Here is a 60,948-nt window from a genome sequence, read left to right on the forward strand (position 1 = left end):
GTGGGTTATTCCTCAATAAAATGTGTTTAAAAACTCTCAGAACACTTATTGAGTGTTTTTGACTCAATGGCTGGAGTCACTCTCCCTGGGTGGTGCCAGAAGCGTAAAACTGATCGTAACTACACAATTGCAAACAGCGTTGTTGGCAATCGTGTCCTTTTTCGCTGGATACGACGACATGTAAGCTACAGATGGATGTATGAGTTACGCTGCGTTCGGTGTATCAGTACAGTGCTCTATACACCATTAATTATCTAACATTAGAGGTTTGAACTTTCAGTAGGGTCACAGTGAGTCCCATCTTGCTGGAGAGTGTTTTTCGCTGAAATGTTGCGATCACCCAGTTGCATTCTACCGGCAACATTATTGACTGGTCCAACTCGTTAGCGTCCACGTCGCAAACCCTGGGCAATGGGATCACACTCATAACGGTTTGATCACAGCAGATAGCGAGAGGATAAAAGGCGAGTTTCTGGCGCCTCTAAACCAGAATCAACTCGCTAGGGGAAAGTAACCCCGACAGAAAAACCCACCAGAGAAGGCAACGGGAAACCACTTTGGTCATCTTTTGACAGGAATAACTGTAGCGAGTACATCCAATAAGCAGTTACTGGCTGAGGAAGTAGCGCAGAACCAAGATGCTTTCGCTATAGTGATCGCCAACGTCAGCGGGACCTGACAAGGCATCGCAAAAGAAGATACACCATTAAGTGCGACCGAAAAAAATGAAATTGTGGAATAATTTTTAAAGGTTCTGACGTCAATAATTGAAATACATTTTTAAAGATTTCTCATCAATTATCAATTATCTCATAAAATGTTTTGTGGTGGTTAAATTACAAGTCATGACAATTATAATTTACACGCAGGCACTTGATTACAACAACGATCTGTAGTAAGTAGACAGCAGAGGACAAATTAAAGATAAATTAGGTACTTTATCCGTCTTACGTTGGTTCTAGTATCAGATGCACGTTTTTTTTTATTCTGAACTGCTCTCGCGGCCGTAGACAACATTTTTATCTCGCGTATTTTGTAGTTAGTAAATACGCGAGATAAAAGCTTTATCTACGGCCGCGAGAGCGTTTCGAATATCACTCCAGGTGGCTTGGACACATGCTCCCGCCATGGCGCGCCACCCTAGAAGGCCATAGATGACAATAATATTTCGACTATATTCGGCTGAACATAGAAACGCGGGATCCACGTGGAAAGAGATTCTAGAGTTCTGGGGTGGTAATCACGGTGTGCTCACTAACAGAGCGATCTCTTCGCGCGCAATAGGGACTACCGATAAAAATATTGGAAATGGATTTAGAATAATTAATTGTATTTCAAAATCAATATTGATATTGTGGAGAAATGTTTTCATATATACTTAACTTCAAAAAGAAAATATAAAAACATATGTCTCTAGAAAAATGCGACATGTTTGGCATTGATAGTTGTGAGGTCAAGATTTGTGACGATGTTCAAACATTTGAATGGTTTAGAACAAAGTTAAAAATGAACATGAATCGTGACGTATTAGGAGCGCGGCTAATGCAATGACCGTTTTTACGGGAATTAAAAATTTCCAAATTGAAAAAAAAATGTATTACTGGACAGTGTTTTATAAACCCTTTTTACTTTTAAAATGTAGAAATAATAATGTGATATTTTCCTATTCCCTTCAGAATACCAGCCCTCGATGAGTCTGTTAGTTTTTGGCCATATGCTCCTCTAAAGCTATCGATACCACAATACATTACATTTTTATATGAATAATGCAAGTCACATCCGGCTGGAGATCAGTGAGGTGGGAAGTTCACAAAATATTTCATCTGGTCCATATTAGGTAAATTCATACAAACCGCAACCTGTGATGAATTCAAACAAATTTATTTTTAAATCCTTATCAGATTTTAGCACGAGGTATGTATGAGTATACCTGCGTTTCCATAGCAGAAAAGGTAGACTTAACAATCGGTTGGGCTCTTTCATCCGGTACTTAAAATACCTCAAATAAAGATACCCCACATAACTAAAAGTATTGTTTAAATAATTAAACCCACATTCCATTGCTTTTAATAGGCTAAGAATAATATTGCAATTAGTGCCAATGGTTTTATGATAGCACTTTAATAACAAAATGTTATTTGAAAATTATTTTTTCAGTTATGTTTTGAGTACTTGTGTGTATTTATAAAAAATAGGTATGTGGACTGGATTTAAACCCTCAAATAGTTTAATTGGTATAGATGTACTGGTACATCTTAATAGAAGCAAAAATACATAAAATACTGTAAAATGTTAGACCGGACTAAAAATAGGCGACCTCAGAAGTGTAGTGGTCAAGACGCTTGAATCACACAACGGATAGTTGAGAACACAAAAAAATAAATGTGATTTTTCTCGAGCCTAGGTGTTCTGTGATGTAATTCACAACTGTAATTGGGCCTCCGGCCTGTTGTTGTGCAAAAAAAAGGCATAAAATAACATTTCTTAGTAGGCAAAATTATTATTATTATTTTATTTTTTATTTTTTTAATATTTACAAAATAGTCTTAAATTAAAGTCCTGCTGAGTTGCATACATACAACTCGTCAGCAGGTTCTTATAAATTACATCGATTATTCACACTTAACCTACATTAACAATAATTTTACTTGAATAACATTACATATTACATTATCAAAAATTAAAAACTATCAGTAATACAAAAAACTTTTTTCCATTAACCATAATTTGAGGAAACGTCTCACTCCTGTATTTAACTCAGTATTTTTAATATTGTTTGGTAACAAGTTAAATATTTTAGGTTTACTGTATTGCAGTGTCCTTTTGCCATATTTATTGCAATATCTAGGAACAGCCAGCCCTTCCATACTAGTAAACCTGGTGTTGTATTCATGTACCAACTTGTGTTTATACTCAGAGTGCGACGCATGCTGACAAATTAATTTGTACCAAAGTAGAGCCCTAACAGATAATTTATTTACAGATTTATACATCAATGATATTGAAATTGAATTAAATTACTTATATCTTCTCTCAAAATAGATGAATGCATGAATACATTAGTAGAATGATTATGAGCTGATCTAGGGATTATTTGATTATTGATAATACCATTCGGATTATGTTTCAATGCTTTCATATGTTTTGTGTGAAAAAAAAGTAATTTAATAAGTCATGAGTTTATAAATATTAAATTTCATAGTTAAAAAAATAAAGTTTTAAATAAATAATAATCATACAGTTATATTGAATACCATAATGGTAATATATTTTCGTAACTAGATTATGCGAGCGAGTTAAATAATTTTTGCGACCGTTCGTGTTATTTTAATTTGGTCATGGGGAAAAATGACAACATTTGACATCCCTTCATATAATCTGCAAAACTGATAATGAAAGCAGTATAGTTATTTATTTTATTTTTGTTTTATTTATTTATTTTCTTTTATTTAGGAAACATACAGTACAGTTACGTAGTTTTATATTTTACACGGTTAGACTTAACTCCAATGGACCAGTGAAGTTTCCATATTATATAATAATTATATGTAAGATTAATAATTAATGTACAAAAAAGAGAAGGAAAATAAACATAAATAGAAGTTGTTTAAAAATTAAAATTAAAGTAAAAAATGTAAAAGTTCGTAGTATGTAGTTAGTGTTTACAAATGGAAATAATATTTAAAAAAAAGAAAATTTGTAAAAGTAATTAAAAGTTAAGAATTAAAATGAAGAATGAAAAACATGCTTAGATGTAAAAATAAAATAAAATGATAACATTTATTTAAAAAGGAAAAACATAAATATACACATACATATTTTAAGGGATTCAAAGAAACGATGAGAAGAATCTTTAAAGAATCTTTAAATAAGAAAATAAATTTATGTCAATTTAAAAAACATCTTCAAAATTAATGACACATAGTAAGAGCAGCAATATATTGATTTCATATAAAGCGATTTTTTTAAGAGTTATATTTAATTATGATTGCCGTTTAAAAAATTTAAATTATAAAACAAAATTACTCAGTCGATTATTGAAAAAAAAGGTTTTTAGCACGAGCGAAACCGATAGGAAGGGTCCCGGTTCGGGAATGTGGAGGTAGTGCTTTCACTGCCCAGAATTTACAGGGCATAGAACTCTGTATTTTATTCTTAAAAAATTTACTCTCAAGTATAGTACGTATGCATATCTCGATAGAGATGGATTAGTTTGCACAAAAACATATGGAAACATTGTTCGAGCATTTCCATGGAATGGTGATTAATATCATATTACCTACACAGTGTGATATGATTACTTTCACCAGTCATCATTATCATACACATTTATTTATTTATTTTGCACCACAACACAGATGTCACGAGGCCCAATTACATAGGTGAATTGCAGCACAGAACATCTAGGCTTGCTGAAAATTACATTCCATTTATGTGTTCTTACCGGAAATAGAACTCGAATCATCAGTGTGAACTAAATACGGCGAAGCCCGATCATCTAGTACTTAGATACTCAGTAGTAAGGTAATCAGTATTACATTTCAGATTCCAAGGACAGTGAAATATTGTAGTATTAAACCACCATGGTTAGCGCGTTTGCCTACCATGCGAGTGGTTTCGGGTTCGATTCCCGGCACGGTTGATATGAAATATTTATTTAAAGGATGTTTTCACACTAGAATAGTTCATAGTTTCTGGACTGGTACCAAAGCCGTAAGACTGATCATCTTAACTTTATGTAACAAAAAAAATACCACCATTAGGTGCGGAAAGGGAATTATGATGATAAACCACCATTAAAAAAATATTCCATGGCATAAGTCACAAGACCTGAAGATAGGACTTTTACCTAGGAGTACGTCGGCCTCCATGTTTAAAAAAAAGTGTGTGCTTCTACATACTATATATTTCAATAGAGACGGATTTTTATTTGACGGTAATCATATTTGGCGACAGGAAGTGCAAATTTAAATACAAAAATATCAGCATAAATTAACATGTGATATTGTTGGCGCAGTAGAACGATTCTGTTATGTATTGTGTTAACTCACACTAGACAGCCACACAACTCACAATCGATCAAGATGGATTGGATTAATGGAAATTATTCTTCGCAATGGACACTTATTCAGGTGATCTTGCATGCAACGTTCATCCATCAAGAAAAACGCTAAGATATATTATATCTATGGTCTCGAGTCTTGACAAACGAGTCTGGTTTATCAATTCTCATTAAAACCATTTTTTCAAACTAAAATTTGTGGGAAATCGATGTATGACAGTGAAACGAAAAATAAATTAGAAGAGAATTCAAATCTCGGAATGGAACAGATGTAGGTGTAATTAAAGGGGAATTATTGTGGTCGTATGGTGGACATCGGATTTGAAGGGTAATCGGAATGTCTTAGGTTCTAATCCCAATTTACTACAACGTGGTTTTCCATTTTCAAATACGGATCTTTAGGTACGATTGACAGAAAATGGCCCAAAAATTGAAACATTTGGGTAAATCATGAAAACGGAAATATTTTTAGTAAAAAACATATTTCACAATGGTCACCAAAATGATTTGGTAAAAGGAAACGACATGATGATGAAAAAATATACGAGTAGTTACATACGTACGTACTTCCGTTAATATGGAGAAAAGAGATTTGTTCAGATACATATATCAAAATCGATCGTATGAAAATAGTCAACGTTATAAAAAATATTCCTCTTTTGCACGTTCACGTTTTTGAATTTTTCCAAAATGTTTACTTATTTCATATCCGCAAAATGCCTCTCACAAAATACAATTGAAACAATGTATAAACAAAAAACACTATATCTAATTAATACGTTTATACAATTGGTTGTTTCGTTAAAACATCTCTACTGGTAATTAAATTTACTCGAAAAACCGACAAAAATCTTTGCGTAAATTTAGATTTTACAATAAATAGTCTGATTATTTTTTTTAAAAAGGCGTAGGTAGATAAATATACAAAAATGATAAATAAGTAATAAAAATACAGTTTGGAAAAAAAAAATAAACCTTTTCAATTCGAAGCAGTTGTGAAAACTTTTAGTACCTAGTCATTAGATTGGAGTACTGTCGCCAAAAAACTGTTTTCCGTTTGTTTATTAATGTTTATTAGTATAATGAATGAAACGCTCACCTCGCATTATTCGGACAAAAACAATTCTATGATTATCAACCACGAAGTTAGCGACAGTTTACACCAATACAAAGGGTCGTGGGCACTCAGGTCGAGAATTGCAAGCCGAACCAAAACCGTCCGTTACGCAATAGTTGTAATTGTAACTGTATTAGCAGCGCCATGAGTTTTCAATGTTTTGTAATTTTTAAATTACTCCACCTGTGACGTCATAAGTTCTAGCCGATGAGTTTGGTGAGTTAGCTTTCCGGAAATCGGAAATCACAAGACTATTGATTGGTTGGTTCAGATGAACTAGTGACGTCGTTCAAAGTAGAGCGTTTTTATTTGAATCAATTTTATTCTTTTTCATGCGGTTTCTAGAAACTTCGCCGTACAATTAAATGCCCTAATTTTTACCGCGTCTGAGAAAACATTGTTTTGTAAACAATTTCCCCTAGCACTGAACTTTGTCATTGGATCCAAATCTCATTTAATTTAGTACTCCAGACTACGGAACAGACTTTGTTGTAAAAAAATAAAAGTATTTATGTGATTCTTGCCTGCATTAATAAACCGAGCTTCGGGTAATTTCTCGAACAGTCGGAATCACGTTGCAGTCGGTCGTTCGGGACACATTAGTATTCAGCGGATTACATTAAGATATTACAGAAAAGGCAGTAACAGGATCTTGCGAAACAATGGGACGACAGGTAAATTATAAAATAAGAGCAATTCTCCAAACAGGAACAATCAAATGGCACAATCGGCACACGCGCTTCATGAGCTGCGGTTCTGTGGTCGCACAATTCTCCTACTGGTTCTCATTGCGCCTACACATGCCAGTGAGTTCTACCAAAATGCAGAAACTTCCAGGAAAACACATTGTCTTAATAGCCATTTTGAATACAAACAAATGACGCTGGGTTATAAATATTTTTAAATTTGCATGCATATTTGTTCAGCAATGTCAAAGTGGTCAAATTAATCAGCCTGTAAAAATTGTGATTGACCTTCTTCTTCTCTTCATGGCTACGTCACACTAATGCCTTTCCATCAGCAACTTCTTCCACTACCTTAAATATTTTGTTAAGCAGCCGCCTAGTCAGAAAATATTATTCTAGCCACGTTTTGCAGTAATTATCGTCTTCTTGATGTACCCCGGTGACTTGTGTTTTGTTTATTCTTACGTCTTTTAAAGTTACCACTGTCAAACATTTTCTTGATTTAAAAATTTTAATTTTGCCGTTTTGAAAACTTTTTCTTATCTTTTTTATATTTTAAACTACATATTGCTCTCCTGAGATGATGAAGTCTAACTCTCCAACTATCTTTTAGATGGTTTTCCAGGCGAACTTTGGATTTTCCAGTTGGGGTTTTTGTTAAGTCTGTCAATGTTCATCCTGCCCACATATTACCTGCAGTATTTTCATCTGCATCTGCTCCATCGCATAATATTCTCTATTTCACGCACGTTTCTAATTAAAGTATTACGGATTTCATCTTGTCAAGATATTTAAGATCAATACTTGCCCATGCATGATATTACTCCCGAAAATGTCTCCCATCTGTTGATGTATTGCCTCTTTTTTAGTTTACAGAGAATGCAACTGGAGGAGCGATGCAAAAGTCTAAATAAGGATTTACACGATGTTCATGTAGTAATTATTCAAAAGGATTTGTTAAGAGAGGTAACATTATACATGATAAATATAATAAAGGCAGTAAAAAGGCAGGAAAAGAAAAATTCTTAATTTTGATTACAAACTAAACAATAATGTACTAATGAGAAAGCACGAAATTAAAGATCTTGGGATTGTTTTAGACTCAAAACTACTTTTTGAATCGCATATCAATAAAATTACCTCCAAAGCATTGAGCATGTTAGGTTTCATAATTCGAATGAGTAAACACTTTGATAATCCAAAGGCCCTTATTTCATTATATTATACATTTGTCAGAAGCCATTTGGAATACGCCTCTCAGATATGGAATCCCCAGTATGCCATATATATAAGTAGAATAGAAAATATTCAAAACAAATTTATAAAGTACCTTAAATACAAAACCGGTATTTCTTATTTATCTACTCTCACTGCCTTCACCTTCCATGGAATCATTTCTCTACAATACCGCAGAGTGTGTGCGGACCAACTACTGCTTTACAAAATTGTGACAGGAATGGTTGACTGTACAGAGCTGCTTGGTTTAATAACAATACATGTGCCAGCCAGGATTTGTAGACGGTACCACCTGTTTCATGTACCAATAAGTAAAACATCGTATGTTAAAAATGCTTTTTTTCGTAGGACTTTTTCAATGTACAATACAAAATTTAAAAATATAGATTATACAAACATCACTCTGTCAGATTTAAAATTTACACTAAAAATGTATTATGTAACTTAGTAGACATTATAATAATAAATATGTACATCTCCCCCCCCCCCTCCTTATCCTCTCTTCAAGCATTTTTGTCGTTATCCCGCCCAATTTACAGTAACTTAATGTTCTTAAAATTAATATTTAAAAAATCTTTGATTGTTGAGTACTTGAAAATAACATTTTTATATGTATAAATTGTATGTATTTATTTAATATGTAATATATATTTTCTTTACTAACTTTGTATACTATGTGGAAATCTGTTATTAGTTCTGAGTTTATACACTATATCTGTTTGTTTACTAAAAATATGTATGTAGAACTGTTGATTTCCCTAATAAAATAAAAATAAAAATAAAAATAAATAAAATAAAAGGTATAAATGATTGCAGGACACCAAATGCTGAACACGCTTCAGGGGGATTGGAAGGTTTATTGACGAATAACAACGGCTCGCCTTCTCCTGACGAGTTTTCTGTGGTTTCTTTGTCACTAGAGCAAATGCGGAGAAGCTCACAGCCGAAACATCCCACCAGGTTAATACATATTATAAACATATCAACTAAATAATGTTTTTCATTGGAGTAAATTTAATAGAACAAAAATAAATAAGGATCTCTTTTAAGAAAATACATACATAAATAACCTTGTGCATTGTGTAAAAAATAATGCAACTCCCATATTAAAAAAAAACATTCAAAAGTATTACGGATTCGGTCTCGGCGCGATTAGTAATTTCTAAAATTTCATCTAATTTATCAATTTACATTGTGTCCTTATAAGATATTTTCTATGTTTTGAACCTCAGAATTCCAGTCGATTCTTTCAATGTTTATGTAAAGGATTTGGAATTTCCTTTTCTACAGGTTTTTGGATTGCTTCTTACCTTGACTAAGGTGACATTTAATTTATTTTATTATTTTCAAGTACTTCTAAGCATCCCGCGTTTAGAATAAGTAATCATGCTGCGTCCGATTGTAGTTTTAATCTATTGATCGTTAAAATTCGATGTTTAAAACAAGGATCAAGGCAACTCAAAACTATCTGTATCATAAAGTTCTACAGGTGTTAATGAGTTGCCGAAAGATATGCTGGATCCATTGATCTGATAGTTTTCATTCAAAACAAAATCTATTTGGGTAGTTAGTGTCATTAGAAACAATCTGAATTAATAACATTTAAAAAATATATATTATTGTTTATTATATGTATCACATGTATTATTGTTAATAATATGTATCATAATATTATTGTTCACAATATATCAAGAAATTACTGCTTATAAAAAAAATGTGCAACTATCTGAATAAATACATTACATTACCAACTCACTAATTTTTATATATTTTCAATTTCTTTCAGAGAACCAGATTTTCTTATGTCCACCTATTAGTATCTGAATATGAACTCACGTGAATTTATCATTGTGTGGGTGGGTACTTAGTCTTGAAACTACCGTGAACTTACAATAATAAAACAATTGGAGTGATGAACTTGATGTACCAACTTGTACATCCTACATAACAATGGTTTACCGTACCAGGATCACGGCCGTTTCTCTCTAGACTTCATATTGATATTCACAATACGTACTTGTTGGGTGCTGCCATTAGAATCCCTAATATGTATTTGGTATGTACCTTTTAACATTTTTTAATTTACACAGGGTTTTGTAAGAATTAAAAGAAAAAAATATGTAGGTACGTAATTTAATTAAAATTGACGGGTGTCTACCGCAGTAGCGCGAAAAACAGGTTTCTCGCTAATTGGAGATTTGGGACTGGGACACTGGAGATTGGGCCTCTCAACGACTCTACCTGAGTATTTATTTATTTACTTACCCTTTTGAATGTTTAAGGGCCGAATTACCGTATTTCAAATCTTCGACTCGGAGTCGCATTTTCAAGAGAAATATCACTTTTCCAGCTTTCCAAATAGTTATCCATGTTTTTTTTGTATTACATTAAAACTTAGAATAATGGGCGGCATTTTAATGGTAATATTATAAAGAAACGCAAATATGTAACAAACAAATCGCTAGCTACCGCTGCGCGTAAAACAGAATTCCTTACAAATACCGGATAAGTTCCGAAACCTCAATTGAATGGAACAGGAGACGGGTGCTTAGTGCCGCATTAAGTGTACCTATACATAATATATCAATGTGCTGGGTGCGTATTATTTATTAAACTTATCAACTCAACAGCTCAGACAGGCGCGTTAAATTCCCGCCAGTTGCGTAAAGAAGAGTCCAAGAAAGATTTTTCTACAATTGGTCTGGGTATTTTGGTGTATTTTTCATGACTTCCTTCTATATCCTCTCTTTCTCACGTTCTGACAAGCCTTAAAGTTTCTTTGAAACCAAAGTTTAAAAAAAACAATCTAATATTTTTGAAAAATCCACATATAACACTAAAAACTTAACAGACCGTGCAGACCGGTTACTGAAAAGGATTAGGAGACTATAGTCAAATTATGAAATTATCTCCATCACTGGCGGCTCCTGACCGAAAACATTGGCAGTGCATTTCTTTACGCTTTGTCAACTTGTATATTAAGTTCAATAATATTATAACAATATGGCAGGTCTGACGTGATAAACGAGCAATAGTATGACAGCCCACGCATCGGCACCAGAAACGCTAAATGCGCCCAACATAATACGAACGTTATACGTAACTTAATTAGTACTAATATCATGTCATTACGTATGTTCAAAGTGACATTACAAACGAATTTCAAACTTCAAACCTGCGCATGCGTTGGCAATGCCCGGAGCATGTATATTATCTTCTCCCTCTAACGCACGATTCAACGGTATGAAAAGTTATCCATCTCGCTCAAATGACGATTTTAAGAGATGTGGTATATTTCATACAAATTCAGGGTAAAGAATTGTGCAAAACAGAATATGCACGGCGACGATTGCGCATGCGTAGACAATATAATAAAATCGTCCGCTAGACTCGATCTCGCTAGATCTTTTGGCGCTTGTATAGAATATTATGTTTAATATTTACGAGTATAATATTGCAACGAATCCCTGTTTCTTGGTACCTATAACAGATTTTGACTTTCAATAAAATTACTAATTTAATTACACATATTTTTACTTGGCATTGCATTGCACTTATGCACACACTAAGGAACCGCCTCTGATCTCCATGTGCATTAAGAATACAGTTCAGAAAGAAGTTCGAATTTTATAGAAAAAGGCGACAAGAGGCTTATCCAGAACAATGTCAGAACCTCTAATGACATAACGTTTATTAACACCCGAAGGGTTTTTACATGAATATACTCATATTAAACGTACACAAAATTTCATGTATAAATTTACAAATACAAATCATAAAAATACAACACATTTCACAAAAATTAAAAACAAAAGATTATAAATATCAAATTATTCATCAAACCCCCCAATCGATTCTTTTTTCAAATGCAAGACTTAATTATCAACCGCGAAGGTATAAAACGATCTAAATCAGGACTGTATTATAATGGCGAATTTAATGAATAATCAGTGTTATGGTTAGCTAGTTGGTCTTTATGGAGCACAAACATTTATCAAACTTGCAAATATAATATACCTACTCACCAAAGATATGTGTCATACGAATTTTTCAAAGTTTTTTACTGTTTTTAAATAATTATATTAAATTATGAAAATTCTCTCGAAATGACGTAAACGTGCGTTCACATCACGCGACATTGGAAATCTATTTGATTGAATAATAGCATCGTAAAATAGTAAATACACTGATAAACGACTTGCATCTGCTAAGTGAATAATGGAACGATTACCTATTGGTTGTTAGTTATCAACCGCCATTGTGCACATTAATCATACTGGCCATGTTCTTCATCTAACCGATGACCGATTTCAACGCAACCAGTACAATTTGTTTACTAGTCATATAACATTGTATTTAAGAAGTTTGATTGCTGAATTATCAGAATCTCGGTGATAAATGCCTAATAAACAAATGCAGTATTTTGACAGAGGCGGAGATTTATTAAAAAGAGAACAAATTTACAAGTTTAGGCATAACATTCACAAGATTTATGAAATTTAATTAGTACATACTTTCCCACAAGTAGACTGGCTTTCAAATAAAAATGCAGACGTTTGGGTAACTATGGTGTAAAAATATTATGTTTTATTTTTACATTGGGTGCTTTAATTGAAATTATGATTTGCTCATACCAGAATAATAGAGTGACAAAAAAAACATTTGAGATAGATTTAAAGTTTAAGAAATGCGTTTATTATAAAAACGTAGACGACTTTAGTAAAAGAATGTTAAAATTTAATGGATTACTGTACTAAAAACTAATTTAAATTTAGGAAGTTAACGCCGTTTCATTTGCTTTTAATTTAAATAACTTAATGTGAAAAGCTCACCTGTATTTAAAAATAATTTGCACTTCGCTGTATCTTCGAAACCCTTTATATTTTTATTGTTCAGAATCAAAATCAATCGATTTATAACTTTTATTACAGAAAATAACATAAAAATTAAAATGGTAAGTGTAAGTACTCAATGGAAAAATATGTATGGATTATTTTAATAATAACATTCGTTTTATTTTTAATAACGCCATTATTTGCAAAAAAATATCTCAATAGCGCCGTAAAACTCGTTATAAATTATATTTGGATTTAGCTAAAATATTTAGGAATAAAACATTGTTTAATGAATATAAATGCATTTATTATTAAGTATATCGTTGATAAAAAAGTACACATGATTTGGTTAAAATGTATTCCTTACTGGAATCCCGTGCTGACGATTTTTTTAATTAGCAATTAATTGACATATTTCAGAAGTTACGAGCTTAACGAAATGAATTGAGTTTTATTTATTTATTCAATGTCTCGCAGCATTCTCATGCAATGGTCCCTTTTCTTAGTTAAAATCGAGACTTGTTCGTTGCTCTTAAAAAATGGCTTTCGTTTCGCAGAAGCTAATATGTTCATCCAGGACACTGAACGCTTTCGGGGCCACAAAAGCAAAATTTCTCTGAGAAAAAGTCTCACTTGTTTTAGGTATTAAATACTTCATATAAAGTTTAAAGTTCGTATTAAATAATGTCTTAAGTATTATTTGATTCCTCTAATATTATATTTTTTGGACATTTTATGCATATTGTATGCACAATAGTGGGTATATTTTATTGATTAATTTGTTTATACCTACCCAAGCCATTCAATATATATATAGTAAGCATATAGTATGTAGATATTGTACGAACAAAATTGGGAAAATTAGATGATGGGTATAGTCAAATTTACTTTAATTACTGCGATCTTCACTAGATCTTTTAAAAAGAGAAAAAAATTTTTCAAAGAAATCAACCCTTCATTATAGCTTAAAATTTGTTTTTTCAATGAGCAGATCTAAAAAAAAGGTTACAAGACCTCAAGAACAGATCCAGGTAAACGTAGGGGGCTTTTAATGTTTTTCTCATGGGATTTTTTAAATTTCAATCACTGTATACCTAAGATAAATATTTACAAAACAATCCATGTATAATTAACAGTTCAATCATCAGTAATATTGCTTTTTTTATTTATTTTTATTATTATTAATAAAACATATAATACAAAAGTACATATTATACTCCCAGGAGTTATTACAGAAACTAATTTGGGACCGTACATAAAAAAAACATTTTTTGACAATACATAATATCATACATATAAATACGAGTACATCCGAAATAGAAAGAAAACATTATTGCATAAGAAACATAAAACACAATACTTTACACCATCTATATAAATTACATTATTAATTATCACCATCAAAAAGATTTCTGATTTTTTTTTAAATTGCGACACTTCTATATTTTTTATTTAATTTTTCGTGTTTTAGCTCATCGGGCAGTTTATTATATTCGGAATGGCCAATATTTTCCAAAGACCTACTGCCGAACTTTGTTGAGCGAAACTTAGACACATGAAGATTCCCTGAGTAACGCGTATTGTAATTGTGTATATTATGGCCAAATGTGTATTTTAAATTTGAGTGAGCAGAAAAGTTTATGATATTAAAAATAGTATTGGTTATGTCATGCAGTGGCATTACCTTAAAAGGAAGTATCTTTGTTTGTTGGTAGGTATCCTTGACATGGGAATCCCATTTAAGTCCAAGAATGTTTCTTAGAGCTTCTGTTGAAATAATGCAAATCCTGATATCTGACCCTTTATTTTAATTTTATAATTTAAAAAAAATTATGCAATTCCACATTTTTATTTTAATAATAATAATGTTTGGATAATGTATATAGCGCCATTTTTGTGAAAATCACTTCAAGGGCGTTGTACAATAAATAAATATCCCAAGACGTCTTGCAACTACAGAGCGCATGGACGGTTGGGATTCTAGTTCCTCGTCTCCAATTATGATATATATGCGCTAGATAACAGAACGTCTTGCAGCTACAGAGCGCATGGACAATAAGAAAACTACCCCCTATTTACATTTTTTTTTTTTTTTTTGACAATGAAGTTTAGAGTTTAAGTGATATTTTAAAAACGAAATAAAAAGCAAATTTATAAAATTATAAGTTAGATAACAACAAGTCTTGCAGCTACTGAGCGCATGGACGGTTGAAATTCTAGACCCCATTTAATGTTAGTCTATTTGTGATTAGTTTATATGAACGCGTTTTTTTATGATAATTATTTTTACCTCTGCGTTATTTTTTTTGACCCGTAACGCTCGTCGCTACCACTGAACCACAGCCCAAATAAATAAATTAAAAACTAAAAGAAAAAGCCGTTGTTTGGACAAAAATAATGAAGGTAGATATTCATATTATACAATATGCGAATTAAGTATACAAAGGACAGGAAATGTACCCGACAGTGCTCATTTTAAAGGAGATGTTTTTCAATACATTATTTGTTTTGTGCTCATCCTTGTTTTTCGGCCAGTCAACATCCGTATCCAATCCACTGAATCCTTGACCCGCCAGCAGGATCATATAATATATCCTTATCGGCAAAGTAAAAATACAAAACAAATAAAAAGGCAGACAGCGAATGTGATGTATCAATGTGATACGTACCACGCAACAACTGAACAAAATCATATCACGTACGAGGGAAACGTTTACTATAGTATTTTCCCGAAACATGTCGGTACGAATGTTACTAAAAGAATCTCACCCATGTTCATTCAAAATTTTAATGAACCTTTGCTTATGCATGCGTGGCGAAACGATTTCCAATAAAATATTCTAGTTTGCCTAGTAACAGAAACGAAATATGTATGTACACCGACAGGCATAAACATAATCGAATTAAACATTCGAACGCACGGTGCGTATATATATATATATGTACAGACTGAAGAAGTTCAGTGCCATAAAAAATATTGGAAATAAAAAATGTTTTCTTAAGCGCGGTAAAATTTAGAGCATTTAGCTGTTAGGCGGAGTATCTCGAAAATGTATAAAAAAATTATTAAAAAATATTTTAATAAAAATGAACTACGTCACAAGTTCTTACAAAACAACTAATGCTATAGACTTTAATAGATTTCTGGTTTCTAGGAAGTCATCTCACCAATCAACAGAACTCACCGACTAGACTTGTGAAGTCACTGGCGGAGTAATTTCAAAATTCCACAACTTTGCAAAATCATAGCGCTGATAATACAATAATACTTCGATAGTCTTCTTAACAAATAAAAAACCACTGAACTTCTGAATTGAAGATTTTCTGGTTGCTGTTGATGTATTTTATAGGCAGAAGGTTAATGTTACGTACTCAGAGTAAAAGGATCATTAAAAACTGCCAATGACCGGTCATAGGTTTTGAAAACTCCTAGACCATATCCTGTTCTCAGGAAGGTATTCTATCGTTAACATATTACAAAAGAGATGGAGAGCATTTTTGAGATCACATCTTTATTTAAATATCCATCAAGATTAATTCCTAAAATTCAATAATGGCCTTTAACAAGATAATTAAGAGGATATAAGATGCCAGACAATTTCGATGAATAGGTATTTGAACATTGTTTTTCTATCACTCTCTTGCAAATGCCTCCCCGATACTGTGCAAAAAAGATACCTGCACGTCGGACTGATTTTGCTTAGCTAAAATCGACAAAACCAACGATTCGCTGTCCCATTTTTCGCACCCCAAAACTGAAACGATTGGGTTGTTTTTTTTAAGAAAGAGAATCAGAATGAAATTTCGTGTGTCAGTGGGTACTTTTCCGTTTTTCAAAATTATGTAGTATATTTGTAAACCGTACGTCCGAAGGCGGCAGATAAAACAGGGCGGTTTTTTGGTGGTTCTAGCTGCCATTAGAAACAATCTATCAAAAAAGAAAAACAAAAGATTGGCAATGGTAATATCTATAGTGTGCAAAAAATCACCGCTCTAGTGCCATAATCCAGGGAGAAAATAAGTAAATACGTTTGTAAGAAGAAAAGTCGGACCTCTTCCTCTTACGAATAAAATATTTCAACGATGTTTTTTTTCGCTTCGCTCATTTACCTGCTAATACATTACGAATAGCTAATTCATTATTTTATAATTACATACTGATTTTTTAAATACGTACCTAGTGCCTAGGTAAGTATTTTTCTCGAGAACACCTAGGTATTTTATGCAAATATATCTTACTCCTACCTCTCTGATAATTCATGTGACGTTTTGCAAATGATTTTAATTTGTTTGTGTTGTTTATATTTTGATTAAGCTGAACAATACGGAATAACAAATTAATATTCTAACATGGATATATTGTGGATGGCGCTTCGCGTGGTTAGGAGTCTGGACCCTAGGGCCCGGGCGATGGATCCGGGTAGAGCCTTTGAAGGATCCTAAGAGTTGACTGATGACGCATCAGGAGACCATTACAGAGGACACCAAAACAACACGTTAGCATGGATCGCCAACTGTTCCATACAAAATTTTCTAAGTAACAAGAATAAACCTTAAAACGTAGTTTTCCAGGGGTAGAATAAATTGCCTCTATATTTCACAAAGAAATACAGTAAAATATTTTTCGACATCTTTCATCATACTACAACTAGATTAAACATATAACAAGCATTATTTTTTTTAATGTTTATTTCGTTCTGTAGTAGTTAGCGTTTTTAGCTGCCATTTAAAGGGTGCCAAGGGGCTATTACAATGGGGAGTTAACAGGTTTAACTGCAATTGTCTGAAAGTAAAAAAGAATTTACTGTTCAAAAAAGTAACGATAAGACAGGTTATTAAAAAAATACAATTATTAACAAGTAGGTAGTAATGTTATTGTTTATTTTTGCATAAAAATGTCTGCCTTAAAACAGGTTGTACCTAGTTAGGCAGACTAGACATGATCTAGAGAAATCTATTACCTAAGTGTTTATGTAATAGATAAAGTTATTGTTATTTTTGTTAATAAACTTGGATTATTATTATTATTTTTTGTGTAATATATGTACACATTTTTTAATTTAAAAAATCGATTTTTCTTTAGAGACGATTGAAAGTAAACCCTCTAATGTAATTTTATTAATAAAATATTGTTGATAAATCCACCTGATCCATAAAGAAGTATAGAAATTGAAAAAATAACGTTTTCAGGCGTTGCCTAGTATGTAGGTGAAATAATTCAATTATATGAATCTCACCCTCATAAATAAGGGTTTCAGCTCTTTAACTTCACAAAAATCAACAGATAAAAGAATTGAAGTAATATAGATGTTAAAATATGGGCAGAATGGTGAATGTTACACAGTATGTAAAGTGGCCATTTAAACTAGCCATTGACAGGTCATAAGCCCTATAGATGTCTGGACTTCTATATTACCTTCTCTTAAATGTTCTTAATCTCATTTGTAATATGTCAATAATAAAATAAATTATATTTTCTGAACGAAAAATAGAATATGTATACATTTTTTTTCTAAACATGTTCAATTTTAGGTTACCTATAAATAAACTTTAAATTTTCATACAAATATACACATTTTCGTACATATATTTCGATTTTATTTTATAGACAGTCGAAGATAATTTCCATTGTAATCGGGGCCCAGGTTCGCTTCGTGATAACAATTGACAAGAAAAATAGTTAGCAAAGTAAAAAAAAAACTTTTGATAATAATTTTATTAAATTTATGATCTTACAATTCCGTTTTACGTTTTTGTTAATAAATTTAAATAATTAAAAACGCCAATATTTATTTTTGTATAACTGGCGTTTATCCTTATGAGAGGGTTAATAAAACTTTTTTAAGGTAAAAATAACATCAAAACCGTGTGCTTTAAATTTAAATTGTTTTTTGACATGAAAACATTGTATTTTTGATTGTAAATACGTTTTTACATATTTTTTTGTGAGAAAGTGTGAGATCACTACCAAAGACACGGCTGTTTACTTTATGCGTATACAAGTACATAACATATTATGTTTGAAGATATGGTACCGACCGGGAATAAAAATGAAATGTATGGCATAATCACAGAACTATGTCTAAACTAAATACTTAACCAGAGAAACGCAAACAATGACCATACATGTTAAACTAGTCAATACATAAAAGGAAAAATGCTAAAATTTGCAGTAAATCACCAAATATCACAAATTACTACAAACAATTATTTAATCGTTTATGTTTTGCGGTTAAAATGCTGATAAGAAAAACATGTTTAATCTGAAAATTATCGAAGTAAAATTATATACCAGACGATTTAATATTGAATATAATGAATGTAAACTAACGAATAAAATAACAAAATAATGATTTTAAATTTTAACACATCGCACGACTTTTGCTCAGCAGAACCTCACCTTAATCGCACTGAGAGTGTTTTATATTTTAAAGAGCGTATTAAGCTCTCGAGGATAAAATTTCTTTTGAAAAGAGGGGTTGAGGACTGGATTTTCCTCGGGGAGAGGAAATAATTTATAATAATTATTTTTTGAACGTGGGGGTAGATTTCTAAGCGTCCGTGCGCTGGTAGCTGCAAGACGTGTTTTAATTTAGTTCCGATACAGTTATTAAATTTTAACATAATTGGTAATGGGGAACCAGAGTTGCAGCCGCCTGTGTGCTCAGTAGCTGCAACTTTACACGTAAAGGGATGTTTATTGTCCAGCGCCCTTGAGGTGATTTTATTTCAAATTTTACTTAATAAATAAAATTATATGCCCAGATTCTTAAAGTACCGGTATATTAAGGAGGGGGCGAGCACTCTAACGTTCTCGGGATTAACTAGTGGTCCAGCTGCGGCTTTTTTGTGATATGAAGCATCACATTCACTACTGCAATATTTCGTAATTCCTTACCTTAAGCGAAGACCATAAAAAATTATCAACCCTTCATAAACCCTTCATTAAATTCCTTCATAAACCAAAAAAAAAAATCACTCCGATTGGTGCACCATGCAATGCCCTTTGCACCATCAGGTGTGGGTAAGGGGGTCACGGTGAATTGTTTGCTTACCCCTGAGTTGTTTACGTGCCGCTAGTCTCGTGCTGAGAGGTGGAATGAGGAGTGGAGGGGAGCGGTCTGGGATTCCCAGGATCCGTATATATATGGATGAGCAGTAACCATAATGACAGGCCCTACACCCAAGCTGGCTGAGCCCACAGCCAGACGCGGATCTGAGAGCCTACACGACTACGCGTGCAACTCATTAGCACCCTGCCGAGGACATGACTAAATTATCAATAAAGCGATACCCGAACGATACCGCGAAATAAAAATAAGTAGAAGTTTATCGCAGCAAAGACGGAAAATATTTTTGAGAAGGGAATATGGAAGTTTAGACATTTACAGGGCTTATGACCTGTTATTGGCAGGTTTAAGTGGCCGCTTTACACACTGTGAACATTTACGTGTAACTAACTATGTTTAAACATCGGCGTTTCCTCAACTCTTCTACCTATTGACCTTTCTAAAGTAAAAGAGAACCTCTTTTGATGTGGGTGAGATTCATCTGACTAAATTATTTCACGAAAGAAATAAATTCACTGCACTTTCGTAATCACTAATAGATTAAAAATCAACTTTTTATTATTATAAAATAAAATCTTTGGACCTATTACCTATTATATCATTATAATTATTTATTTTATTCATGTTCTTACGGTTTATTACTCATTTTTGGAAACAAGTATAGAACCAAAAGTCTTGTTTTGAGTTGGGACGAACAATTAGTTAACACATATGTATATATATATATATATATATCACCACAAATCATAATAATAATTTTCAACAAATATATGGCACATCATCATGATAAACAGCAAACTCGAACATTTGGTTTTCATTTAATAAAAAAAGAGAAAAAAAGGTGGTCATGTATTCCACGGAATTACCGTCTCACTAGTACCGATGAAGATAGCGTTTGTAATTGCGCCCCTGGGCCCGTATTACAATGGGAAGTTAACAAAGTAATCTTCGATGAGGAAGTTCAATGCTACGGAAAATTAGATATTGAAATGTTTTCTTATACGTGGTAAAAAATAGAGCGTTTAATTGCACGGCGAAGTTTTTCGGAAATAAATAAAGAAATTAACAAAAAACAACTAACTCCTCATTTTCTATGAAGTACAATCAAATTTTCCGTGCGAAAATGAGTATATTTGGTTAAAAGTAGTTAACATGTTTGAAATATTAAAAAAATATCAAAATGTATATTTTTTTTTTATTTTTTATTTTTTATTTATTAATAAAACATATAAGACATGAATATCATGATATTATATTCCCAGGAGTTGTACGAGAAAACTCATTTGGGACGGTACATAAAAAAAATAGTACATTTCTTCTAACAATACATAGTATACATTTAAACAATAAAAATTTAAACAAATTTTAACAATCTATGAACTTAATATTAAAAAAGGAAAGAAAACATTTAAACAATCTGTGAACTTAATATTAAAGAAGAAAATAAAAACATTCAAACAATCTGTGAACTTAATATTAAAAAAGAAAAGAAAAACATTTAAACATTCTGTGAAATTAATATTAAAAAAGAAAATAAAAACATTTAAACATTCTGTGAACTTAATATTAAAAAAAGAAAAGAAAAAAAGAAAAGATTTTCGTACAGAAAAATCGATTTGACGTAACTCGGTAACTCTGGTACCTCTGTCCACTTCCGATTGTATTCGGGGCCCATGAGACCATCGCATCGTTTCCTATGTCGTGTGTACGAATTGCAGGTTTAAATTAAGAATGTGTCACCACAATGACCCGCGCGTGACATAATTACTACCAATAATAGGCATGTAATTATTATGATATAAATTAAACCGCCTGCCGATGAACTTGTTTATAAATATACGCGAGGTATAATGAGAGGTATGAATAACTAGATTACGTCACCTTTTGTACACAGAAAACAGTGAAAGAAACACCCAGATATCATATAAATGTAATCTAGAATGTATGAACAATTCTTTATTAAGTATGCTTTTGGCATGATGTGCCGATGTAGTTGCACACAAATGAGGATTAATCGACGTCAACTAGATCAAATGACAAGACACGAAGATGTTGTATATTAATTTATTATTTAAAAGACATTAAAAAAAGCCTTTCTACTATTACACTTGAAAGCTACCGTATATATTTAAACTAGGTATTACGACGTAATAACAACGTGAAGCTACATGTCTAATTGCCTCCCAAAGGACTGTCTATGAATTTATATAATCCAAGTTTTGGTCCCATGGAGGGGTTGGTTAATACAAAAAATAGTTACTTTTATTCTTCCCATGTGAAATCCTGAGATTCACGCGAAATTCTATTTCGCAGGCGCTTGGAGCATATCGTTTTTAGGTGTATACCATTAGCGACCTTTTTAAATACACGTTTTTTGTATTACCGACGTAAGATAGTAATATTGGTCCATGGGGATTTTACCAGATGGCCAAGCGCCCAATACATCTGATCTATAGGTATATTACATCCTGTGGAGTCCAAAATTTCTACCACCAGCTAATATGTTTTATGTAAGTACACAACAATTTTATTTAGTATGGTTTTATTTAGGTCTTAAGTGAATACACATTTGAAATCTTAAAAAAGATATTGCGCATGCGGAATAGTCTAGAACAAATAGGTGAGATGGGCGATTCTAAGAATTTAATGGAATCATGAAATATTTCGTATCAAGAAGCACTGACGTATAATATATAGACACGTTACTCCTATACTAGCTACATCTAAGATATGGCAAACATTACGTTGCCGTCAACAATGGGGAAGTTCAGTGGCTTTAAAAAACCATATTTGTTAATAGGGTATCAAACTAGGCACATTTAAAAAAAAAATGTATTTCATATTTTGTGTTTTTATTTATTCAACTTTTTGTACATAATGTAAATTTTACATTGGCGGGCTTAATTCCAAATGGCAATTTCTTCCAACCAACCTATAAAATAAAATGAATGTTCATATAATTAAGGTCACAAAACATATTCAATAGAAAATAAAAAGTTAAAAATTTTCAAAAATTGAAATAACTGTATTTGTACATTAAATTACCTTAAATCAACTCTATTACTCAATAGGAAAAAGAGAAAGGAGATTTTTCTTCAGAGGTGATTTAAACAGAAATACTGTAGTAACATCTTTGATAGTGGACGGGAGATAATTCCGCAGTGGAGTATTATCATCGCTATGAATTTTTAAAGTTGCGTAGTTTTGAAATTAGCCCGCCCGTGAAGTCACGAGCTGTCGTTGGTGAGTTGTGTTGACATTTAAAAGTTGAACCCCGTAGCTGTCAAAATACACTAAATGTCGAAGAAAATGGCTACCCGGAAACCGAAACTTTGTTACATGCATGACAACGCTGTAATTGATTGGTTGATTTATAAGAACCTGTGACGTAGTTCAAAGTAGTTAATTTTTATTGACTTCCTCACAAATATTCGAGAAGCTTCGCAGTACAATTAAATGCCCCATATTTTTCTGTGTGTAAAAAAATATTTTTTATATCTGATTTCCCGTAGCTCTGAACTTCTTTTAAAAAAGACACAACCAATCACGATATAGGTGCATGCAATAATTCGCGTAAGAAAGATATATACTTATACATTTCCTTAGTTTATACTTATTTATATTTAACTTGTTACCATAGATTACTACTCTAACGGGCAGCTTTCAAAATTTTGAAAAAATATAACTTATCATCTACCAAAAAAAGTCGTGCCTGTTTTTTTTTTAAGGCTGCAGTCTAAAAAAACAAGCGCAAAATGAGGAAATCATTTTAAACATTTTAAAATGAAGTTCTGTTTTAATCGCTCAATAATATTAATAAAAAAAAAAACATAAGTTATATAAAAACAATAATTTTTAAATGTACTTCAAAATTTTATGGAACTAAAATATTTCTGCCGGTCTAAAAGTAATTATATTTTAGTTACATAAAACTCATTGAAAAAACATTTGTTTTAAAATGGCAAAATCGTATGATTTTCTTCATTTTGCGTGCGTTTTATCAGACTACAGCCTTAACAGTCACAGTGCAATTTTTCATATAACACAACGGTTTATTTCTGCATATAAATCTATATATTATATAGCTGCATATATATCTGCAATAAAATAAAATACAATAAATAAAATATCATCACGTCTGATCATGATGAATGTCTGATAGATATTGAAAGCAAAGAAAGAAAACCCAAGAATTGAAGTGCCATTTTCTTCGCCCTTTTAACGTGTCTATTTTATAATACGCCATCATCAAGAAGTATAAATTTATGTAGCTACAGCATTTTTAAACTATTAAATTAAACGATTTTCTTTACAGTAGAAAAGTGTAAACAAAAAAGAAGATGTACAACATACAATGAAAAAAAAAAGGAAATCATCCGAAAAGTGTATCACATTTACATTAGATTTTTTTTAACATTTTTTTTTTGCACCACAACAGGCCAGGAGGCCTTAATTACAGTGGTGAATTACATCATAGAGCACCCAGGCTTGAGAAAAATCACATTTTAATTTTTGTGTTCTCACCGGGAATCAAACCCGAAACCTTCCGTGCGTGAGTCAAGCGTCTTGACCACTACACCACGGAGGTCACGTCGACTACTACAATAATCGTAAAACAATACTCATTCATTGATGACAAAAATAACTAAATGTTGTTTTTGACGGTATAATACTCGTATTATTCAAATTATAGTTTTTATTCAAAATCTGAACGGTTTTCTTGGAAATCCACGATAAACACTCACCTAGGCGGGCGTTATTTGCATTTAAAATCTGTATCATTTGCCAAATAATATATGGAGACCTTGGTTTCATTCATTTCGTACGTGTAGATTTATGTTTGTTAAAAACAAGATGATTTGGCCAAATATTTCAAATTTGGGGCAATTTTCAACCAGTCATAATGTTAATCTAGAAATGAATAACGCATCAAGCAACAAATGAAAAACGTTGCAGTTTTTATCCGCGAAATAATTAAATGGTCGAATCAAATAAAAAAAAAGAAAATTCAGCAAACAATGCCAAACAAATATAGGAACCAAATTTTCATATTTATAAAAAGGATTTTTTTAAATCACAGAACTCATTTTAAAAGCGTTTTAAATTGTATGGTGAGTTACTTGAAGGAATAAAAAATTAAAATATTTTTAGTCAATTTAGAAAATATTTTTTTGATAAAACATGATTTGTATATTTATTCAATATTTATATTCGTTTTTAAGATGGTAATAAATTAAAGAAACAAAATGAAATGAAAATTTAAAAATAAAGTAGAACTTTCATCAAATTTTTTCTTAAAGCAAATAAGATTCAAGAAACAAATCAACTTGAAAAAAATATGATTATAGCAATTTTTTGTTAAAAACTATTGCATTAAAATTTGGAAATCTTTTTAGAGACTTTTATATTTTTTTCTGTGTCAGTTATGTGTGCGGAATAGAAGCAGATTCTTAGACGAGTGCTTCCGACTAGATATATACTATCTGGTAAAAATCCTGAATAAAGAAATTAAGTGGAGATAAGTCCGCCTAGTAGTGCAGTGGTTGGCGTGTTCGCCTGATCACCTTAAATTCATGTTATAAATTATCAATATTCGTTGCCGTTATTGTGCCAATGTAGTGCCCTATACACCACCACTGTGGACAGGGGTATGATGATGATGACTGTACGAGTATCATTATTTATTTATATAAAATAGTAATTTTATAACTATTAAGTAGGTTCTTAGACATGGACACGACTTCGTTTTTATCAGCGCATAAATTTTCAATCTCTCTCACATCATAATATTTTTCACAACCCTTGCGCTCCAAAATATCTTGCTGAGAATTTAATTTATCTTTCTGATCGCGGTCTTTTGCTTCGCTCTTCTCAAGGGAGAACACTTTCCATTCACATCATTTTTCAGCAATTCCTTTTCTGTTCAAGGTGTTAGACTTTAAAATGAGCTACCTCTTCATATAAAAAATGCACCTTCAAGAAACGCCCGAGACTTTCCTATATATTTTTAGAATCCTAACGGCCCTTCACTTCAATGTTTTAAAATAAATAATTTTACTCTTTTTCTTTCCTTGTTTTCTTTCTTTCTCCTTCCAAACCCGTTACCTGATTCCACGTTCCTCATCCCCTGAGATGTATTGCATAATGTATTTTATTAAAGTTAATACATGCAATCCTTCTCTCCATTTTTTTTCCTTTCTCGGCAAAGCACCCAAATTTGAGTTTGAACCCTTATCTCCCCATTAAACAACAGCTGTTATTTTTAATTAATTGGGTAATTTATTTTTATTCTGATATATATTTTGGTTTTTAGTTTAAAAAAATAACCAACTCTTTTTTTATCTGTCTATTTTTTGGTCGACTGGAAGATTGCTCTTAGCAATAAGTCCGTCAAAGTACTTTTTTTTGTATTTTAAGCTTTTAACAAATAAATAAAATAAATTTATTGGGTTTGTGAGTTACCTTAAAATAATATTTAATTCTTAAAAGAATCCCCTGGAAACAGTGCTGTAACGTTGTGTTACGTTTAGCAAAAAACGTGATATTTTTAATTACAGGTATTGAAAAACTAAAAGTTAACAAATCAATTTACTTAATAATGTATTTTCCATAATTTACGAAAATAATAAAGATATATAAAGTCACGTGTTCTATGTAGACTTACGAATATGTGGCATCATGGCCACACAAGAATTGATAATGTGTGGTAATTCCTGTAATTTACTATTTTAAGTTCATCATAAGGTCAAAGTTTTTTTTCAAATTTATGTAAAGATATGCATGTGATAAAGAATATTAATCGCATTCTTTATGTGGTTAGGCCTTTCTTTATTGAGGGTTTTCTCAAAAAATATTCGATAGTGTTTTCTAGAATTATAGTTTTTATTTGATATAATGTTGACAGTACAAATATCACAAAATCCCACTTTAAGTGTACTTTAAAATAATCGGTTTATGTCAATAATTTTGTCAGAAAAATATTAATAATTATTTCGGGATTTTATGGTTTGCGCGATTGGTGAATATTTTGAATGGTAATGTTTTATGGAAACAAAAGACAAGTGATACTTCAATCCACAAATTTGGAATAAACAGTGACTGGTTTCATCGCTTTAGCGACATCTTCGTTACTGGTCTTGAATGAAAATGATGAAACCGGTCACTCGACTTTTATTTCTGTAATGAATTACAATGAACTTTGACAAATACTTTTTTTACTAAAAAAACTTTGATGTTTTTAATGGAATGTATAATTTTTAATTAAATTTGTTATTTTAAAAATATTTAAGAATGTGTTTTGGATCTTAAGGACACATTTTATTTTCCAAATAAAAAATTGCCATTTTTTCCTTGTACCTTATTGACTTAATTTTGTTAAGTTTATTAAGAATTAAAAATTGAGTATTTCTTCCCTTGGTTAATTTCGTATAAGTTTTTTATTTGGTACACACGATTTGTGATTGGAATATTTTGATTTGTAGGTCTCGGTTTCTGTTCGAATATTTATTTTAGATCTTAATCTTTTTTTCCGTTTTAATTTCAGATCCGAAATACAGCGTTTATTGGCAAAAAAGCACACGTAATTCACTTGCAACACAAAAACATAAATAGAATTTTAATAATTTCTAATAGTACAAAGTTGTTCATTAACATAATTTAACAATGTGAAATTGAAAAGAAATATTCAGCAACCAAACAATCTAGATAGCTAATCTTAATTAAGAAAACTAGGTTTAAAGTACGACGAGGACTACAGAATAAAAAAAATAATTCACAAATGTAGAAGGGGAAATAAAAAAAAGAATATTAAAAATAGCTTCTAAAAAAGGTTTCATTAAATTCTTAGTAACTCTTCCGGCTGACTTCTCCAATTCACAGAAGCCAAACTATAAATTCAATTGGAATTTTATTTTTGGAAGAATCCCTGATCTTTTGAGATAGTTTAATGTAGCTTAGCTTTTTATCTTCATAAAAGTAATTTGAAATTACATTTCCTATCTCTAAAATGTTTTACTTTTCGGTCAATGTTATCATTTTATTTGTAAAACGCCTTGAAAAGTTAATGTTTCAACAGGCTAATTAATAAATGATAATAATGCATTCTGAAGCACGAAATATTTAATAACCATATGCATTCGATTTAGTAATAAGTACGTTTGATCGTTTAAAACACACCGCCCTTTCATTCGATTGCTTCAATAAACCGGTTCATTTCAATTTATTTTTTGCCTCGTAACCCTTCTTTCAAGAGAAATGATTGCAGCCAATTTCGAGGATATGCGTTCTTCGTGCGAATTAATAAAATAAAAGATAAAAGTTCTCTCCATGTGGTACAAGTTGGTACGAGACCATTACTGAGGGGCTTATGTTTTTATTTTTAAAATTTTATAATTACATCACGATCCTCGCTGGCAAACAACAGATTTTGGAGCTTTGATCTCTGGAGAAGAATTCCTGCAAGTTGGTATAAGACAAGCTTTGTGCAAAGTTCATAATGACTAGCTAAATATTTCGATTCTTATTATAAACGAGATAAATCAATATCATTATTGTGCTTTAATTATTTTTTTATGGTTGCTTAGCTTATTATGATGCACGTCATATAGAATATTCAGTACATATTTTACCCAAATAATGCGCATGTATTTCTAACTTTTTTTATCTACATAACAACACATAAAAACGGATCGTCTACCTTCAGGTGACAAATGATCCAGATACGCTAAATTTAATATATCAATTCCGTGCCTCGTGCACCATTAGGTGCGGGTAAGGGAATTACATAATAAATAACCAATTTAATGATACAATATTTACGAATTATTAGTTACTCTAAAATATTTTTCCGTCTGTCCGAATGCCTAATCATCATAAAAAAGCTTGAAGTTATCACTTGGGCTGCGATTATAAATGCTTTCTATATCGGTACATATCGAGACGGTATAAACTAACATCGATATTTATGTACGAAAATGTGTACGTTTGAACGAAAATTCAAAGTATCTTCGTCGGTAACCGATAATTAAACATGTTTAGAAAAATATATGTATTGTATTTTTCTAACGGAAAACTTAATTTTACTTCGTAGATAAAATTAAAGAAAAACTTTAACTTCCTATTAGAATACAGATCCTGTTCTTAATAATTTTATTTAAGTATTTACCGGAAAAAAACTCTTGCATATGTTTAGTGTTAGAGTAAAAAAATTAACTGTACCTACACTTAAGATAATATTTAGTTTTATATAAATTATCCTTACACTGTATAATATTCACCAGTCTGAAGATGCCCATTAGAGGGTGAAAGCGCTAATTGCTCAAATAAATGGGTGGAAGTGTACCAAGTATCTTTAAATTAATAACTTTTATGTAAATATAAGTTATTACATCATTACAGTGGAATTCCATCAAGAAATGTCAATAAATAATTTAAATTAAATAGTTACACTTTTATGCACCTATATCATTAAACAGTAATTATTGTTAGTATATACGAAAACTTTGTAAATATTTCAGTTAGTTTGATAATGTATTAATAAGACGAAACGCGTCACATTTTACGCTCTTATATTTTTTTTAAAAAAGGAGAATTAAATTCAATAAAAGTATTTTATTTTGGATACCTTGCCAAATACGCATTTTTCAAATTTCAAACGACAAACCCAAAAATACAGATTTCATGAGAATTGTTTGTTATTTTTATGAATTATTATAGTAGAAAATTATATATTTATTTGTTCATTAAAAAATACACTAGTTTCAATATTAATGAACATATTAAGGCTTTTTAGGCTATGCCCGTGTCAAGCCATAATAATTAACAATAAAAATACATAGTAAAATTGATAAGATTAAATTATAATGACAAGTGATGCAATATAATAACAATCTATAAAAAAAGGTATAAGTAATAAATAATAACATTCCGAAGAATACAATGCAAAAAAGATAATCAGAAATAATTTAAAAATATAAATTATACAAATTAAGATTCACACATAATCAAATATACAAAATAATGGTATCATTAAAATCAACAAAATAAAAGTAAAATATAGTAGTATTAAAAAAAAAAACAAAATAAAAGTATCATTGAAATCAACAGAAAAAGAATGTATATAAAGACATGATTGAAATGATAATTGAGATTTGTTTTCAAGAAACTCACTTAATAATATAGTAAGAAATATAAAAAAAAGGAATAATAAATAACATGCCAAATAATTATATTAATTATATTTTTAGAGTTATTTTTTTTATTTAACCATGATATATTTAGATATTTAAATTTAAACAAAATAACGTTTGTTTTCTTCACCCTAGTGTTACGGAACGTTTTTTATAATTGTATTTTAGCGTATATCCTTATTAAATATAGAAAATTATATTTTTTATATAAAATAAAACAAAATACTAAAATACATAGGTATGACACCAATGTCTAATGGATGATATTTCTTAATTGAATGAATTTCCTAGGTTCGTATTATAGTTATTGGTCCAGCATATTATTTTCTGATCGTTTCATAGAGGATGCATATAATATCATTATTGTACATATGTTTATTATAAATACTTAAAAATTGATCCCATATTTAATCTTGAATGACTCGACTATTACTTATGATTTCATTTATAATATGTAAACAAAATAGTATTTTTGTGGCTTAAAAAAATATTTACATTGTTGATATTTTTAGTGCAGGTATCGTTGCTATATTCATTCAAAAACAAAGTTAAGTGGCACAAAATAATATCTATATATAATACGCCAATTCAATGAAAAAATAACGCTGTCACAAAACAATAGAATTTGCGTGTTTATACATTTATATTTGCATTACCTTCCTATTTCCAAACTGGTTGATTCAGCAACGAAATTCTAATTCCTAAAAAAAAAACTAATTTATGGGCAGATTCATTTAATTGGACGTATATATGCAGAAAAGATCCAACTGTCAAATTACAGTTTTTAGATATTTGAGGAAATATAAGATCACCCTAATATAAAATTATAGATAATTACTTGATTTTAAAAATTATTGTTAGTGATGGAAATAGTATTTTTCTTGCCAATGGTGTTTCATTTGTTCAAAATTAACATTTCATTAATGAGTTATATACCTATTTATGGAGCTGGATCATTTTTGCTTAAACAGATTTTAAGATTTTTAAATGCAAAAAAAGTTCAAACTACATTTTGTTACACAATAAGTTTTTCTGGGTTATTATGCCGTGTGTCGTTCGTACTCTCTACCGACGTTTCGGATCGCGTTACAGCGTCCATCATCAGGGTTGATGTTATTTGTGTATAAATATGTGTTACGTTAGGTACTTAGAATTTTTACCGTGTCGTAGTCGTTTTTGTGTGATGTTATGTATTTGGGACTTGTACAGTGTCGTAGTCGTTTAGATTAATGTGTACCATTATGTACTTAGGATCTATACCGTATCACAAATCTGTGTTACATTGCAATCTTTATGTGATTTCTTTATGACTGGGTACCAGGATGTTTTTAATCGCATCCCATCATCTCTGTTTATGTACGAAAGTACGAACGACACACGGCATAATAACCCAGAAAAACTTATTGTGCATCTTAACGGCCGTGAAAATCTAAGAAGTTTAATACATTTTGTTAAATTTGGCTACTGGGTTTGTACAGAGAAAAATCGGAAAATTTACTCAAAAACCCTCTAAAATAATGAATAGTATAAGTCCATATTGTATAACTCTATAATTGTAGTTTTTTGTTAAAAAACCATGATTATCATTATTTTTATTATTATATTGGATTTATTATGTATAATTAGTTAATGGACACGTCATTATATCCATGAAATATGCAAAAAAAAAATATTTGTCTGCCTATACAGACATACAAATGTATTTGTAATTTATTATCTTATATCATCATTCAATTTATACACCTAATTGGGCATAGGACATTGCATTCGTACACCTATCGTAGCGTATCCAGGGATAATTTAGAATTATGAGCAAATATTGATCACTTTTGGTACATGAAGGTAAGATGATCAGTTTTATGTAATTATATGAAGTAGACGGAATACTTGTATTTGCGCTATTCCTGATGCAAAAATTTCTTTTACATATCTTTTATACGAAAACATTTTTCAACTACATTTAGAGCAAATATCATTGGACTCTTTGTGCAAAATGTAAAATTCTAGTATCGCGTTATGGATTATGTTTTAAAATTGAATTACTACTAAGTGTTTGTCTAACCGGATAGATCTTTTTTGTTTAAATATAAATGAGATATTCTCTATCGATTTTAACAATAAATTCAAAAAAGATCTAAAGTGAGTTGGATCTTTTCTGCATATATACGTCCAATTGTAATCACGTTTTTAGTGATAACGTTTTTGGTTCCATCCCATTTGTATTGTTTTTCTAACGGAGTTTTGTATGCCGTTCGTTGCATAAAATGCCAAATCCAAATAAACACTGCAAAACCTTGGGATGTTTTGTGAAATAATGCTTGTGGCAAATGAGGACAATTCGATGACGTTCGCTGACCGTGACAGATCCAAAGATACTCCGACATCGATATGGTAAAATCATCCGCTGGATTCATATGTTTGTTTACAGAACTCAATTAGTATTTAGTTCCATAATATAAGTGAACTGTAAACATTTTAAACACGTTGCTATATTATACGTAGTACAACAGAGGCGGAAAAGAATGTGGATGTACGAAATTTAATTCTGTATTAGTAATCTTGTCTTTGTACGGGCGGATAAAGAATACAGTTCTGTGTACGAAATAGAACCAGACCCTGGGCGAGAGTTTACAACTCGATGGCTACTCGCAGATAAAAATCCTGAGGTCCTGGGTTCGATTCGAAATTTTTGTTTGTAAGGTTTTTTACACTGCAATATTTCACTGTCCCTGGACTGGCACCTGAAGCGTAAGACTGGTCAACTTACCTTCCTGTATCACATTATCGAGATATTTAAACAATGCAGTGCCCTTTGTACCATCAGGCGAGGATTAATGATCGATTTTGATTAATTATCTTTAGACATCTCTAATAAAAAATATGCCGTTTTTTTTTTTTTTTTTTTAAATGCTGTCCACCTCAGACCAGGTATTTACTATATCTAGTGAGAATAGACAGTGCATAATATGTTTGTTTATATTTTAATTTGGCTTTTTTGTATGTTTCTTACGTTCTTTACTATTTTGCAAACATTATAATAATAATATGATTTACTTATAATAAATGCTGATTTTTTTGGCACTGAACTGAATTGAACTGATTATGGTTTTATGATGATGATTGATCCCATACCCCTATGATATATGCTGATATGTTAATTTTGCCTTAATTTAAGGGGGAAAAGCAAAAAAAGTAACTGTTAAAAATCTGATTTCATTTTGTGTCAACATATCATGCTGAATAAATTGTGTTAATTGGAAGAATGTAGTGAAAAAATAAGCATAAGTTTGATTATCTAGTCTTTACGTAAAAAAAATTCAACATACGCAGTATTTGGCATATTATATGAGTACTAAGCCAATGGATGCAAATAAGGGAATGATTTGTACTTAAAACTAACTGTGTTATTCAATGTATTTACTCAAAGTATCATGAAATATAACATACTTTTTTTTAAACCAGTCCATCTCTGATTATTATTTAATAAATACGAAATATGTGGATGTCAAAAATAGCGATCGTAAGTTTGTAATACACATTTATCAAAACAAATTGTTAATGGCCTCGTCCACGAATTGAAAAGTGTTTGTTTTATTCTTATTATTTATGCAAATTAAAAATATTACATAGATTCCCGCTTTGCAGATTATTGCATCTATAATTCTGTTTATACTTCATATCAACAGAGTTGGATACAGCGAGATGCGAGATTTATTTAAAAATCTCATTTTTTCGGGTCCTTTCAGAGTATCTTGGAATACTTTTAGGAAGTTAAAAATAATTTTGATTCTTATTTAAATTTATTTCAACAGAGAGGGAAAACATTTTTGAGAAGGAAATATGGAAGTCTAGGCATTTACAGGGCTTATGACCTGTCATTGGCTGGTTTAGTGGCCACTTTACACTGTGTAACATTCACCATTCTGCCCATGTTTGAACATCCACATTTCCTCGACTCTTCCATCTGTTGACTTTTGTGAAGTAAAAGAGCTGAAACCTTTATCACGTGGGTGAGATTCATCCGGCTGAACCAAATCACCTACTAGGCAACGCCTGAAAACTTTGTGAATGTTACACAGTGTGTAAAGTGGCCACTCAAACCAGCCAATGCCAGGTCATAAGCCCTGTAAATGCCTAGACTTACATATTCCCTTCTCAAAAATGTTTTCCCGGTTTTCTCTGTTGAAATAAATTTGAATATGAACAACTCCCTAGGGAAGAAATCCAGCCAGTCTGCAATCATTTGGACATAATCAAACATGGTTTAATTTTGATTCAATTACAATTAGGAATTTCTTCAAATTGTAAGCTGGCGGAAATTTCTAATTTGAATGTTAATTCGCCATCATTAGTACCCAGTACATTTATCTTTCATACTTTGTTTTCGATTGACAATGTTACGTAATCGTGACTTTTTACCAAAGTTATTAATACGTTTTGAAACCGTCTACCGAAATCTGTGTCACTCAAAACGTGGCAAGTATAATTGTTCGTGTCATCTTTGATACTAGACACCACAGGTCTAGGTATCTGCATTACTCACTGAATGTCAAGTTCTTTTGCTGGTCTCCTGTATTTTCGATAATTGTATTGTGTCGCGTCGTTCCGCGTGATTAATAAATTGTACTAGCGGAATAAAAGATATTAGATACCAATTAAAACCTTATTATGGAACACGATTCAAGTGATTGAAATACAAGCTCATCATGCAGTCATATCAACCGAAAACACAATCTGAATTCCTAATTCGACATACCTATTAGACTATTTGAAATGTTTTTTATTTTTATGTTTTAATGCTGCAAATTAAACCCTGTCACATCCGAAACCACGATGATCAGTATGGCCATAAAAACATATTAGCATATTAAAAAAAAAATTAAAACAAAGTTTTTTTTTAAAATAACGTATTTAAAAAAACAAATCGTTGCTTTCTTCTGCAGGGGAGAAGTGAGGGGAGCGCGGCGAAGTATCAAACTCCCCCCTTTCCACTCCTTGTTTTACCCCTGCAGAAGTAAACAACCATTTGCTTTTTTTGATATATTTTTTTTTTAAATTTATTCGTTCTAAAAAATATTTTGATGTGCCAATATGTTTTCTTGCTCATACTTATCATCGTGGTTTCGGATGTGACAGGGTTTAATGAACACCCTGTATATTATGCAAAGTCATGTACCATCGTTAAAATTGTAACAATGAAGGAAGGAGGAGTCATGTTTTGAAACCGGTCGGCAGATAAAATATATTTAGTGATTTTGAACAAAGTTAATATTTATTTATATTTTTAACAAGGAAATCAAAAAGTTAGTGCTTCAAATGTTAATTTCATGAAGATTAAGAGTTGTCAGTTCTGAAATTTTGAAATATTACAATTGAAAACACCCTTTTATAAATAATTCATTTCGATCTTGCTGAGAGTTAAACCCAGAACCTTAGACGTGGTAGCCAAGAAGATATTTATTTAGCAATGTTTTGAGGGTGTCCAAATTTATGCAGATAAGGCCTGGATTTAACGCCCTAGGGAGCTTTTAATATTAACATGTTACAAGAGAGATGAACAACGTTTTAGATAAACGAATATAGAAGTCTGAGCATCTACAGGGCTGATGACATGTCATTTATTTATTTTATTTGACACTTTATATACATATACAATATATATACATATAAGGGTGGGCATATTGCCTTAAGGCAATTTCTTCCTACCTACCCAAACCGTTTAGTTTGAGAAAATTATAAATACATGGACATGTTGAATCTTACAATTTTATGCAAAAATATTAAAAATAAATATTAACAAAATAAATATATATATATATATATTTAAAAAAAAAATAACACCATACAATGAAGAGTGGAGAGGGGATGGGAAGGAAAGAAGAGGGATAAAGGAACAATTTAAATATTTAGATAGTGACATTTTAATCTTGACTTAAATGTAAATAAAGGAGTGTCTCTAACATTAGTGGGTATCCACAATCGAGCGACTACTACTGTGAAAGAAGGGACAAGAAAATTAGAGCGATGACAGGGTATTAAAAGGGTTCTCTCGTTACGAGAACGAAGAGATAGTCCGTGTTGTGAAAGAGGTTGGATGAGTTCTCTCAGATAAACAGGCGAAGTGGAATTATTTAAAATATTGTGAAGAAGTGTTAGAATGTGAATGTTTCTTCTATGCCTGATACTGAGCCAGTGTAGTTGCGTGCGATACTCGATTATGTGGTCAAATTTGCGAAAATCAAAGATATAACGAATACAAATATTCTACAATCGTTCTAACTTATCAAGTAATTCAGAGTTAGAATCATTAGCTGGTTTCAGTGGCTACTTTACATACTGTGTAACATTCAACATCCACGTTCCATCCATTCATCCATCTGTTGATGTTCGTGAATTTAAAGAGCTGAAACCTTTATTAATGCAGCTGAGATTCGTCTGGTTGAATTACTTCACTTACATACTAGGCAACGCAAAATTTTACAATTTTTTTACTTTTTAACCAGGTGGATTAATCAACAATGTTTTTAGTTTGTCTAAATTTACGTAGACGGACTTGATTCAACCTCCGACAAAAAAAATCATAGCATTGATCATAAGTAAGATTTATAAAAATTAAAAAATATTAACCTATGCGGACGACTTAGGAATTTTATATGAAAACAAAAATGACATTGAAACGACTAAAACCATCAACAATGACGTGCAAAAACTATTAGAATGGACAAACAAAAACTTCTTAACACTAAATGCCAAGAAATGCAATATAATACATTTCGAAACACAAAAGAAGAACCATAACATGAACATAAAAATAAACAACGAAACTCTTAAAGAACTAGAACATGTGACTTACCTAGGACTCACAATGGACAGACAATTAAAATGGACAAAACACATAGACGGACTCACTAAAGTAATGGCATCACTACATAGCCTCTTCTACAAAATTAAATATTTTATATCAAGAAAGGAAAAAATTATGATGTACGAAGCCTATGTCAAAAGTAAATTGAGTTACATGATCGCCTTCTGGGGAACTGGTAACAAGACAGACATAACAAGAATACAAAGACAACAAAATAAAATTCTCAAACTAACATACAACCTACCCTACCTGACCTCTACGACTGAACTGTACAAAAAAACACACCAGTTTGACATAAACTACTTGACTAAAATTGAGACCTTAAAAATTGTGCACAAAATAACACTGGGAAACATACAAGACGACGACATAATATTAGTCAAAAATGCTGACATACATAAATATAACACCAGACAACAAAAACACTATCATATTGAAAAAGCAAAGACAAACACAGGACAGTCAAAAATACTACATAATGGACTTAAACACTACAACGACCTACCTTACTACTTGAAAACTTTTAATGGAGACAAATTTAAAATCAATCTGAAAAAGCACATGATGACTGAACTAACTAGACTAGACGAGACATAAAATGACTAGACAATATTAAAATTTCTAATGTAACCCTAACGGGTTTTTTAAAATTGTAAATAAATAAAAAAATAAAAAATAAAAAAACAAATTACAACAGAGATGTGAAACATTTTAGAGATGGTAATTTGGAAGTCTAGGCATTTACAGGGCTTATGACCTGTCGTTGGCAGGTTTAAGTGACTATTTTAAACACTGTGTAACATTCGCTATTGTTCCTATGTTAGAATATCCATATTTATTTTATCATCCATTTACTGTCACAATGTTCTATTAAAATTAGAAAAGCCTTTGAATCGAAGGGAATACATGAAAAAACTCAGTACTCAGCTGAGTGCACCGTGGATGACGCAAAGATTAGATGCTCCCACTTTGCCAAGGCATGTGCGAAGCAATATCCAAAATATCCTTCCAAAATATGCTGCACAGGATTTCATAGACGACGAAGAAGAATCTTCAGCCAAAAAAGGCGCCACTGCAGCTATTGCACATCTAAAAAAAAAGAATGTCAAAAATGACCTGCGTCAAATGCAAAAATACAGTTTGCGGCGAACACAAAAATGACGTTTGTCATAACTGAATCTAAAGAAAATTATTAGGATATTATTTATTTTTTAATGCTGATTATATTGTAGTTCACTTGTTTGTAAGAAAGAAAAGAAAAAAAACTAATTTGTGATAATTAGCGGGATTTTGTCCCATTAGCTTAAAGCTTTTGATTTTTGTAACTTTTTTAAAGAGGTCTAATCATTTACGATTAACATTACTTAAAATAAACAAATTTATAATACAAATGCATTTTATTTTTAAAACTTATTCCATACTAGTCAGTTCAAATAAATATTATTATTAGCACAAAATTGGCATTTAAAAAGCGTGCTCCTCTGAAGCATATGGTTATCTTTTTCTATGTATTATGTATGGTTATCTTTCTAGGGTTAATTTGTTCATCTTAATGACTCCCTAGGCGGGGAAATCAAGGCTTTTCCCTACAAACATTTGAAGAAACTCAAAATATTGCAATGAAAAATTTTTTTTTGGCTTAGTTTAGTATTCCAATGACAATTTTTTTTAAACCACTGAACTACCTCATTAATCACATGTACGTCAAAATCACTTTTTCATCGTATTTTCGTTATTTAATTTTTATAATTAGATCTTTGAAACAGAATCGTGGTAATTTACAAATACCGTTTAAAGCAATAAAAATAACAAATCATCATCGTATCTGGTTGACAATGCCGACCCAAGCGTCGGCATCATCAGTTCAAGAACTGCGTGGATTCTATTTATGGAACGTGATTCTTAACTAAATATGGGCCTGACATCCAGAACAGTCGTCCCGAATACTCGTCATCGTCCTGTGATGTCAAAATGATGCGATACTCCCACACGGCACTACGTAATGGTGTGTCGTATGATTGATAACTCATTGCTAGCGGAAATAAAGCACTTCATTTCAAAACATCAATTTTCTCCGCCTCGCGGTGTAATGATCAGCGCACTTGTCTACTATGCGAGAGGTCTCGGGCTCGATTTCCGGCACGATTGACATGAAATATTTATTTTAAAAGGCGTTTTTACACTAGAATATTTTATAGTGCCTGGACTGGCAAAGCGTAAGACTAATCACCTTACCTTACCGTATTCGAGATACTCTGCGATTGATGTATCAATGCAGTGCCCTATGCACTGTTTGGCGCGGAAGGGGAATGATAATGATGATGAATGTAGGTACTAATCCAAATTTAAGTTATTTTTTATTAGGTAGATATTAGTTCTTTGTGATGACGATCTGATGAAATTAAAAAAAAATTGAGATGGCATATTTTAACTGTTATTCATAAATAGGAATAACATTCATCTTCCTGTTTTTTTTTTATCAGTTTAACAAAGGCTAAAAGCACCATCATTATCAGTTTGATTGTTTTATTATTTTCCTTTGATTTCCGTCATTTCGTAGTATATTTTTACTAACAAAAAAAATCCTTATAATGTCACTATAAATGTAGATACCTACTTACTACAAATCATTTTGATCATTCCCTTATCCCCATCTAATGGTGCATAGGGCATTGCATTCGTACGTACTCTATTCGCAGCGTATCAGCAATCTTCTCTGATAGTGAAACAGTATGACGTATGCAGTAGGTAATTAATGTATTGGGTGTTAACAGTGTCCATTTTTTCCAAATGACGAGAACACAACAAAAAAAAAACAATAAATAAGTCAATAATTCATAGCATCTACACCGTACACTGCCCAAATATCGCGAGCAGATTTGTGCAGCTTTATTCTCACGGTTGAACGCGAACGAAAGGAGGTGTCGAAAATGCTCACTTTTGTCTGCTTGACTTTCCATTTTGAAAGCTTGTAATCAAATAAAATAATATATCTAACGTAAACGCAATATCTTGTAGAGCAGAAATTTTTTCTTTCGAATAACGTCTATCCTTTACCAGTTGTTTGACTTTTGATGCAGATTTTTAAATTTCTAAAAAAACGGACTCAACTTATGTAAACGCCTAATATAAAGCATTTTATACCGTTATTAAAAAAATATTATATTGTAGTTTTTCTAGTCGTAAAAATCATAGTTAGCTAAGTACTTTTTTGTTATTTTATATCCTTATTTTATATTTAGGTTGTAATTAAACCTATTTATATGTTAAAGTAAGTAGGTAGGTAGTATTTAGGTAGTCAAAAATACAACCTGTCTGGAATTGGGGGTGCTTTATTTGTAGGTAAACTAGGTAGGTAGGTATATAGTCGAACTATTAAATTTGGTACGAACCTACCAATAAAAGAGTACAATTACATCCACAGTCTAAAGATAACTTAGGTAGGTCCTTAAAACAAAATTCACCTAGTGGCTGTCTTTTGTTTTTATTTAACTGTTAACGTATTCGAATTTTAAACTATACCCTCATTATTTGAAAAATCTATGGAGTAGGTATGAGTAAACTCGGTAAACAAAACGTCAGCCGGCTGCGCCTGGCGGCCGGCGCGTCGGCGCTCGGCACTCAGCGTGCAAAATGGCCGCTGAATATTGAGTTGACGCGTGAAGCGGGTATATAGTGGAGGTGGGGACCGAAGAACCTGTCAGAAATATTCGTGCGTTCGCGGTCGTCAGAGGTCTGTGAATTCAAAAGTGTTCCAGGATACCTGTTTCCATTTGTTTTGGTGTTTAAATTATTTGAAAACTGAACTGTGAAGTGAAAATGAAGATCGTTCAACTGTTTTTCGTGCTGGCTTTTGTCGCTGCAGCAAGTTGTGTGCCAGGTTAGTTTAAAAATTATGCCCGGTGTTTTTACGCTGTAGTGTGATTTTACATGCAATTTTAAAAATAGGCAACTACGAACATCTGCAATCATTTTGAATTACGATACAAATAACACTGTTGTACGGTTTGATTTAAATGATTTATTGCGTTTCTGTTATGAATCCAATCGGATTCCTTGGAACAGTTTTAAAAAGCGTTTTTTTTTTATAAATCAACGGACGCATGGGTCGTAAATTAATATATTATTTGATCTTAACGACATTCTTTGTGTTCATTCTCATTATTCATATAATATATGTTTGATTTACAGTATTATTATATTTACAGTTCAATTTACAGAAACAATTATGTAGGTATAAGAAAAAAATATATTTATTACGTTTGGTAGCTGACAGCTAGCGTATCATCGTTAAAATAGGAACTACAAACAAACAAACCATCACGCCGTTCTCTGTAAGGGTAGGCAGAGAGTTTATAACGCCATATCCCTCGACCTTTGCATACATATCTCGCTTTCTTTACATTCATACACATTCTTATGCACGCGCCGATTATTCCTGCTTTTGACACGTCTATTTTTTAATGTATTTTTCCGATTTTAATTAGTAAAAGCTAATTCACCGATTTCTAAAGCGTGTAGGAAAATTTACTTACCTGCATATACGTATGTAATTTTTAAATGTTTGTATTATTTGGAAACGTGAACAATTAAGCAAGACATTTTGAATCACAAAAATATCACGATAAAAGGCATTTTTCAATTCCAAAATAGATTTTACACATGGTTTAATAAAATTAGCCTCGAAATAATTCCACAAATATTCACTACACGTAGGTAAGTTGGATTCAATAAACATGTCACGAAAAACTTTGTGGGTAATCAAAAGACCTCTAGCAGAAAAAATGTGAAGTCAATCAATAATATAATGAAATATTTCATCATAATTAATATTATTACGTAAAAAAGTATTATTTAAGCCCTATTCGTCAGTAGGTAGTAGGTATCTACTATACACATTTTATATTTTGATCTAAACTTTTTTTTTACCTGTAGTGATATTTTTAAATTTTTAAACGTAAAAAACACAAAAATAACCGATTTACGTATTTGCAAGTTTTCACGCAAAATAATTTTAGTAACCTAAATCTCATCTACATACAAAACAAAAGAAAATACAAAGTACAGATCTTTTCACGAAAAATAACTGCTTAGGTACATTTAGGTAAAAAAATATACAAAAAAAATCAACTCCTATAAAAACTATTACAATAGGTTTTTTTTTAAACACAATAATGTATAAATTAATAATACTGTTTGTAAAGTATATAGGTAAGTAACTACTCACAATTTTCTTACGAAAATAAAGCAGCGGCAGTGCCCCGATTTCAATAGGCTGTTATCAATAAATTATCTTCAATCTATCAATCTATATATATAATATATATATAAAAGGCAATGTTCGAATGGTTGTCCTCGACGGACTGAATAACTACTGGACCGATTTACGTGCGATTTTCAGATACATGTACATCTTTGCCACGAGAGGGTTTATAGCTCATAAAATCTTCAATTTATTAAGTACAAAAAAATTAGGAGCGTAAATGTTTTTTTTTATCCATTACCAGGGTTGCATTCGCCGAGAATGCAGATACAAAAAAATGGATGGAGGTTATTTTTATATGTATAAAAAAGCTTGTTTTTGAATGTTTACAAACAACATACATTTTTTATGGATCACAATTAGATTATTTCCTTATATTCCTTATCTTTTATTTCCATTTATTTATTTTTACTGGATTTTTGGTAATATTCAAACAATATTAACTGACATTCGAAAAAAAAAATCGCATTCCTAACTAAAGTGCACCCCTGAGCAGAGTTTGACATTGGCAAAAAGAATTTTATATTTGAAAATTAATTATGTAAAGTTTTGGAATTCAACCATAAACAGGTACTTAGGTATCTACTTCAATTCAATATTTAACAATATCACACATAAACAAGTACCTAGGTACTTACTTACCTTTATTTTATGTAAATCAACATCTTTCAAATTATTCAGTAATATTTGTTTTCAATGAAGCACATGTCATGCACATTATAACGGCAGGAAGAATTGCTATTTTTAAAATAGGCATATCATAGTAAAAAATAATCTACGCAATTATATCAATAAGAAATTATACAATCTGGATTAAATAAGAGATGATGCAATATGACATAAATATTCATTAAATTTATATGTATTTTTGGATTCAGGAAGCATTTAAAATATTTTACAGTAAACACGCTATTTACATAGAAGCATTTAAAATTACTAAATCATTTAAAGCATCAGCTTAAATTTATTTTTATTGAGAAATTACCAAGTTGAAATAAGGCATACATAAAACAAATGAAAATGAAAACAACGATAAGTTATACCATCTTTTTTACGTTTATCCGAATGGTTTTTTACACGCTTTCACGGTACAAAATCCAGCTGGCAGTTAAAGAACAACTAAATACGCGTAGGGCAGGACTAAGCGTTCGGGCATGAGTTGAGTGTCATAATTTCAGAGGGTTCCGGGTGCGTATATGTGTATTGATAGGTCGATGGTTTTATTTAAGAACACCGAAACTGTTTCTATGGTTAAATAAAAGCATTATGAAGTAAAGTTTTATTAGTATATTGAAACGTATATATTAGAAACGCGGTCTTACTGTTCTCCGTACAAACGTAATTTCTATCTGGATTATGGCACTAGAGCAATGTTTTTTTTACACACTATAGATATTTACCGTTGGCGTTTCCCTATTGTTTTGTTTTTTGAAAAATTGTTTGTTATTGGAACTAGAACCACCCAAAAACCAGCAACAAAGCATAGTTTTATCCGCTGTCTTTGGGCACACGGTATACAAATATTTAAAAATATTTTTGAAAAAAGCAAAACGAGTTGATATAAAAAAAAATCTGATACTCAGTCTAAAAAAATAATAAAATCAGTTTAGTATTTAGGTGCGGAAAACGGGACTACGCAACGTCGATTTTATCTATTCTAACAAAAAGTCTGACATGCAGTTGTCTTTTTCACACAGTATCGGGGAGGCATCTGCAAGACAGTGACAGGAAAATAATCTTCGAATACCCATTTATCAAAATTATTAACGATATGTGTTTGCCATTTTTTGTATGGGCTAAGTCCGCTAATAAATTAATAAATAATAATATAAAAATTATGTCCTCACAATTTATGTGAACCGAAACCTAAAAACAATAATGTATACTTACATATCTAATTTGGACTAATTACAATAATTGAATCGAACTTTTGATTGTGTTCATTTAATCTATATACGAGTACGTACTCAAATCTAGCAATAGCAAAGGATTGCCGGGTTCAGCTCGTAATATATAAAAGGCAATGTTCGTCTTTGTGTCCTCGATAGACAAAATAACTACTGAACCGATTTACATTCGTTTTTTTTAAAGAGATTTGCGATGGGCATTTTTATAGGTTTTAAAATCTTCAATTTAATCTGTAGAAAAAAAGTTAGGAGCGGAAATGTTTCATTCATCGACCTACAGGGCTGCATTCGGCGAGAATGCGTTTACTTAAAAATTGGGAGGGTTTATTTTTTGTACATAAAAAAGTTGAAATCATGCAGTAAATCAAATAATAACGTCTATTCTAGAGCGATTTCAAATCGCGTGATAGAATGAATTATTTGAAAAAAAAACCTGAGTCGCATAAAGATATAATGTTCTTGTACATAGTAGTACACACATACACACATACAAAGTACAAATAGTGTAAATGATTAATGGGGGATACCTAAGTGAACCAATGTGTTTAAATAGTTACTTGCGGATAGCTAATGTTATTCGAAAGATATATATCGCTTGTCATAATAATATCATTATTCTATTTATAAGGTTTATATAAATTATGGTGTGGAAATGTTTCTATATATATCAAGGTTTTATTTTTTATTAAGTATGTGCACACATAACTCATCATCTCGTTTCGAAGAATTATTGCGTGATCGAATAAATGATTGTCCACTGAATATACCTACCTACAGTGTTGCTTATACATTGAAAAATAGTGTATGTATTACACCTACCTATACTATGTACATTCTTCGCATACTTGTATAATACATATATATGTACATTCTTTCTATCCATTCATAGGAATTTTGAAATCAAGTCTAGATGATTAACGATACACTTACACTGAACGTTATTTTAGACACTGAACATTATTTTTAGAAATCGTCGTGATCGTAGAACAACGACGGATGTGCGAATAATGCGACATTGACTTTCTTTTATATTTAATCTTGAAAGGTTTTATAAAAGCTTTATATTTCAGGTTTGAAAAAATCTAAATAAAAATAACTAACCCATGTATCAAATAATACTTTTGAACTTGTCAAGTTATGATATCATATAAAGCGTCAAAAAAAATTTCACCGCTCTCATGTAAGGTTGAACATGTGTCGTCCTTCGATCATGAAGAAATGTTGACTATCTAGGTGAATTTGTCTAAAAAAAACATTATTACTGTCCTTGAATGATTTATATATAAGCCTTAGTTTTTTTTTGTAATTGTTTATTACGTAGGTGTATTTTTTTCTCGTACGTTCGTATTTATATATTTCATCATCATCAAACCCTAAGCCGCACCTGATGGCGCATAGGGCACTGCATCGGAAGAGTACATGCATTGTATCTCGATCGGGTGTTACAAGACGGTAAAGGGATCAGTCTTACGCTTTAGGTGCCAATCCAAGGACAGTGAAATATTGCAGTGTAAAACCACGTTATAAACAAGTATTTCATTAACATCAAGCATGGTAGACGCACATGCCAACCACTACACTACGTGGCGGACTTTTCTCCACTCGATTTCCCTTTTCAGGATTTTTACCTGAGAGTAGCCATCGAGTCGAAAACACTCGTCCAGGATTCTGGTTCACTCACAGAACTGCATTCTTCACTCGCCTGGAAACGGACATTTATTTATTTGTATTTTGTTTTTTAAGAAAGGTACCTACATTTTTTTTATTGCGTGGTTTATATCTATTTTTTAAATCAATACATACTTAAATTCGCGGTACCAAAAAGCTGAAATGCCCATTTTATAACAGGAAAAAATATTTTTATGTATGTACATATTTTATAAATTGTGGTATAAGGTATGTTCGTGACATTACTAACAAACTTAAGATTGTAAATTTGTATCAGTATAAAAATAAAATCCCGTACCTACGCTCATTCAGTAACTTTTGGTAAGCCGTAAAACCAATATCTATATTCATCATTGCAGTTTCGGTTTTATTGGACTTTAAATTATTGAACCGTTGGCGTTGGCGATGCGTCGATTGAACGTATAAAGTAAACAACTCAGACCTAATATAGGTAGGTAGTACATACCTATATTAGGTACATACTTATAATATGTACATAAGCACTTTAATCCACTTATTATATTACGGGCCTTACTCATAAACTCGACATTAACTTACGCCTAAGTATAGTGGTATAATTCGGATGGAAATACCATCCTTATTCTGCTACTATAATAAGAATGGTATTCCCATCCGAATTATACCATTGTACTTAGGCGTAACTTTATGCTAAATTTATGAGTAAGGCCCTACGCCCTACATGGTCTGCTTCGCGGTGAAGTTGACAAGTACTCAGCGTGTTAGGTTCCGATGCGATCCCGGGTTCGATTCCCGGCAAAATTAACATTTATATATGTAATTAAGTAGCGGTTATTCATTAAAATATTTCACAAACCGTGGACTGGCACCTAAATCATAAAAATAAGACTGACAACCATCTTGCCCTTTGTCTTCAAGTAACAACTGATCGAGATACACTTATTAGCAATAATAATTGACTTACCGATACAGTGACTTATTCACCGTTAGGTTAGACGCAATTTGGGTACTTTTTTTAGTTATGAAATATAATTATTTTGGTGTATGATGTCACTAACGTATCGTTAAATGTAAAAATAAAAACATATTTAAAATTGGTTGAGCTAGGCACCTTATGTGTACAAATAATGTATTTTCATTCATGTTTATATTTTTTGTATCCTTTTTTCGTACTTTGTTAGGTAATATATTTTTTTTCAAATGATTATCTGGACCAAAATTTTGCTCTAGTAGAACGGTACAACACAACTTAGGCAAAAAAAAATATTTAGAGCTGATACAAGCCATAGAATTTTTTATCAAAAATACAAGATAAAAATCTGGGAAAACGAAAGCAAAAACATTAAATAATCGTAATAATACATTGGTAACATTCGGGGACGGGCCACTAGAGCAAATTTGTTGCAAATCGCTCCCTCTATACACTTTCTTGTTCTACTCTCTACCAAACACTCTGTATATTTATGTATGTATGTACCTGAAATGTTAAACTGTGATAACATTATTCTAAGAAGTTTGCGTTATTCATGATTCGGATTCGGTATGGTTTATGGTTATGCATAACATAATACAAGGTATCTGCTATCTACTAGTTTTTTATTCATTTGTACAATTTTCTTCTGATTATTTTGCATTCTATAACCGTATAACCCTAGAATGTTCCTATTTCTTTTCGTATAGTTCTTGGAAAGCGTAATGTCGAAAGTCGGCTTGCGGCCAAATGTAATTTTGGTCGCTAATTATATTTACCACACTTGCATGCACGATACGCAAATATTGATAAACGACTCATCTACAGAGGGCCTTACTTGTAAACTTGGTACAAAGTTACGCCTGGGCATAATGCTAGAATAAGGATCGGAATACAATATTTATACCTAGGCGTAACTTTATACCAGGTTTGTAAGTAAGACCCTAGAAAGTTTTGGTGCTTTTAAGCTTGGTAGACTTGTAAAGGCGGACTGTATTATAAAATATTAAGGTACCTACTCAGCTAAAAATACACGTAAGTGTATCCCTACAACATTGATATTAAAAACGACATGCTTTTATGCTTAGATTTTCAAGTTAATTCACAATTCCGTAATTTTTTCTACACAAAAGATTTGTAGGTCCCTAGATAAATAGCTTAAATAACAACTTAATATATAGGATAAAGCCCGTATTACATTGGTCAGTAAATTGTACAAGATCTTGTGCAGAATTTGCCCCGATAAATATTGTGTGTTCATTGTTGATGGTAAAAATAATAATACATTGTTCGTTGTCAGTAGCAATGTCGTCACTTGATAGATTGGTTTGCGTACTGTCAAACTGCCGTAATCTGTAATGGCGTCCAAAACATCTACGCACTGCGCATGCTTACGTGCAAGAAACTGCCCAATGTATTACAGCTTATAAAATGGCCCAAGATTCGGCACAATAATTATTGCTAAAAAAACTGAGCAGAAACTGACACAAGATCTTGTACCATTTTATGCCCCATGGAAAAACGGCCTAAGTGAAACGTGTTCGTTTTGAGATAAAAATGTCATTTGGAATATTTTCTTCCTCTGCGCGTGATGTATATTTGTTTTCTCGTAGGGCATAATGGTTATTTTCTTACATCTAAAAATAGTTAGGCGTGTATTTATTTTTAGATGTTAATTTATATTGTTTTTTTTATTATACACTATAGAAACTGAGTCAATTCGGGTTGTACGTTGTAATGTACTCAGAGTAGGTAATAATGTCAAAACATTGTTTTTTCCGTATGGGCGGCTGTACAGCTGAAGCGCCCTTTTACCCGCATAATGTGTTCTTTGAAAAGAAAAAAAGAGATATTCCTACGTTTTTCAAGTCTTGAATTATGCTGATAACTCGACACTAACGTGCGTACCATATGCATAGGTAAAAAGTATGCCGTACTTATTACCTATGCACATTCTGTAAAAGATTCTCCACCGGTAGGGCGTGAAGTCCAACTTTTTGTGTTTTATACAATTAACACTATGCCATGTATGTATTATCAATTTACCGTGTACCCGGGCCCGGTCAGTTAACTGTACACGTCAATGATGTTATTTATTTTACTTTATGCTTTGTTAGGTCTCTTAAATCAGAAAAATATAAATATCTGTAATTTACGCAAATATTACGTTGTGATCTCAACTGTGATGAAAAGAGTCCATGCAGTGAACATAAACAGTATTCGCGATGTATTTAAAAATGTTGCATTTTTCAATGCACTACCTACTTATTATAATATATTTTATATAGAAAAAAAACTTGAATTGATAGTAATGTGTCGAATAAATCATCGTTCCCTTATCCGCACCTAATGGTGTATAAGGCATTATATTGGTACCTATACTAATCGCAGCATATCGCAACCATGTTTATTTTAAATGAGGAGAAAATGATCTGTTTTACGCTTCAGGTGCCAATTCAGGGACTGCAATAATAATAAAAAATATTTATTAAATAACTTACTGTAAATTACTGTTGTGTCTACAGATAACGGCAGTGAAAAATGCAATATTTAAAAATACATCGCGAATACTGTTTATGTTCACTGCATGGTAACTTACAGCAAATACTTTTTTTTTTAATTTAAAAAATAATAACAAAATGAGTTGTAACTTACATTAATTTTAAAAAAATATTTAAACAGAAAATTAAATTTGTTTTTCATATTATTAGAGAGGTAAAAAAGGAAAAAAATTAGTAAATTTACTTCATTACAATACCTATATTTTGTTTATTTTCTGATTCTCTCAAGCTCGTACAGAGATAAATTCCAAATTTACATCAAATTATAGTTTTTTCCTTCACTATGGACATATGTTTTGCCCAGTTAACCCTTTTTAGAACACCTAGTGTTAACGAAAAGGCGGACTGTAATGGAAAAACGAATTTCATTCAGTTTGTAAGAGGTTGGGAGTATTTGAATAAAGGATAGGAACATAGAATGGATACCTACCTTTGATATGATGTGAATGTTCTTCAATTTCGAGCACTGGATGATGAAATGCACTATGATATAATATGTAACTATTTATGATAACTATAGAACGACGCGCGACGATTCAAGAACTTTTATGCAATGTGATGTTATGTCAAAAAATTATGTGCGTTTTGTTCCAAATACAAATCTTCTAATTTTGAAATTTCCGTCTTGATGTCAGGTAGGTACCATAAGAATGAGTCAAGGGAAGGATGGGCAAGAAAGGTAATCGGCCAGTAATAATATTGATAAATGCTGTTATTTACAAAACACCTAGAGCAAAGTTGTACATAAATATACCACCAGTACTTATTTTCTAATATTTCATAAAAACAACAAGCCTTATGTCACAAGAGTATCATAGCAATGTTCACTGGTAGATCAGTCTTCCACTCAGCTTTTCCAAATTCAATATGATATTTTTTTTCAAAATAGCACATTTTATTAGGTTTGCAAGATGTGAATTAACACAAAATAAGTTTCATATAAAGGGTTAATGCACTAATCCACTTACTTTAGTTATGCGTCAAATGGTTTCGTCATACTACGTCATCCGACGAGGGATTTCATAACAAAAACAACATAACGCATAAAAAAGAAACGATGATTCTTGTTTTACAATTCCTCTTATATTCTCACTCCAACATCATTTCGTATATTAGGTACATTCTATCAAATTTAACACTTATGTGGCTATCATGTCACATAAGTCTACATACTTAAAATGCAAGACTTGATATATCTGCCTTTTTTTAAATAATGATATACCAAGCCCAAATTAAATGATTAATTTTATAAATTGTGGAAAATAGATTATTAAACAGTCATAATAAATACCTGCATTTCAAAATATCTCGTCTTTTGCTAAATGTAACACGACGTTCCGGCGCCAGCGCCGCTTGCAGATTTTTTAGTACAGTCGTCTAGAGTTAATGTACCCGTTCCCGCAATGACAGTAATATATAAATATGTACATATTGTAAGTATTGTACGTGCATACTTTAGTGAAGTTCGATACGCGGGAATAGTTTGTCACAAGTCTACTATTATTACTCAGCGGCAAACAATTTCCGTTTCACGACTCCCCGTCGAATTTTCAATCGCAAACCAAATTTACCTTGACATTAATTTTATAAAACATCCAGCGCCGCGGTGTAATAATACTCACGAAACGTTATGTTTTGTTTTCATTTTGTGATAACCTTTGGGAAGATCAGGGGGAAAATGCTAATATTCACAACTATAAAAATATATTCTTCATCATCATCATCATTCCCTTTAGGCACCTGATGGTGCATAGGGCACTGCGTTGGTACACCAATCGCAGCGTATCTTAATCATTTTGATTACATGAGGGTAAGATGATCAGTCTTACGCTTAAGGTACAAGTCCAGGGACTATGAAATATTCTAGTGTAAAAACACGCTTTTGAATAAATATTTCATATTAACCATGCCGGGAATCGACCCCGAGACCTCTTGCATGGTAGGCAAACGTGCTGACCAGTACACCACGAGGCTGACAAATATATTCTCAGTCAAATAATAACACGAATAAATGTAGTATATACATAGGGCATCGATAATCGCGACCCATTTTACTCCGTCTCATAGGCAACATGCATAACTTCACCGCATAGGTAATGCTATGTGCAACTAGGTACCTTTTGTGTCGGCCTCGTGATGTAATGGTAGGCGCGTTTGCCACCATGCAAGAGGTCTCGGGTCCGATTCCCGACATGGTTGATATGAAATATTTATAAAAGACTGATTATCTTACCTTCATGCAACAAAAAATGATGAAGATACGCTGCGATTGGTTACCAATGCAGTGTCCTATGCACCATTAGGTGCGGAAAGGGAATTATGATGATTATGAGGTACTATCAAAATCAGAATATTTGAGTTAACCATTAAAACACCTTTTTGCATCATCCTCCACGAATCATGCTACAAATAGACGAGTTATGCATTTGAACCATAATATTATCATGATTTGAATGCACCACTTGTCTATTTGTAGCATTATTTATGGAGGAAGATACAAAGTAGTGTTTTTTAAAAATATATTATTATTTTTAAAACCCCATTAGGGTTATATAAAAAATATTACAAAGTCTAGTCATGTTATGTCTCTTCTGGTTGGTCATCATGTGCTTGAGTTTGATTTTAATTGCCTCCCGTGTATTTTTTTTAAGCGATAAGGTAAGTCATTGTGGGGCCTTAATCGTAAACTTAGTATAAAGTTACGCCTAGGCATAGTGGTAGAATACGGATGAGAATGCCATCCTTATCATATTGATAAAATAAGGATGGTATTTCCATCCTTATTCTAACATAAGTCATCTCTCAATTTTCGTGAAGTTTTTTATGTAAAACTGGTGTTTTTTCGTACAGTTCTTACTTTTTTAGTGGTTAATTAAAAATTCTGATTTTGAAATTACATAGTCGTAATAATTACCCATATTATTCATGCTATATACACTATGTTGAATTATTCGTCTATCAGACCAAACTTTATAATATTGTCTTTCTTAACACTCACTATAATGATAAATATTTTTTTAAATTTTAAATTGGTTCAATTCTTGAAAATACATAATATGTTCAGATTAAAATACTCGCAAACAACAAAAAAGAAGATAAAAAAATCTACAACATACATATCAAGTATAATATTATATGAAAAAGTTTATGAATTGTCTAGTTTTACTTTCCATGTATTTACTCAGCTTTTAGTATAAATGAGCATATAATTGATATCTTTTGATTGTTTTTCTGTGTTAAGCCAAACATTTGTTATAAGTGAGGACTATTGAATTTTAAATATCAACATCTAAAGGTGTTTTGTTTTTTTACTTTTGGTAATGAATCAAATTTTTATTCCGTATTATATAATCGTAAATTTATTTGTAATCCCTGCATCATAACAATGCTTGATTGCTTAAGTTATGAAATAGTGGATTAATTTGTTTGTTTCTCATTCCAGTGGACAAGAAGCCCGCGGGTCCCGATACTGAAGTAGTGATCATTCCGCTGGAAGGCCAGCAAGGAGCATTTGACTTGGAGGATGGAATTGTGGACACCGGCTACCCGGGAGGCCTCTTCTTTAACCCCTTCGGAAACCCATTCTCAGGATTCATGACTGGCATGGATGGTACTTACTTGGATTACTTACTTATCTTCATTAATATGATGGGTATATTATTTTTGAAGGAAAAAATAGAAATGCTTAGCTAAAACACTCTCCGATTCCACGTTTACATTCTTTAGCCAACAAATTTACTTGTGATATAGACATTTTTAGTACAACAATTATTTATTAAATGTTCTTAAATGCATTGTTTAATGCCAATTATTGAAGTCGATATAAAACTTTATTTTTCATGCAATTTTTTTCTCTGTTTTTGATGTGTATTAATATTATTTTATTATTCTTTTTGAAAGTATTTTTTGAAATATTTTAAATATTTTTACCATATATATTATTACTTATACACCTGGTATAATTTATTTATTTTTAGTATTAATACGATTTTTTTTTGTATTTAAAAAAAATTACATTTTTCCATTTTAATTCTACTTTTTTACTTTAAATACTTACCTACTGTTTTTCTTTTTTTAATGCATATTTTTATACCGAACAATTATGTTACATCTTATCCATATTTTTCTCTTTTTTTACTACTCAAAGTTTTACTTTTGATTTTGCATTGCAGTATGCTTTTTTGGTTTCTACATGTCTTAAATTATTATTTTTTAATTAAAAATTATTACTATGTTTGTACTTACCTGTATTATTTACGTAAATGGCTTTTGGGCGTATTGTATAATTAAATAAATAAAAAATTAAAGTAATTCAAGTCGCCATACTAATGTTCGAATGTCTACATCGAGAGAATGGATACTTGAATCACGGTTGAAGTTCTTAGAGTTTAATCTTTCCGATACTGATCTTTCTTGACGGTGTTTTGTCAATACTGAAAAGTCAGAACAACCACTTGGCAAAATAATAAACACATTTTGAATTCTCAATAAATAACAGTTATCATAAATTTCACTAATATATAAACTCTTTAAGCATTTTTTCAGTTAAATCATTTTGATTCTTGCCTAATCTGTTTTCGATATAAGCCTGAGATATTGTAAAATTTTCACATTTAATATTATGGACTCCACTCATGCACTATCCATTTCTTTTAACCATTTTTTTTACCCGTTTAAAGATCCAATGTTTTTAGGCAGATAATTGTGAATTTTGATTCCCAAATATCTGTTTCCTTTGACCAAGACCTGACTCCAACTTCAGTAAATATTTTTTCCACTTGTCTTTTTTGTGTTTTAATTGATGCATTAAATTAATTCACTTGGAAATTTTTTTTTCAAACTTTTTAGAAATGATGAGACGACTCCATGAACAGATGAGCCAAGTTCTTCACAGGTTACCAGCTGAAAACAGCGGTTGGACAGATCTTTCCGATGGAAAGGGAAACACCACATCCACGACTAAGGTAAAAACATATACATACATAAGTATATTTTTTTAATAATATTTTTTTACAATGATCAATCAATAATTACATTTTGTTTTAATGAATACAAATAGTTGAATTTTGGTGGCCATTTTTGACGAGTTGTAAATAACCCACTATTAGAAAATGGAAAAAAATTGGGGTAGAGTTGTGTTCGAATCTCGGACTTCTGATCCGTAAGTCAGCCACACTAGCCACGGGACCACAACCCGATACACTGCTGCCAACTATAGTAATTATTCAATGTTATCTTCAGTTATTTTTCAATTAAAATTAACAACATATAAAAGTAACAAATAAATACATTTACAAGATATTAAAAATCACTAAAAGCAGCTTTTTCCCTTTGTTATTTGTCCGAAATTTCCTTAAGGCAAATAAATGCCTATTAGAATATTCCTAAGATACCTTTTAGTCTACATGCTATGTACATATCGACGGTGGAAAGGAAACATTTCCTAAGCAACATGTAGCCAACTTTACAGAAGAGGCAATTGAAGTTTCTGTTTTTTAATAATCTCATATTTTAAATGTTTATTTAAATTATGTAGGAGTTACGCCAAAATAATAGGTATATATAAGATTTTTTTTTTAATAATAAAAAACAAAAAAACTTTAATTGGCTCTTCTGTAAAGCTGCTGCATGTCGTTTAGGAACTTTTGCCTTCCCACCGTCGATATAATTTGTTGATAATAAAAGCATTCAATTTTTATTAATATTCTTTCTTTGCTAATGCCGTAAACACATATCTATTGTAAAACCCTATTATGGTAATGAATTAAGTAAATTAATTTATTGTTTATAGGAACATTTTCCACAATGAACTAGCTAAAAAAAATATTCTTAATACATCGTATTGGCAATCATAATTTTAATTCAAATGAAATTGATTAATCTCAGGTTATTAACGGACACAAAGTCACAGTGAATGAGACCGTCTATGGTGATGGAGACGAGAACAGTGGTGCCTTCTTCAAAATCCGTGTTGTTGATGTCAGACCAACTTCTGAAGAAGGATCCAACTCTGACAGTTCCGAAGAAAATGACAATAAGTCCAAAGGTCAGTTGGCAACATTATCAAATACTTTCATCACTCTTTATATTATTTATTACCAATGTGTTTACTTCAATAATTATTATTTATATGACAGCGAAACCCATTTTGCTTCTGCAAAGATAAGAAACTTGACAGAAAATATGAAATAATGTAATTTTTAGATATTGACGACTTTTTTAAATATGTTTTTATGTTTTGACTCGCAGATTTCTATTTGTATTTATAAATATGTAATCTGCGCGAATATTTTTTTGTGTTTATCCATGAACTTCGAACTTAAAATATCTTATCACATTGAATTACTTTTTTTACTTGTTTCATATTCAAATATAAAATTAAATCGTTGTCTTTTTATTCGAAGAATCAATCGACACTTTTTTTGCAGCTTCGGTAAATTGATTTTCTATAATTTCCAGTTTAAACACAAAAACATGTCTATTGTAATATTGCACGCATTAAAATTTTTATGTTTTTTGTTTGATTTCCAGAAGGAACCAACAACTCTAAAGATGTCGAAGACACAACTCCGAAACGCGTATCTAATGAGAACAGTTCACCCGAGCTGGTGGAAGAAAGTGCCAACGAAATTCCCCGTAACAAACCTGAGGTAGAAAAGAAAAATTAAGATAACCCTTTTAATACTTACACCCTATACGAGCCCTACTTTTACAATATATATTAATTTGCTTTATTTAATTATAATTCTTGATTGTAGTAAGCATGGCGACCTAATGGCATAGGACTTAATACAAATAGAATATTCTTCTTAAAGTAGGCTAGTTTGAGTACCATTTACAATGGATTTACTATTGTGAATCAACACTTCATTTGACTATATTATCTCCCATAATCCCACTTAAACTGCATGATACAGCCCCTTCTAATGTTTTCAATTTGATACACATATATTCAAATATCATTTTATAATTACTTTTATGTATTTTTGTAAATAAATATATTTGAACTATAACATAATATTTTAATGCATGTAATTAATATTTCAAGTATTATTTTTATATTAAAACTGTTTGAAAAGTGTAAAAAAGTCTTTTATTTTGTAAATCCTTCCCTTTTTCCTCGCATGGCACGTGGGTTTGTAGAGGAATTTTAATTTTCCCATAGTGTTTTTTTCTCTTCTTTATATTATTATTAGACATAAGTTTGCGCTTTTTTCACATCTTTTAAAAGCTATCGGACAACCAGCTCCTAACTTCTTGCAACTATGATAGTACAAAGTAGAATGCATGAGAACTCTTCCATTTGCAGCAGCAACACAAATTTAAGGGTGGAACCAGATCAAAAGTAATGTTCATAATGTTCACGCTATTAAAAAATACTAACATTAATCTTGCGCTAATGTTTTCACGGTTCATTAATAGGGAAATATCACATATTACAAATACCGATAAAAATATGTGAAATGGATTTAAAATAATAAATTGCATTTCCAAAATCAACATGGATATTGTGGATAAATGTTTTCATACATAAATGTAAAAAAGAAATTCAATAAAAATAAGTTCTTCGTGGTTGTTGTGACGTCAAGATTCGTGATATTGTTTTACACAAATTTCAATGGCTAGGATCGAATAAACATGAATCGTGACGTATTACACCTTTACCTTCACCATATGACCTTTATTTCTCAATAAATGTAAAAAAAGGTGATATTTCCCTATTGTGTTTTTATTAAAACAAAAATTAACACTCTTTGGTTTAGGTCTACTGTCATTATACAAAATACTGAACTAGCTATTCACACCAATAATATTACTGTTTTGTTTGCACTGCTTCTTTTGAACTACATAAATAAATACAACTGTGTGATTGAGTACCTATTTTTGAAAAAAAAACTTTTCAATTAGTAAAAAAAATATAAATGATATAGGTTTTTTTTGTTTATAAATAAAGTAATACATCTGTTTGTTTTCACTATAATATGTCAATTTTACACTGTACTTAGAACAATTGGGAACTCTTTTTTTAGCTTTACAGATTATCCAAAGATATAACGTTGTTTGTTTTACCCAATTCCAATCAAGTTGTATTATAAAGTATATTCACATTGAAGTATTATTTTTCCAATCCCTTTGATTGATAATTTGATAATTGAAAATGAAAAATATTTCCATCATTTTATTTTTATTCATTTTATTGTGTTTTAACATGTTTTTTCCTGTGTTATAACCATGTGTTGTTTTCGCACCTTTGCACCCTTTTGCACTCTTGACACTTTATCACAATGCACCATTTTCAGAATGACAACCGGTTGGAAGAATTAAATATTGAAACATTCGGAGAAGACTTGGCTAGCGCTGAATTATCAGATAGTCAAAATGACAAATACATCCAGGAAATTTATCCGTTCTCGGCAGAAAACGACATCGAGAATGCCCACCCTGTGAATGAAGTAGAATCCAACAGCGTCGACATTAAACCGATCGACCTATCGAATGATATTTACGTGAACCAAATGATGGCTGATTCTGGGGCGCCAGTTAACCCTTACGCTGAAGTGTTTGACACATATAAAGCACCTTACATCCCACAGCCCTATCCTTATCCTTACTTTATGGAAAGTCCTACTTCCTACTATACAGAGAAGAGGAAATAAACACTACAGCGCTTTACTAGGTAGCTTTAGTTATTTATTTTCTCCTCCAGACTTTCCCCTATTGCCAAAGTTATTATTTATTGTTAGTTTATTACTTAAGACTTATTCCTCAACACCATGACCATATCATTACTTTTAATGCTTGACGTTTTTGTTAGTAAATTATTATTTGTAAAAAAAAAATATTTTTTTACCTAAAAATTAAAAAAATAAAATGTATTTTCTACAATCTTGTTTTCACTTTCCTACCTTTTTTAATGTACCTTTTAATAAAATTAATGTAGGTAAAAAGTCTAGAACTTTTATTTCAACAAAAATAAGTTTTTTTTTAAACTTCTGTTACAAAACTCGTCAACTCGGACTAAATCAGAAAAGAAGTAATAACATAATAAGAGTTCATATTTTTTCAACAATTAACTAAATTTTGGAGGTAATACATTTCTCTGGATTGTGTGTTGTCAGTCTAACTGGTGCAACCTATTTTAAGGCAGAATTTTTATATGTAGTGCAAGAAATAATAAAACATGATTACCTACTTTTGTATTTAGAGTATTATAGAGATGTAACGGATATCCTGTAACTATTTGGTATCCGGCCTAATTTTACTATCAGGCTGGATTCCGGATAGTAGATCAATATCCGGCGGATACCTGATATTCATTTATCTGCAAAAATAACGTTCAGTATACACTAGATAAAGTAATCAACCCGCAAATAAAAAATGTTCACCAAAAATTATTTTTTAATTTAAACTATATTTGTGTGAAAAAATAAACTCATAAACCATATTGATATGCAACTCATTGATCGATAAGTGATAATTTTATGAGAGAAATTCGATATCCGGCTATCAGGCTTAAGGGCTAGCCGAAAATTCGGTACCCCGCCAAACCACTGTCCGTTTCATTACTAATTTATAATATAATCTTTTTTAAGAGGCCATATTGGAATTGATCCTGTAATGCTGCGCATTACTTGAAAAATGGGTAAAGCAAGAGCTATTTCAGAATGAGTTTTGAAATACATAGGGGTTTATCACCATATACTCCAACCAAGATGATGCCAATGTTATTTAATTATGTTCAAAAATTAATTTTATGAATCTAAAATTATTCTGGTTTACTTAATCTAAAACAATGTTTTTTTTAAATATTATTTTTGCATTTAAATAAATAATCAAAGGTTTTCTTAATGGGCTATGAAACGGTTAGATAATGGTAAGCATTGTGGAAAAACAGCTATTTTCAAGATTTTTTTAAGTATTGTGTAATGTTTTTCATTTAAATCATAAATAATACCAAATTTTTACACTATTCCAAGAATTCTCTGGACCAAGTACTTAGTGGTTTAAAAATCATTAAAACAAAAAAAAATATTTTATTGTGTATCCATAAGCTTTTATTTTATTTTTTATCTTAGAGTAATAACCTAATAGAGTCGCCGAAAACGCACCCTATGTTAACAAATTTTTTTTTAAAAATAAACTTTACCATGTCTCGGGCTTAATTCCCCGTAAGGTCGACATTAAATATTCATTCAAAAAGTGTTTTTTACTGTGATATTTCAGTCTGACTCTTAGGATTAATAAACTAATAGAGTCGCCAATACGGAGAAAAACAATTCTATGATTATTGACCACGAACTTAACTGCAGATTGCAGCAATACAACGGTCCGTAGGTACTTATGTTGAGAATAGCGAGCGCAAACCGAAACCGCCCATTACACATTAGTTATTAAACTAAAAACCAAACTAAAAATTTGGAAGGCTTTTGTTCGACGCAATAGAGCTTAAGGGCTTCTCTAGAGAATTATTACTCTGAGATTCTCATAATCATATAAGTCAAAATAAAAATTTAGTTAATTTAGTGCTTAACCACTAGTTTTCAGTGTCTACAGCATACTTTTAAACCTGTTGTCACCGTGTGGTCACCGTCTTTGAAAACAAAGTTTTGAGAAAAACACGATTAAAGTACAATTTATTTAAGTGCTTGCATAGAGTCATCTATGTTATTCTACTTCCAAAATGTGAATCTATGTTCATCTAGCTTCCAAAATGTCGATTTGATGTCTATGTTTCATTCTGCCTTTTGAAGTGTCTGTAAGTTTTATACCCTCTTAATTGCCCTTTTCAGCACACTGGTGCGCATTAGGCCCATAACTTATACATATTGCCCAACAGGTATTGTAGTATATCCTTAAAACCATTCATCGAATCAACTTGAAATATTTTTGAATATTGTATTTTGAGAAACTGCAAATAATTTGATTAAAAAAGTATCTGAAACCCCTTTAGTCGTAATAAACATGTGATAATTCTAACCCACACAATCCACTGAGGTTTATTTTTTTATTTTTTTTATTTATTTAACTTTTTGTACATAATGTTATTTGTACATTGGCGGGCTTATTGCCAAATGACAATTTCTTCCAACCAACCAATAAAATAAAAGTTTTATTTTTATAATTCAAGTTACAGAACATATTCAATAGAGAAAAAAAAGATTAAAAAGTTAAAAATATATGAAAATAGAAATAAACGTATTTGTTTATAAATTACCTTAAATCAAAACTATTACTCAATGGGGAAAAGGAAAAAAGCGGAAAGAGGAAAAAGGAAAGGAGGAGAGATTAAGGAAGAGAAAGGAGATGTTTCTTCAGACGTGATTTAAACAGAGATAATGTAGTAACATCTTTGATGGTGGATGGGAGATGATTCCACAGTCGAGCCGCATGGACACTATATGAGTTAGAGAAGAAAGAGAAATTGTGTATGGGTATTAAGAGAGTGCCTTGAGAATGAGAACGAAGAGGTAAACCTAAACTAGTTTATACTCTAAACTAGAAACGATTTGTAACCCAGGGCCCCGATTACAATGGGAAGTTA

General features: G+C 31.3%; 1 protein-coding gene across 1 annotated transcript; it reads left to right on the forward strand.

Moving 5' to 3' along the window:
* The first annotated feature begins 40,757 nt into the window (after positions 1 to 40,757).
* On the forward strand, positions 40,758 to 58,246 carry vir-1 (virus-induced RNA 1). Its single transcript, XM_088229288.1, has 6 exons — positions 40,758 to 40,938; positions 52,849 to 53,016; positions 54,255 to 54,370; positions 55,293 to 55,452; positions 55,938 to 56,056; positions 57,707 to 58,246. Exons 1-6 carry the CDS (start codon positions 40,878 to 40,880, stop codon positions 58,061 to 58,063), a joined length of 981 nt encoding a protein of 326 aa, XP_088085414.1. The 5' UTR covers positions 40,758 to 40,877; the 3' UTR covers positions 58,064 to 58,246.
* The last annotated feature ends 2,702 nt before the right edge of the window (positions 58,247 to 60,948 follow it).

Source organism: Micrasema longulum, unplaced genomic scaffold (genome assembly GCF_059751315.1).
Source record: "Micrasema longulum isolate JH-2025_06_02 unplaced genomic scaffold, ASM5975131v1 h1tg000662l, whole genome shotgun sequence".
NCBI classification, from domain to species: domain Eukaryota; kingdom Metazoa; phylum Arthropoda; class Insecta; order Trichoptera; family Brachycentridae; genus Micrasema; species Micrasema longulum.

What these genes read in the sequence shown, in the direction of transcription:
- vir-1 (XM_088229288.1), top strand. Translation starts at nt 40,878, where the DNA reads ATGAAGATCGTTCAACTGTTTTTCGTGCTGGCTTTTGTCGCTGCAGCA. An exon ending in TGCAGCAAGTTGTGTGCCAG is followed by an intron (nt 40,939 to 52,848) that starts GTTAGTTTAAAA and finishes TTCTCATTCCAG; the next exon opens with TGGACAAGAAGCCCGCGGGT. An exon ending in ACACCACATCCACGACTAAG is followed by an intron (nt 54,371 to 55,292) that starts GTAAAAACATAT and finishes GATTAATCTCAG; the next exon opens with GTTATTAACGGACACAAAGT.